Genomic DNA, 70,511 nt, shown 5'->3' with positions numbered 1-70,511 from the left:
AGAGGTCAAATATTCCCCAAGTCACCTTATTACCACAGTTCCTCCCCAGTGTGTAAATTAGCACAAGTCATCAGCTCACTGCACTGCTATGGGAGGGAAAACTTTCAAATTAGCATGGACTGAGTGTTGATAACCAGGCTTATTTAGAGTTCCAAGCTTTTCTGCCTGTGCAGTGGCTTGTTTGTGTTGCAGCAAATAGATATTAACAGTGTAAGGTACCAAGAAAATAAGAACTTTAATGTGCCTCTTAACATCACAGATTTCATCAACCTCCTTTCCACAGTCTTCCAAAGCAGAAAACACACAGATTCACTTCGAAGCAGGCAAGGCAGGTGTCTGCTTGGGCTCCAGGCCAGGTAGAGGCCCCTCAAGTGCTGACTGACAAAAGTGGTGATGTACAGTTTGCAATGACAGGAGAGACCTCCCTGAGGGGGTCCCACCTGCACCTCACTGGCATTGTTTCAAGTGTCATTTATTGCTAATGACAATGAAAGCCTCGGAAAATGAAGATTATTAGTGTCAGATTATTTATGGCCATTTAGCATAATGAACACCTGGTGCCCCCTCTGAATTTACAGTCTGTATATATGATACAAACCACGATAAGGAACTAAGCAGACAGGGTTGTTTCTATACGTTTTTAAGGTGATGCCTACGGTCAAACGCTCAGTTACATAACTAGTATGTAAACTGAGCTGCAGCCAGAAGCGCTCATCTGCGCATGCGCCGGTCTTTGTTAGTGGGTTGGCCGAACCGTATCACGTGATCAGTGTGGCCGCCATGCTAATCAGACCGGCAGTGTTGTTAGGTCTGGTGGTGGGGAGCAGAGGAGTAGTAAGAAGTATGGTAAGCACGTTTGAACTACATGACGCTTAACGTCTTCTGGTTTATGTTTGCTGTGTAATGATATTTCAGCTACTGCCTGTATGCTGGACAACATGTAGGTCACAGTGGAACTTCTATTTTTACACGCGGTGCAACGGGCAAATGAGTCCGATGTTGCGGCAGCTGGCTGTTACAGTTAGCTGCAGCAATCACAGGAACAGTGTTCGCTTTGGGCGGCACGTAGGTGCTAGAGGCGCGGAACGTACGCTTTATCTATGCATTTAAACGAGTTATCGAAAGTCGGACGTGAAGCCTGTCGCATTTTCAGTATGACTTGTGTTAGCTTAAATGCTAACCGGCTGAAATGTACTGGTAAATTTACTACCAATCTGTGGCAATAAACAACAAGCTGAGTGATGTAAGATAATAGATAGATCTTGTGTTTGTGTGTAATCATTTTAGATTATATAGAGATTAACATTTTAACGGACTGTCAGATAATCAGTTTTAACCCGTCTTTGGAATGAGGAACACCACCAATAGTTTGATATCAGACTTAGTCTGTTTTTGCTGACTGGAAATTTACGGGTGTGGACATGAATGATGAAACAAACAGGCTAAAGTGCAATCAGAGAAGTGAATAGCTCTCTTCTCATTTTTATCATTTTATGACGTTCTTGGATATGTTTAACCGTACCCTTTTGCCTGCTTCTCTAGACATTAATCCTGAAAATCCTTTGTCTTCAGTAGTTACTTAATCCCTGGCCTGTTTACATTCTCCTTTCTTCACCTGTGTGTGTGTAGTGTGCTCAGGTAGGAGACTGGCAGAGTGCCAAATCCATCTACGAGTTCTCTGCCAAGGACATAGATGGGAATGAGGTGTCTCTTGAGAAATACAGGTAATAATTTCCACAGCATAAAATGCTACATGTCATAAATACTCAATGATTGGCAAAAGTGGTGTGACATGTTTGTACCTTTTTTCCTGACAGAGGTTATGTCTGCATCATCGTAAATGTAGCCTCTAAATGAGGAAAGACCAAAGTAAACTACACTCAGCTAGCGGGAATGCACGCCTCCTATGCTGAGAAAGGTTTACGCATTTTGGGCTTCCCATGCAACCAGTTTGGAGGACAGGTAATGTGGATGAACTGCTAACAGCTCAAAAATGCATCATATGATGGTTAAAGCTTTGCACATTTCCACATGCATAAAAGCTGCTTTTTTTTCGGTTGACACCTGTGTAGTTGTATTTTATTGTATGTTACTTTTTTGTGTAATTCAGGAGCCAGGCACGGAAGCAGAGATTAAAGAGTTTGCCAAAGGTTACAATGCTGAGTTTGATCTCTTCAGTAAGATCGAGGTGAATGGAGACAATGCCCACCCTCTGTGGAAGTGGATGAAGGCACAGCCCAAAGGAAAGGGGCTACTGGGAAAGTGAGCTATTCTCTATACATACTTTCTTGTACTTTCGTTTGTTCGGAATTGTGTCAATGTCAACATTTTTTTTATTGTACTACCCTGATGAATTCGTTGGCAGCCATGACATCTTTCTTTAGAAGAATCCACATATTTCCTCCTCTTTGCTCCTCGCCTGCTTTGGGTGAAATTGCAAAGTCTTTAACTGAGTGAATACCATTCTCACATGGCTGTGGTGTACAAATCTGCATGTTAGTTAAATTCCAACAATCCTTTAGTCTGTATCAGTGGGATAACCACCATCAATGTTGATTCATAGTAACTTTAAATGGTATTCAGAATGTGGATAAATAGCGGAGAAGTGGCCTTTGCTGCAGAGTCAACTGAAAAGTTTTCTTGGTACTCTAGAGATTATTCACCCAGGATATTGACTACTCACTCTGTGGCCTTTGCATGAATCAGTCTGTGGGTTGCATTGTTATGCATTTTTTTTCTCTTCACAGTAACATCAAATGGAACTTCACAAAGGTAATTAGTTAATAGAACTGGCACTATCCCATTGCAAATGTAGCTGTGTTTTGGAGCAATGACAGAGTGATGAATAAACCTTGTGAAAATATGTTGACATCTCTCTCCTCAACAGTTTCTGATAAATAGAGAGGGACAGGTGGTGAAGAGATATGGCCCAACAGATGATCCCAGTGTAAGTCACACTTTTTAGTCATGTCTGTGCATGCAAGTTTCCTGCTATTTTGCTTTAAAAAGAATATATGCCATCTCTGGTGTTACATTTCTCTTTGTTTCTCTGTAGGTGGTGGAGAAGGACCTACCCACGTACCTGTAATACTCCTGTTTCCCATGTGTTTGTGTGATTCCTGCCCTCTCTTGTGGACTAACGGGTATATGAGTGTGTGTGTGCCTGGATCAGTGACGGCCTGTCTGTAAACCCAGCAATGGGAAGGGCAAGGCCTGATGACCCTCAGCGTGCAACTTATCTCCAGAGCCCACTCACACCAAACCTTGTAAGGCCACATGAGAAGACATCCATTAGTTAATCAAAGTAGAGACATCATTTAAACTGTCATTCCTTTTTCTAATGTCAGCACCAACTAGTCCTTTCTGAATGTTCAGTTTGCTCATTTTTCAGTGTATTTTATGCAAGCACATGCAGCAGAATGCCATGATTTTTCACAACTCATCTGTAAAGCTACTGATGATATTGATTGCACTTAACTTGGCCAATTTCCAATGCTCTCATGAAACTATGTGATGAAATTGGAAAATAAATGCCATCCTAGTAAATGTATCAGTTTCCATGGATCATTTTTATATTGTTGGTAATGCTCCTGCTGGCTTTTTTATTGGAATCAAAGCTAGACTAAATAAATGTCAGAGGGCAAAGGTCACGATCACTGTGGCTTCAGGACACAGACTATGCCGCTGAGGTTTCTTTGGTTCAAATAATTACTTTGGTTAAAAGATGGCCTCGATGTGTCCAAAGGAATTCTCTCTTTTTTGACAAAACTTTACACAAATGCTTAGTGAGATCAAATGATTAAGTTGTAGCATGTATTTTCTCAGGTGTTTTGAGTTGCTTGAAGCTTTACAATGCTGTTTAATCTTGAACAGGAAAATGCATGTCACTAGAAATAAATGTTATTATATAGGTTCAGGTTGTAAATAACTTGATTACTTAAACAATACACCATTTGCTTTAATAGTTTAACGCAGTGGTACACTAGTGTGTGTTTTTATTATTTAGCATTTTCACCTCGCAGATAGCAGTAGTTGTTATTAAATACAGGCTTTAATCAAATATAAATTGTGAATTTCTGTAGTAGCTGCTTCCATCCTTCAGGTATCACATTTCCCTGACTGTACAGTTTGTGTTGTGATGCTGTAGCGTGAGGCTTGTGACGCACAGCCGCGGCGGAGATGATCAGCACCGCTGGCTCTGAGCATGCCCGCGTCTCCGCCGTCCACACAGCAGCAAAAAAACAGGCTACAACCGTGGGGTGATGCGGTGTGCACTTGTAGCGGTATGTGTTGAGTAATGTGAGGGATTTGCATATTGTTTTGGAGCGGATTGCGCAGCGTCTGGTTCTCACTGAGGAAGGACACGGCGGCGGCAGCGGGTCGTCGCCAGGAAGCGTCCGGCAGATGGAAGGGGGGAATGCGCAAAGCGGGGATGACGGGAGCGAGAGCGAGGCAGCCGCCGCCGGCCTCTATCTACAGCTTGACTTCGGGGACTCCGGTTCGTATGTCTTTCGTCTGATTGTCCTGTCATTGTGGATGATGGGCTTTTCCTGTAACAGCTGGCTTAGCTACTACACGGGGCTATGAAGTTAAACATAAGTGGGGGCATCACCCTCCTCTGCAGTTACACAGTGTGTGTACACAGCATGTACATCTTTTCAGCAGCAAATGTAAGGTAGCAGGGTGGTTAAAAGAGCTGTAGGTGTGGAAATGAATAATACATTGCTTGGTTAGATAACAGTGTCAGGATTCAAGTCACTGCTGTATGCAGACAAGGTGAACATTAAGGATGAGTACACACACACCGTGTGGATAAAACTAAGCTGGGAGGAATGTGTGCAGCACACAAACTTGTCTTCATCTTTGCATGACTTGTTGGGCTGCACTAGTAAACACAGTGTTCTCCTCATCTGTCTTCTTTTTCTGGCTAAATCTGAAGAGTGCCTTATGTAATCTGATGTGTAATAATAACATAAATCACAGTAATCCCTTGTGGGTAGCTATCAATTCCAACATCACTATGGATGTCATGACTACAAATACGATGGGGCATGCATGACATGTTTAAGTTATTTTTGGGGTAATGTTACAGACAGGACGCAGATGTGGACATTTTTTAAGTTGTTTTTGCATCTGCAATATGTTGGATATTTTTTTGCACAGATGATGATTATTATTAAATCCAGCAGATTATACTTGTATGCAGAAAGCCTCTGGGCATCAAAACCTACTCCTGTGTCTACTGTCACATTAATGTCACAGCAACAGGCCACCATTTTCTCAGCTGATAATCCTCTTTGCTATGACACACACACTCACAGGCCTTAAGGCATATTTCTCTGAACGCTGTTAAAAAAACACTTCATTACAAGCAAGGGATATGCTCAGTGATTGTAAAATCTTTTATTTTTTTAACTGTCATTGCCACCTACTAATCAGAAATGTTACAGTGAGTTTGTCGTCTTTGTTTTTTGTTTTTTTTGCAGCTCAGTGACACATTATTCTGGCCTGACCCTAATCCCACAGAGACTCTGTGTCCGCCTAGGATACTCCTTCTCATTGTTCTGCATGACAGGCTTTGTTGCCATGTTAATCTGCAGGTTACAGGTGTGGGCAGCCCGCGGAAAGACAGGCCTTTTCTTCCTGTCTCTAAACAAAAAGGGCTGCAACTGTATCAAAGTTTTTTTTTTGCACAATATTTTTTCTTTTCTTCTTATTTTCAAAACCAGTTTTCTCTTCTTTTTTTGAGAGGCCAGATAATCTTAGTCCCAGAGGATGGGTCATGCTAAGAAACGTTATTCACACATGCAGTTGTTTTCCCTCTATGATAATGTGTAATCGCATAGCATGACTTTTCATTTCGTCACCACCATCAGGATAATAAATAAAATAACCCTATAGTCGAATATGTGGAAATCAGATGTGGATTATTTCATCTTGAAAGTCATACACTGACCTTCTGTGGGCAGGCAGTAGGCTGCAGCACTCACCTTCCAAATTCAAAGTTTTCAAAAACACAAAATCCCAGTCAGCATGAAAAGGAAAATAATCTGAAGGGACTAAAGCTGTTTTTACCACACAGTTCATTACATCTGTAAAGTTTGTCATTTTAACATGCAGGTCTTTGAGGATCGACTCACTTTATGTGAACGCCTCGAGTGGCTGTGTAAGGTACTACAGTTATTGGCCCTGGAGGCTGCTACAGACTCACAGTCATTAATATACAGGACTGCATGATTAAGAGCCCACATGTGGCCTGCCAGTGTTTATAATTTGAAAAACACCTCTTTGCTCTTCTAATAATGTATTTTATTTTGAAAGCACCAAGCCATAATCAAATATGCTGCTTGTTGGGCAGAATTACTGAAAGTATGATTCTTGCAGTTAGTGTATTTCCTGCCTTGTTTTGTATCCAAACTGTTGTTGTGTTGTCATGTCTTAGTGACAGCAACATCTGCTGCAGTGTGTGTGTGTGCGCGCACATGCTTTGACATGGCTTAAAGATTCATTATCCGAGCTCTGTCAGCAGCTCTTCCTTAATCTGCACCCTCAGAACGTGGAAGTTATCGTAGTTTTGGTAGTGCTGCTGGACCAACTCTTTTCTCATTCACTTCCTGCTCCCTCATCCTCTTACACAGACACACTCCAACACTGTCCAGTCGCGTCCTTCCTTTTAGTTAGAAACATTCTTCTTAATCCTCAAGCGTGATTGGTCTGGAGACCTCAGCCAATAACAGCACTCAGATTAGAGAGGGAGTCAATCCAATATAGTTTTTTTTACCTTCTCTGTACAAATCTCACTGATCCAGGAAGAGAAAACACTGGAAGCACTGTTCCTGTGGCCTCACTGCTGAATGTCAGACTTTGGTTTAGTTTTTCATGCATGCTTCTTTCTGGATTATCAAAGTATTGGTAACCTGTAGACACTGAACTCTTCTGCTGGTGAGTTTTTTTGGGACAGTTGCTAAATTAGCTAAATTGTAGCCATAGCAGTGAATTTTATTTCCATTAACTGCAAAATAAAAGGATCCCAAGATGACAAATTAGCATCGCAAGGTCCAGTAAGTGAAAATGTATGCTCTGATTAAAGTAGGTTGTGTTGCATCTATAAAAGCAGCATATGTGCACAACAAGTGGCATCAGTCTCCTCTGGAGTTTATTAGTTAACCTTCCATTAAACATAGAGGTCTACACCTGCTCTTTGTAGGCATGTTCAGTCTCTCTTGATGTCATTGGGGTACCACTTGCAAGCAGTGTGTCTGTTCACAAAGCTATCATGCGGTAACTTGCTAAATCACTGAATCTTGCTGAATAATGCAGTCAATGTAGCCGCTTCTTAAACTTCTTCTCCTGCACCTTCTCTTTCAGGTTCAGCTAAGCAGGCTCAAATAACAGAGGTGAGACATCACACTATGAACCTGTCTGTCTCACCTGTCCTTCATTTTGCCTGGATTGATTTGCTGCAGTTCAATATAACCTCTGTAGATCAATAATCATTAAGTCACATACATGTTTGTCCCTCTTCGTAACAGATGCCGTCCCCATTCGGAGCGGGCCCAGCTCATGAGAAGAAGATCGGCCACAGGAGGGTCGATGCCTCCGGAGAGACAACATACAAGAAGGTACAGGCTTCTTTTTTGTCTTTTGCTTTGTGTACTGTTTGTAGGTTTGCTTGGCATCATGATTTCATCATGTTACTCTCCACCCACAACTTACTGTGTTGTTCTTTTCTTTGTTCTCCACCTCCAGACTACCTCGTCAGCCTTGAAAGGGGCCATCCAGCTGGGTATTGGATATACTGTTGGTAACCTTAGCTCCAAGCCTGAGAGAGATGTCCTCATGCAGGACTTCTATGTGGTTGAAAGCATCTTTTTCCCCAGGTCTGTACGTGTGGATGTGCATATACATTTGTTTTGTATCTTTGACATCATCTTTTACTCTTCTTGTTTGTCCCTCCTTGCTCCACACAGTGAAGGAAGTAACCTTACTCCAGCCCACCACTTTCCAGACTTCAGGTTTAAAACCTACGCCCCTGTGGCCTTCCGCTACTTCAGAGAGCTGTTTGGGATCCGACCAGATGACTACCTGGTGAGATACTTACCTTCTTTGATGATTTTCTTTAAGAACTAAAAATGATTTACATCTATACATGTTAGTGTATAGATTTTTCAGGATTCTTTGTTAGATTACATGTGCATATGTGTGCAGATATTTATCCCTCCTAATTGCAGAGAATAATAATCTTCTGTGGTGCAAAAAGCTTATTGAGAGTGAAATTGTGTCTCAGTCATTTTCAACCACGTTGGGTTGGTGCTAATAACACCTTTGTTGGTCAGTGCAAGATCAATTTGCATGTATGTTTAAATACATACATAACTATAATAATGTGTGTTACATTTTAATGTTACACTCATGTGTTCAATATTAAAGCCATTGTAGCAACAAGAACATCATTAGTATAAATATTCTGTCAGACTGTCAGAGCTCGTGCTATATGATACATCTTAAGTTGGACTAAATATTGATTTGTGTGTAGCTCTCAGCCAGCATTTGATTGATGATCAGTGTAGTTATCAAACAGAACTTGCTCACATATCTGCTGCGCAGTGATTGAACATTATGCAGACATAAAAGGAAAGCAGTGCACACATCTACAAGCTGTTGCATATGCCTCTACATATTGTGTGTGACAGGATGCGCACACACACATGCATGTATGTGGCGACATACACTGTACTCAGCAGCACATTTAAGCTTGTATTCTCCCAGTGCCAGAATGAGATTAGCAGATTAAAGCTTTCTTTTTTAAATACAAAGTAGTGGCAGCAGACAGAGTAGTCTGTGTCTGAGTGTGTTTGTGATTCCGGTGTTGCTGGAGTGGAGTATAATTGCATTGTGTGCAGTAAGCCATAGAAAATGGAATTACTATCAGACAAATTAACTACAAGTGATGATCTCTCTCTCTCTCTCTATCTCTCTCTGTCTCTGTCTCTCTCTTTGGATCTTGAGTTTGGAGCCTTTGACCAGATGATGTAGTTATGTTTAAAGCCCTCATAACATATTCAATGTGAACTATATATCATGTATAAAAGCTTATTTATGTTGTTAAGTGTCTGTGTTGACTTAGTGAAACTACATTAAAGCCTAAATGGCTGCACACATGCTTTTCTAAAACAAAGCTCTCTTTTTGCTAATGATGAGCAATGCCATGTGTGTGGGTAGATGTATTAGTCTTTTGGATTGCTGTTGCCAAGATGATAGCCATTTAGCATGAACAACAAACCCAGAAAAAAACATGTTGTGGTCAGATTCAAAAACAGAAAACCCGACGAGGGGGATATCTTGTTGAATTGTGTTATGTTTGTTCTCTTTGTCTCCTTGCAGTACTCTCTATGTAATGAGCCACTGATTGAGTTGACAAATCCAGGAGCCAGTGGCTCCATATTCTATGTAACCCGTGATGACGAGTTCATCATCAAAACCGTCCAGCACAAGGAGGCAGAGTTTCTACAGAAATTGCTCCCTGGATACTACATGGTAAGATTTCAGCAGCATGCTGTTTCAATCTGCACCTGGAAAACCTTTCCATGAGAAGTGTTTTTGTTCAGACTCTTGTTTGTGTGGGTGTGGTGTGTTTGTGTACATGAGCACATGCTTAAGAGCAGCAGAGCAGCTGAAATTTCTAGTCGTCTTTATCCTCTTTATCCGACCCAGCCAGTGTGTTGGCTGCAGCCTGCAGTGACGTCAGCAGGTGTCCCTGTGATAGTCAGGCCAGGAACCTACACTAAGCACTCCCTAATGGGTTAAGCATGCACACAGTGGAGACACACATGTGTCTGAGAATGTGTCACGCTGTTTGGCAGGTGCATGCTACTGTGACTGAAACACATTCTGCTCTATAAACTAAATGGCCCGCTAATGTACCTCTGTACCCTGTTTTTCTCATATCCCTCTGCAGAACTTGAACCAGAACCCCCGGACTTTGCTGCCAAAGTTCTTTGGTCTCTATTGTGTACAGTGTGGGGGCAAGAACATTAGAATTGTTGTCATGAACAATATTTTGCCCCGTTCTGTACGAATGCACCTTAAGTTCGACCTGAAGGGCTCCACATACAAGAGGCGAGCTTCCAAGAAGGAAAGAGAGAAGTCCAAACCCACTTTCAAAGACCTAGACTTTCTGAGTGACATTCCTGAAGGCCTCATTCTGGACCAGGACACGTACAGCGCTCTGGTCAAAACGCTTCAAAGAGACTGCCTGGTGAGAAAAAGAGAGAGCGAGCAGGACATTCTGTTTAGTTACTGCCTCATAATTAAAGAGTAGGGAAAATGTCCTGAAAGCTAGACTTCAGATATCATGTGCTTGTGTTTCATGTCAGGTTTTGGAGAGTTTTAAGATTATGGACTACAGTTTGCTGCTCGGGGTCCACAACAAGACACAAGCAGAGAAAGAGCGTCAGTCCCAGGGCTCACCTGCAGGTGGCAGCGATGAGAAGAGGCCTACAGGGCAGAGAGCCTTGTACTCCACTGCCATGGAGTCCATTCAGGGAGGCTCCACATGTAGGGACACACTGGACCATGATGACACGTAAGTTACAGTTTCACCATAATCAGCACAATGAGTACATGCCTCATGCTAAGGTTTCTTCTCTGTCTAGAATGGGTGGCATTCCTGCTGTGAGTGGAAAAGGAGAGCGCCTCCTTCTGTTCATTGGAATAATAGACATTCTACAGTCGTACAGGTAGGCAATCAGACATAGCACCACGCTCCTTAAACTTTGTAATAGGATTTAAGTGTATATGCAAAATAAAGGTGCTTGTATGACTGAAGACTAACAGAGACCACAGAGCATTACCAGCCATGCATATACAAGTGCAGAGGTCTGAAATAAAATCCACTTTTTAAAGCCACATATCCAGCACTGAGTTGCCAGGTAACCACAGCAAGTCTCTGAGTGAATAAATAATTGAATTGTCTTGTCTGACAGACTGATTAAGAAACTGGAGCACTCATGGAAGTCTCTCATCCATGATGGGGTGAGTAGCTTTCACATAACCGTTCTGTATTAGTCTGTATCCAAGCAAAACAACAAAAAACATTTTTGTGTAATTGGTTAAGAATCTTTGTTATGTATAAAAAAGTACAATGATTCTGACTGTGTTGTGTTGTTCTTCCTAATTCCGTCCCTCCACAGGACACAGTGTCTGTCCACAGACCTGGTTTCTATGCTGAGAGGTTCTACAAATTCTGCAGCACAGTTGTCTTCAAAAAGAGCTGTTGTAAGTCTGAGGAAAAGATATTTTAATTCACATTTCTGTGAGTACGCACATAAACCATTTCCTGAATTTACAGCACTCAGATCCTCTCCCTCTAAGAGAGGCCGCGGGGCTCTCATGTCCAAGTCCAGCGCTGGAGCCGGCTCAACTGGGCAGCGTCCTTCACTGACTGATGACAGGCAGGAAAACTTGGACAACTTGGAGAATTTACGAGCTCGCAGCTTCCCCATGCTGGAGGACAATGGTATGACTTCTTTTATGATACACAGGCATGGTATAGGATGAGGTCATAGGATCCATAGGGTGCAATGATTTTTATGAAATGAAGTGAACCTTTGTTGATCCCTGTGGGGAAATAGAAACGAAGCACTGCAGCAATATCAAGAATAGATGTGCACAAGAAACGCATAATGTGCAATAACAGAGGTCTGGGATGACCTTGGTAGATGTATGTGGAAAAAAAACATTATACAACTAAGTCAAGTGTATATGTTGGATGTGGAAAGCAAAACATTAAAATGAATAAAATGTATAGAGGATAATTAAGACTGACCCGCTTCTACTTTCTGAAAAACACAGTTAATTATGGTAGTTAAAGCAGTTATATAAATTATTTAATTTCTCACAAAGGGAGAGAGCCACCCTGCACTCCTCCGTCCCTTGAAGATGCCACCACAGCATCTATTGCAACCACGCTCTCATCTAACAACTCCCTACCAACCACCCCATTTGACACACCAGAGCACCCGCGCTTCAGGAGACCAATGTGTTCACCAAACAGGTGAGGAAAGATGATCGTATTAATATGTAACATATCTGACCAGTCACATTCTACCAGTGTCACATTCTGTGTTTTCTCATACATCAGGTCACAAAAAGAGGTAGCTGAGGTTCATGGTGAAAGGCAGGACACCATAACAGTGGAGGTGGAGCTCAGGTATTCTCATAGCCCAGGATGCACACATGACCGTCTGATAATGACTGACTGATCAGATAATATCTGGACTGTTCTTTATTATACAGTAAAATCCCAAAAAGCACGGAGCTCACGCAGATGACAGAAAAGACGTCTCCCAGCCATCTATCGCCCAGTCATCTGCCTCATGCCAGTTCTCCATCCACTCCTCCTTTTCTCAGCCCATCCTCTGCATACGCCTCCTCTACACTTCCTCCTTCCTTTGTGCCTCCCTCCTCCTCTGGTCAGTGTGCGGGCCACTCATCAGCCACACTTTCCTCATCCATCCGTCCATCCACCAAACCACTCACTTCTCCTAAATCTGCTCAGTCTTTCACTCCATCTGCACAACCTACATTTCCCACGTCATCTCTAAACCCATCCACTCTCCCTCCTGCCTCAGCATTTACCCCTATCTGTCCTGCATCTCCTCACTCTTCCACCCGGAGAACCTCCCACAATCTCCCTTCAACGCCTCCCTCCTCTGTCCCTCCGAGCCCCCAGATGCCTCAGCGCGCCCTGCAGACATCCTGCAATCAGCTGCCTGTGTCCAGCAGCCACAACTCGTTGGATGGAGAGGTGCAGGTTTCTGACATATACTTTGTAAGTACCCATTTCAAAGCCAGTGTTCAAAGTCAGAGCAGTTTAAAGGAACCAGAATGAGCTGAAAGATCAGCCAGTAAAGACCATTTTCCTTTGTTTCTCTTTGACCTTACTGGGTCTTCTGCAGTGGCCCAGTCAGGACAGCGTGGTAGAGTTATGATGGTGAGGGGGCCATGGTGTTTCAGTGTGCACGGTCTGCAGGAATTGCTCTTGCTGTCTCTTTTTTTTCTGAGGCATGAGGCTGCCACCAGCCATAGTTCATGCTTTTGGATGTATCAGCAAAACACAAGTCTCCCCTGCACAGCATGATTTATATCTGTCCATCTGCATTCCTCTGTCGTGTCACTGTCACTCATCTGGCTCTACAATGCTGTTTTTTCTTTATTGCTTTCAGTTGTCATTTTTCACTTGTTCCTTTTGCTCCTCTATCCTAACTGCTGTTATCATTTCACACCACCCCTGCATACCTTCTTTCTCCTCTCTTTTTTGACAATAATTCCTTTACATTTCTACATTTTCATGTGTGTTCATCTGTGTGTGTGTCATCCATCAGTATGCAGATGGCAGATATTGGGTGTACTCTCCAGTTCTTGGCCGTCGTAAACTAAACTCTAGCTCAAGTTACAATGTAAGTCTCCAACAAGGTAGTTAAGAGTCATTTGGAACACTGAGATGTTTCTACAATGCACTTAATTACTGGACCCATTCTGATTGTTATGGGCATTGCTGCTTATGGATCTTCAGAAGTTTTTGTAAAATCTGCACTGCATTTCACATGCAGAAGTCTGCACGAAAAGCACCACTGCACATATATGCTGCTTCTGAAGTTCCATCATCGGCATCTAAGTGGAGCATGCATTTTTTTATATATATATATAAATATTTTAAAAAGTAGAAAAAGTAGGACCCTGTAGATAGTTATCAGTAGCTTGTTTTGGCTTTCAGTGATCCCATAGGTACCATAGAAGTGTCGATTAATGCTGTTAGTTTCTCTAAAAGTGCACTTGCAGCATTTTAAAACTGCTATAAAACAGTGAACAATAAACCCTCTGTCGGATTAAATATCATTTTGACATTTTTTTACAATGAGCGTTTGGCCTAGACAACATAAATATGCAGCATACTTCTCATTTATCTGCATCATCAGGACTGTGTGGGTTTAGTTTGGTCAGATGTGACTGTCACTGTTGCCAACATACAAACAGCCTACAACTTGCACAACATTCTGTTAATGATCAATGCATAAAATAATCATCTTCAGCATGCAAGATCCCACAGCGCAGCTTTAAACTATGTATGAGAATGTAAATCAGTCTTTCCTTTTCATCTCTCATTCCTCCCCTCCTCTTTGTCTTTGTCCCTCTTCTGCCCTCCTCTGGCGGCCTCTGATAACAGCAGACTCAGGAGGATCGGAGCTGGGTGTACTCTCCTCTGCACTGCAGCTCAGAGTCCAGAAGGGGCTCAGATGGGGAGAGTGAGACAGTAGGTGTACAGTCCATTCATGATGAGAGATGACAGCTAATTCTGTGTTTATTATAAATCTTCTTTTCTGTGTCTCTTAGTAACTCACAGTGGAGACAGCAGTGATGGGTGGAGCCAGAAGCTGTCTCCGGATACAAAAGCTGTGAGGTTTTAATAATAAAGCCATCAGGACACTATGAAGATTTAAAGCTGATTGTCCAAGCTGCATGTGGTAGCTTGCTTCACTGACTGCATTAAAAAACTAACAGATTGATACACAGTGAAACTGTGCAGATAAAAGCATTATACAGAACACATTTATAAAGCTTTGATTCATTGACAATCTTATTTGACAGAAGAAAAGAAACTGTGATGATTCATGTAATTGTTTGTTACAAGCTCGAGCCTCAGTACTAAAACTAAACTTACAAGCAAGATAAAAAGATAATAGTGACATGTTCTGCCATTTTTCAGCTGGTTGCAGTGACAGCAGACTAAGCAAGATTAACATCCCTCTCCTCAGCTCTGGCTATGCAATACAGACATGCAGTATGTGTTACTGAATGCTCTTTGATTTAACGTCAGACTTACAGACAGACATTCCTGCATTTATTTTTCAGTAGGGGGCATGTCAGTGCTGTGTGTGATTATATTTTTAGCACTTTATTAATGTACATGTGACTGAGGTCTTTTGAAATCATGAATGTTTTGTTATTTTGTTGGTTGAAAACACACAGTTAATGTTGTGTGTGTGTGTAAACAGTGTTCTGTTTCCTCCAGTGGTGTGCAGTGGTCCACTTAACAAACGTTGACCTGACAATGAACGGTTGTTTATTAAAATTGCCTTATCGTGATTAACTCTTCGTTACCATTTTTGATATTTTTTGGTCACATGTTATTATTGAGGAAAAAAAAGAGAAATACAAGCAAAATATTTTTTGTGAGTAAAAAAGATATGTAACAGCCATGCATTTATACGTTTGCAAAATCTTAAAAAAAATAAGGGAAAAAAATAAATTATAATTATGATCTGTAAATGTCCAGGAACAGTGTATGTGCTTAGGCACAAGTATGTTAGTCTGTGCGTGTCCTTATGTCTCTCTGTGTGCATGTGTTTGCATGCATATGATGGGTGATTGGGGGGTCATACAAGTTCAAGGTGTTTGTATCCAGACTAATTGTCAAATTGTCAAAAGGTGTTGTTGTTATAAGCCATGAAAGCAAGACCCAGCTATAAGCATGTTGGCTGTGAGAGAAAAAAAAACAGATCCCCAGTCTGTAATCATAAACTTAAATACTGCTGAGCTAAAAAAAAAAAAATTGCCAGTTTTCTGAAAGTCCTGAAGTCTATCCAGACATGGTGACACTCATGGTTGAGGCTGCAGTCCATGTCCACATGAAGCACCACTGTATCATATTGCTGTATTATTTGAGTCTACTGAAGTTAAGCTGCCTGTTTGCGGGCAACAGTGTTTGTAGCTGATCACTGTGTAAAAATAATAAAGATTATATTCTGTATTATTACTTTTGTTCTATAAATATTTGACGAACCAGCTGCTGAGTTACATTACTTAAAAAAAAGTGTCCACTAGGTGGCACCACAATGTCTCAGTGTTGATTAGGATTCTATAGAGTGCTTTGAGTTATTTGAATATCCACCCCTCTTTGTTGCATTGTAAAATTAAATTACACAAAGGCACGTGCCACAATACAATCTGCCTTTACAGTAGGTTGTGATTCATTTTATTGTGTTCCTGATGGACCATAAAAATGGAGGCGCATATATAAAACCTCATACTTCACCTTCCCCCCCTTGCATCACTCATTTTAACATACACGAACATTATGATATGAAATCTTGAATGACTTACTGCAGATGGATTTTTTTTTTTATCAGCGCTGGCTTTGTTGTTGAAAGTAAGATGGCATGAAAGAAGAGGCAAGGTTCAATGTGGGATAATCAGTCCCACATACACTATACACTCCCACTGAGTGTATCCCACTGATACAGAGACATTTAAAAAAATCACATAGCAGAAAAGATGCACAGTGAAAGGGGTCACTGTAAGCCTCCTGTGAGCTGTTTAAGAGAGATCTGAGACCATCTCTCAGGGTGACAAGTCAGCCATGTCGGGCCATGATGGAATGTGTGATGGACAAGGATTCAGCAGCCACTGTCCAATTGTCCCAGAATGAAATTGTCTCTCTTCCACACACACACACACACGTTTGCTCATTCTTCAGCCTTCAATGTCTTTTCCCTGTATTTGTAGATTATAAAAACATGATTTATATTGGTTCTTATTCTAATCAACAGTTAACTATAAAATCTAATATGAGTATGTGTTGTGAGCAATTTCATGAATAGTAGCCATTCTTTCACTGAGACATGCACTATTCACCCTTTTTCTTTTTTTGCTAAACTCACATGTCCTATCCTTTTTCTTTTGACTGGGGCTGAAATAAGAATCAGATCAGCATGGTGCCTTCTGATTTGAGCCCTCTCAGCATCCGATGAGGCTGATGTAGTTGTCCAATTGCGTGCACGTCAGATGAATCGGAAACTGTATGAATATCTCTCTTTGTCATCATGCAGACAAGCAGAGGGCTTCAGACACCTGTGACTTTGAACGGGAATAACATCATCATGACTACCGCAAGGAGCACATACAAAAAAAAGGAAAAGAAAACACAACCATAAATGTAGAGTAATAAACTTTAATTAAAAAAATAATAAATAAAATAAAAAAATCCTGGATTTATAGACAAATTGTGTAGCGGCTGTGACTATTTCGGGGGTGAAAGGGTCATCACAAAGCTGAGCTTTCATCTGTAGGAAACATAAACAAATGGCTTTGTTCTTTCAAAGGAGAGAGGGGTGAAAGCCACAACAAACAGGGTGTGTGTGTGTGTGTGCGTGCGTGCTCGTGAAAGGAAGCGAGCGAAGAGAGAGAGAAAGCAGAGAGATCAAAGCAGGGGGTATGTTTTTGAATCTTTGTGTGGGAGGTGAAGCCACACCTACCCAGAATGCCTTGCCTCACTCCTTCCAGCCCACTCAGGTTTTTGGGAGCATCACTTCCCTTTACAGCCAGCACATTATGATACCAGCTCTTCATCAGTCATCTCCAGCTATTCTCAGAGAGTCTTGAAATGGTGACTTGGTGTGAACCAGCAGTCCATCTCTGATACTTAAGCTGCGTCTCCCACACACGGTTCAATAAGTCAGTTTGATCCATGGTGATGATGAGCAGGAAGTCTGCTGCTAACGAAATGTCTTGCAGTAGAAGATTCCTAATAAGCTGGCTCAGAGCCCTCCGCCCCTCATTTTCAGTCTCGTGAAGGGATCGAAGTGTCTCCTTTTAGCTCAGCGTGAGAAGCTGCAAACAGATGTCTGTCTGTCCACACAGAAGGAATGTCGTGCCCTCTCACACACAGATGAAAAGCTGTGAAAGTCTCTCTGCTGCGTTGTCAGTGTCTTAAGGCAGTGTTTATCTTTGGCAGGCTGAAGAAAACAAAGCCATCGATTTCTAATCCTAATCCCCTTCTACTGCTTCTCTCCTATTGATCATCCATCCATCCTTAATGAGATGGAGGGATAGAAGGATGGAGGGCTGATGAAGGACAAAACTTTCCCTGACAGTGAGCCGCTGTCTCTCGTGCTCTTCAGTCTGTCTGTCTCTACGTTGACATTCTTTAAAGAATAAATGCAGCCTGGTACTTCTGTGGAGCTTCATCAAACCTAGCCTGTCCGGGTTCATCTAGCTATTGAAACTGGATGACACGGATGAACGCACCAAACACATACATGCAGTGTGAGTGGACTGAGGTTCAATCTAGACCACACTAATTACATTTCTGCTTGTGTGACCATGTCTGAAATATGCCCTGGTAATGACCCATTCTCTCTCCCTGCCCTGCTCTTACTGAGTCTGGCAACCACTCTCTCAACCACATGATATTAAGATAAATGTTAATGAGACTATGGAGTAGATGCTGGTACTGGCACCATTGTGTGGTGAACTGTCTAATTGGTGCAGCTTTTTCTCAGGGGTTGGTTGAGCTTCAAACAAAGAGAGGTGGACTGTGATTAGGACCGTGTTTTTGCTTCAATTGTTAATTACCTGAGTGATCTAAGTGTGTGTTTTATTTGCTCACAGACATCATATGAATCGCAGCGACATCCCTTTTGGATCCATGAGCCCCAACATCCTGCATTCCTTAGGAGTCATCTTTAGGCCTGGACTAAACCACTATCAGTTTGAAGTGAAACAACGAGGATGTTCACATAGCAGCACTGTAACCCAGAAGTCCTGGAGGACAACATTGCTTTGCTTGCAGAACTTTGGAGAAAATTGGATGATTTTGGATATATAATGCATGTCACTGCAAAAATGGCACCCTGGGGACGTTTCTCCCTAAGTGTGTGATAATGGTTGCAACAGAAGTCATTAATAGCAGGCTAATGTGTGTCAGATGCTACCTGTCCAGCAGCAGCAGGGGAGAGAGAGCCAGGATACGAGTGACTGGCCAGCATAATGAGAGGGACAAGGGCTGCCAGCTTAGGCAGCTGCCTCTCTAGTCAGTGTGTGTGTGTGTGTGTCTTCTCATTTTCCTGTCCTGATTCTGCTTCTTTTCTCAGTGTGTTTCCCATCAGCAGCATCCTGAATGCTACACACACTCACACACACATTCATGTACACACATTCAGACAGCTTCATCAGGCTTACCGTGGGAATGCCTGTGGCATTATGTCAGTTATTGAGGTGATGCCTTTAATCCTGAAACAAATCTGGACTTTGTGCTGTGTGTCTCTGGCTGTGTGTGAGTGAACGTGCCTGTGTGTAAAGCACAATCTTGCACCCTTTAGATTACGGCTGGCTGCGCAGCAAAGACACCCCATCGCCACTCCCACATGGAAGAGCGGGCAGGATTAGCCAGTTCTATACCCACCCTAATCTGCAGACAAAAACCCACAATCACCTCCCACTGAGACAAGCAGACAGAAAGATTCAATTTGATCTGCCCCACTCAATATAACGAGAGTGTCTTTTAGGGTTAAAATTACTACTGCTCACTCTACCATCAGCCAATGTGGATTCAGCTCTAAAGTGTGTCCTCTTTTTCCTTGTGACTGATCCCTTTTATGACCGCTTGGAACACCTACAGGCTGTGTTTAATGGCAGAAATTACAAATGGAGAAGGTTTATAGCATATATCATAAACAAAAATGATGTTGTGTCTTCAAATAAGCCTTAATAAGCCATCATGATACATTTCAGTACTGACGCATGTGGCCATGAATTGAACTGAACTGAGGTGATAAAGTAATTGCCAAACAGCAAGCTTGCCAATTTTACAGCCAGATCAGCCTGTGGATGTTTGAAAGAATCCACTCAAGACAGTGCTTTACTGCATTAAATAGCTACAGGCGAACACTCCACCGGCTAAGCCAGCCAACACATCTCTTTGGGGCCCAAATGGGTTGCACATGGCCTGAAATGGCACACCTATAAGGGTTACCCAGTGTGGGCCCTGTCTATTCCCATGGAGGCTCCAGATGGAACAGCCCAGATGGATTGATGGAATAGAATAGAATATACTTTATTAATTCTATCAAGGATAATGGGCCCTTGAGGGCCACATGGAGGAACCGGGCTTCTTCCTCTTTGCCACATGGGCTGATGGCGGCTCTAATGCCCAGGTCATTTAAACATGTTGGCTGGGAAGTTACAATGCATTAACATATTAGCAATAAATGACATGCAAACAACACATCTGGACCAAAGTGATGTTACAACCAACCATGCTACCAACCTTGTTAAAATCTCATAGTTACACTGTTAACAGGAGGTTTATCAGCCATTTGCAGTTCTTTCTACACAAACAGCTGCCATTCCATCATTTTTCCTACGGAGTTCAGTGTGTTGATGCATCATCACAAATGGCTACCTGCTAAATGTGTCTCATTATTTGACAGACGCTGCCTTTTTCATCGCCCCGAGCCAAGGCAGCTCTGTCCCTCTGTCTCTCTTCCTTTTTCTGTCTCTTACTGAGAGGCATCTGCCTCATTAACCACCATCAGCATTTTGTTTGCTGTGTGTGATTTGGACGTAGTGAAAGGAAGCCAGGGGGTCGTATGTGTGTGTGTGTGTGTGTGTATTCACTTGTGTATATGCAGGCAATTTCTCATTAAGCTGGAAAAACATTGACATTTTTGCCAGAAACTAGATCATATCTTCTCTTCCTTTATATATCAAAGGCTTCCTCAAACAACTCCCTGGTGTGTATGTGTGTGTGTATTATATAAATACATATACCATATGTGTGTATGGTTGTGTAGCAGGAGACAGATGTTTGCTGATTCGACAGGTTTGCACTGCAAACTCAGCCCAATTTAGACGACAAAAAAAACACGATGGCACGCAGTCGCTCGTGGTGACAGCCCACTCCTAATTTTCTCTCCTTTTAATTTAGGCTCTGTTTCTCTTCTCACTTTTTCTTCGTTTTTCTTCTTCTTCTCTGTGTCTGTTCTCTCTCATACACACACTCAAACCCAACACTGTGTGATTACGCCAGCAGCATTTCAGCTGGGCGTTCTTCTGGAGTTGTTTTCCTTCGTACAGACACCTCTGACCAAGTCTCAGTTTGCTGCCAAATTCAGAAATGATAAACATGGAAGTGTCTCTGAATGCAATATACATTGCATGTTACATACATTATAGTGGAAAACCAAATACATATGTGGATGGGTTTGGCATTTATTGCAATGCAATATGGCACTCGTTACAATATCTCCTCAGTGTTTCTATTTTACAATGTACAAACTAGATAAAAAAGGACCATAAATAAACAAAATGCTTCATGTAGCTAATTCTTAGCATCAAATAAGACATGTGTACACAGACACCAAGGGATGATGTTCTAATCTAAGTGTCTAATTCAACAGAAAACAATCATTAAAAATGAAAAACACAAGCATCAGTTTGTTAGCATGAAACTAGTAAGAGCTAATGATGATACATTCTGTTCGGCTCCTCCCACTTTCTCTCTTAACTCTTAACTTTGCATATTATTCAAAGACAGCTGACATCCTAACAAGGGGTATTCCATGTTGGATGCATTCACACACACACCAAACACACACACACAGACACACAAAGGACAAACACAAAACACATTTCTTCAAGTCAAGCATGAAGCAGCAAAAGAAAAAAAAACTTGGAAGCCATTCTGCTTATGCAAATGCCAGCCTTCACAAAACAGATTATAAAACAAAGAAAAATGAGGATGCGATCGATGAGGGCATCAGTCTAAGCTCTCAGTAGCTGGATGCTATCTGTGGCCATGTCCAGATCAGGGTTTATAGAAAACTCCACAGGATGGAAGTTCACAAAAGTGCTGCTTATCTCTCTTTTTCTTTTTCCCACTGTACTCGTCTCCTTTGTATTTTCCACTGGTGAAAAGTCCCTCTAAAGTGCACAGATGAGGTAAATGAAATTCTTCTCAGAACAGGTTTGTATCCGGCTCAGACTGGAACCATAGAGCATTGCATGTGTTGCATTTGAGACAGCATCTCTTGCTGCACGCTGGCAATTAGTATGTCCTGATGTGATGGTGTGATTATTCCAAGTCTGTCCATCTCCCTGTGGGTGCACAGACAAAGACATGGGCTCAGATACACACATACACACAACAAAGCAGTATTTAAAGGATACAGTCAGGATTCACTTTTTTGTTATCCTCCACAGTCTAATAAAAATGGACACTTGAAAGCAAAATGATCTACAGATTTCCACATATACACACATTTGTAGTTATTTTGAGTTTAGTTAAGAAACAAACTGACAACTAACAATTAAACTACATCTTGTGTACATATAGTTTATGCCTGTTTGCCATAGTCTTTGTCTCTTGGTGCTTTTAAAACACATTATAGAGGAAAGAAACCACAGCACAGGGTTGTTTTAGTTTGTATGGCACACATGAGCAATAAAGGGTGCTACCACCTGCCCTCATTCCTGGGTCAAATGTATCTGCATCGGTCCAAGTATATATTAGCTCAAACAGCATTTGCTGTTGAATGTGAGAGACCAGCATAAAAAGAAACATTTAGAGTGTGTTTTGTGAAATGAATCATTTTTGGTAGATGCTTTTTTTTTAAAGCAGGAAAACCCTCTAAAAAGGCAGCTGACACATGTGTGATGATATTTGTGCCACAGCTGAGAAATCTGATTATGTGACTCTCACATTAGTCTATTTTCACACAAAGGTATACTTACTGGTGTGTGAGAGCCAGGAGGCTATCAAGGCTGGTGTAACCTGCTGCCGCCAGGGTGTCTCTGTACCTCTCCAACCCGATGGACTGCAGCCACTCACACACCGACCACTCCGACACACACACCTCCGGTACGACTGACACACACACCTCTGAGCCCACCCCTGACTCCAACATTGTGCCAGCGGGTCTGTGAATGCAGAGAGACGGCAGGTTGGTGGTGGTGACAAGGTATGGAAATAACAGTGTGAAATTATAATTGAAGGAGAACTCTGGTTGTAAGCCGGATAATGAAGAAATGTAGGCGTGGGTGTGAGTACACTGTGGCTATGTATGGGCTGTGGGCTTACATGTACATTATGTACCTGTCCCCTCCTGTCCGGCGCAGAGTCCCGGGGTTGCGGATAAGTTTGTCCAGCATGTTGAGTATCTGGCTGAAGGTGGGTCTGTCTGCACGCTCTCTCTCCCAACAATCCAGCATGAGCTGGTGCAATACCACGGGACAGTCCATGGGCGCAGGCAGCCGATAACCTTCCTCTATCGCTTTAATCACCTGAAAGACCAAGACAGAGAGTTGTAGATTAAAAAATGTTTGCGCGATAAAACAACAGGAATCTGAACTAAGGGTGTATAAGCTTATTACCTGCAGGTATAATGTCTGCCATGTGAGCATGCTGATGTTGCTACTTAGCACAAAACCGAACGTTCATGCCTCTAACAGATCAAACATCACTAATAATCATTCACTGGAAGCTATGTTGCAGTTCCATTTAATCCAGAAATGCATATAATACATGCATGATATATATATACATAGCTTAGTACAGGAGATTATAAAAATCCTCCAGGATTCAGACTGCCTATTGAAAGTCAAGACAAAAAAAACCTTTCTTCCAACTATTTATTACCAAATACAGTATTTATTACTTTCTGGTTGCTCTCCAATATCTTCTAAGACTTGTCTCACAACTGAATGCAATTTTAATATTGTGCAGCTGTAAGAAATTCCACTCCTTCCTGTGTGCCGTTTGGACCAACAGTATATCTGCAGCATGCTCACAAATCAAGCTGAGCGTCTCAAATATGAAAACATTATACTCAAAACCTGCCTGAGTGTGAAGCATATAACTGGGTCACAGCTGAGAACTAAAAACAAGGCTCAGGCTCTTGTATGATTGTGAGAAAAAAAAAGAACACAAGAGGCATGAGGAAGAGATGGTGATGTTCAAAAATGTAGGTACAGTAAACTGATTCTGTGGGCTGCTCACACTAAAGAAGCTTTGAGTCGCTGCTTATGGAACAAATTTATTTGGAAAAAAGATTTTTCGGGGGAACTGTGTGTGTGTGTGTTTGGCTAAGGGCTAAAACGCTGTGTGTTTGCTGAGATAAATATTAGCCCGCTGCCCTTCCTGTAAATAGTTTCAAAGCAAAGTTTGTCAGTTTTCACACAGTGCAGAGGTCAAAGACACTCAGTCAGAGTGCAGAACACAGACTCTATTTTCCCCCAGTAGACTAAAATATGCTAAAGAAGTGGGGCCACTTCCATGTATGACTTTATTTAAATGAGGTTAATTTAAGTTTTAGTTGTGGACCGAACAGAAGTACAAGTTTAATTTGACTTCTTCAGAAAGTCACAGCTTATCACAGACACATGAATTAATGATAATGCTTTCCAACGTGTTTAGAGAATTAACAGCTGTGTCTTTTAAGAACCTCTTTCTTATTTTGATATTGATTTTTCCTGTCAGTTAGCTTCACGGTGAATAGCTTTCATCCAACAATGCATCCAATCACCAACAGAACTTTTAGGCAAATCCGCCCATTGTCCATTTTACTAATAACCACACAATGAGCCACTCTGTTGTCTGAAGATAATAGAGAAATTACTCACATCCTGGTTGTTCATGTCCCAGTACGGTCTCTCTCCATATGAAACCACCTCCCACATGACGATACCGTAGCTCCACACATCACTGGCTGTGGTGAACTTCCTGTAGGCTATGGCCTCTGGAGCTGTCCATCTGATTGGGATCTTCCCTCCAGGGGACAGATAAGTCCCAGTGGCCTCCTAAAGCAGCCATAAAAGTCAGACTGCTTCATTCAGTGATTCATTATCCAATTGGACAAATTATTTTTTTTACTGTGGTCTATTCCACATTTCATGTGTTTTCAATTAGTCATCGATCTTTGGCAGCATTTAACAATAAATGTGTGAACTAAAGATGTGATAGCACATACAGTAAACAGCCTGTAAATATTTAAACTGATAAAGAATAATGCGGCCAGCGCTAAGTTAAAAATCATCACATTTTAACTGTTGGATGTCTTACCCTTGTAGTGTAGGCGGCCTCTGGGTCGTCCTCCAGAACTCGGCTCAGGCCAAAGTCAGACACCTTACACACCAGGTTGCTGTTGACCAGGATGTTCCGAGCGGCCAGGTCTCTGTGAACGTAGCTCATGTCTGACAGGTACTTCATACCTGAGGCGATGCCGCGCAGCATGCCGACCAGCTGGATCACTGTGAACTGCCCGTCATGTTTCTGGAACAGACAGAAAGGGAAGGTTAACAAGGACGTCCAGGAGTGACAGCAGTTTCTGTGAAGACTAGTTTGTTTCACAATAGAAAATGGCTGCACGTACTCGGAGAAATGCATCCAGGGATCCATTTTCCATGTATTCTGTGATGATCATCAGTGGCTTGCCTGAACAAGTAAATGGTTATAAATACGAGGCTATAAATCCCACACTGCACGTTCTGTTAAAGTACTAGTATTACTCACATCTGGTGACGACGCCCTCCAGCCTGATGATGTTGGGGTGGTCAAACTGTCCCATGATAGACGCCTCAGACAGGAAGTCACGTCTCTGTTTGTCAGAGTATCCTGCCTTCAGACTCTTGATGGCCACATAGATCTCCCTCTTCCCCTGCACGCGCAGCCGACCACTGCACACCTCCCCGAACTCTCCTACACGCACAGAACAAAAAGCAGTGTCAGCGCCAAGTAAGCATGTGTGTGTAGGTTTGTGTGTGTGTGTGTGTGTGTTAGAGTACTAATGCCAGGCTTACCCATGCCAATAACCTTCTCGATGTGAATGCTGCTAACATCAATCTCCTTGGCAAACTCATGGATGGCCTGATCGGGGTCTTCATAGGTGAACGGGTCCACGTAGATTTTGACTCCTGCCAAGAAGGAGAGGTGAGAGAGAGGAGGAAGAGGAGGAGGAGGAGGAGGAGGACGAATGCAGAGGACGGTGTGAAATACTAGTTGTGTAACTGCATATGTTATGTAAATGTCTTTGGCAGTTTGTGTAAAAGATATGTGCAGGTGGATCGGAAGAAAAAAAGAGCATCCATCTGTGTGTGTGCAGTACCTGGGTTAAGATGTTTCTCCTCCTCTGAGTCCTGCTTTGTTTTACTGTACTTGCTCCTTCTGATGAGACACAAATGGTGAACATTTAACAACATTTAACAGTATTACTGTAGAAGAAAAGTGAGAGTATTCCTGTGACTCATGGCTTAGTTAGTTAAGTGAACTGACAAAAGGTCATATGTGTTTTTAACTTTGTGCGTCTGTTTTGTAGCAGGGCTGTGCCTTCACTGGGTTTTTAAGGATTTGCCGCCATAGAAAGCAATGACAATGAGAACAGAGAGCAGCAGGCTGCAGCACGGAACGACCAGATGAAAGCGTTTATGAGAGAGAGGGAGGAGGGGCGACGCCTCAGGTAGCGAAAGATAAAAGGTGTTTTCCATTAAACAAAGAAACTGTCAAAAACACCTTTGTGGGCTGAGCAGGTGTGGGTCTGTGTGTGAGCGCGTGTCTGTGAGGGCACCTGCGCATGCTTGTGAGAGTGCACGCCAGCGGAAGCTGACACACAAGCTGTGCTGCTGAAGAGACAGTAATGACAAGTCAGGGACAAAGGGATTATCACTGTCTCCACTCTAATCCCCTTTAAAAGCTTCAGGTAACACACACACATTATTTTGCCACACAATAATAAGGGAGTTGTGTGTGTTGTTTGTGTGCATTGTGGCAGATATATCAAAAGTAGTGGTTAAGGAAGTTGCACAAATGTTGACGTCAGAGATGCACTGATGGGCAACAAACACGAGTATGGAAGTGTCTGACCGCCCGTATGGGTTCTTTGATGTGTGTGAGAGTGTGTGTTTGTGTGTGTGTGTATATACCTGCGACTAATGATGAAGACTGCTGCAGATATCAGCAGTAAAATTCCAACCCCGCTGACAGACAGCAGCAGGAAGGCAGAGTTGACTCCTTCTCCAATCAGAGGGAAGGGATCTAATGAGGAGGGACACAGACATCAGCGACCAAAAACTGGTGACTTCTTCATATAAACTTTAATGGATCCTCTAAAAAACTGAACGTTACAGTACGGGTACCTGAATTGGTGGAGAATTCAAATGGAGCGCTGAACTCTCCGTACCCAGCAGCTGTGCGAGCACGCACATGGAACACGTAAACAGTGAGAGGGTTGAGACCTGTGACATCTACACTCCGAGAGAAGGTCCTCATTATGCGGTAGGACCTCTCTCTCTGATCCTGATTAGATGGAACAAAAAGAGGGGACTCTTTTCAGTGCCTGACTGCAAATCCATCCTCACCATTAGTGAAATACAAACAGCGTGCCAACGTATTGACATTCCAGACAGATGCCTGAGCTGCATTAACCTGCAGGCAACTCACCTTTTCATAGAACTTGACCTCATATTCCAGGATGACCCCGTTGGGTCTATCTGGCTGTTGCCACAACAACGACAGACTGTGCCTGGTGACATCCGTGGCTTGGATGGACGTCACTGGAGAGGGAGCTGAGAGGGATACACAGATGATGGAAGATAATAAAATATCAACTTGTATTAGGACTCACAGGATGCTGTTTTATAACATTTGCTGGCTTGATCACTGCTATAGTGTCTGTTTGTCAATAATCCCATTGACCCAGTGCACCTGAGAACTGACCTACATCTCTTTCCCTTCTATTCCACAGAGACAGGCCCTATTCTCTGATCTCTCACTCTCCTTACATCGCTTCATTTTTTTCCTCCTTTCATCCCTGTTTGTCCCTCTTTGTGGCTGTTCATACGATATCGGGCCATATGGTAGTGCAGGTTGGACTTGACACATCCCAGGCATTCTCTCATGCTGTGCGTGCACAGCTAAGTTATTTCCCCGGGGCACCTGGAACTGAGCAGGTGTGCTGGTTTCTAAATGCCACCATAAAGACTTATAGCAATGACAGTTGAGATGTAACAGCACTTAAAGGAAAAAGAAAAAAAAGCACACACTGAAAAAACTAATGGAGAGCATGTGTGAGGGACGCCACACACCAGCTGACACCTTCACAAGTAAAATGAAACACGTCATAAAATGTGGGTACATTCTCAAGCACTTCCACAGTCGAGCTCAAACCCTGTCAAATGTCAACAATATGCTGCTCAGTTATTTTGCTGCTGATTGAGTGTTTTCTCATTTCATTGTATCTCCTTTCCCTTCAGCTATCTCTGCCTATTTGTATTTAACTCAGTGATTTACATTTTCAGAATGCTTTCTGACATCCTCTTGAGTACACCCTATAATTAATTCAGCTGTTGTTAGGTGTAGGAGGACAGAGTAATAGCTATGGCAACTATGACAGTGATAGTAAGACTTTTCAGTCGACGGGAAGAGAGCTGGAAAAGTGTCTTAGAGCTAAGAACTTTTAGAAAATCACTGCATGGCTGGTTTTCTTCAAATACAGTTCATTATAGTAGAAGCAATGCAATTTTAAAGTACATGTATAATATATGTGAGTGTAAAAGTGCTTCATTTTGAGGATGACATGTTCAATTTCATTCAGGATTCTGAGGACTGAGTCCCCCTGACACCGCAAACTGTTTTGTTTTGTTTTCAATCTGGCTGGATTTTGGCATAAACAAAAAATACTTACAAGTGTTACAAACTGCACTTCCTCAAATGGCCACACGAGGCAACAGACAAAATGTTTGAAAAAAATAAAAGTGCCTCAGGTTACAGGGAGAACATACAAAGCTACAGCTTTGAACACTACTCATGGGGCCTTGCTTCCCTGTGGGTTCTCGTGCACTCAGCAGCAGTTCGTGTTGTGCTGACCCACTTACTGCTAACATCTATAAGCAGATTTTGTGTTGCTGCCACAGTCAAACACCTCTCACACACTCACCAGCTTGGTTGGTGGTGATGCTTACAGAAACGCTCTGAGCAGCTCCTGCACCACTGGCCTGGGAGACCCCGTTGCGTGCGTGGACGATGAAGGTGTAGTGTGTGTGGGCCCTGAGTTCGCTCACCACCACCCTGGTGGCCTTCAGGCCAGTCTGGCTGGGAGAGAAGAGCACATCTGAACCACAGGGCAGGCAGAGCTGAGAGTTGGAGATGGAGCCAGAACTGAGCCGGGGGTAATCCCCAGGCCGGCTCTGAAGGACGCCTCTGCCCAGCTGGACTTCAGGTCCCACAATCCCTTGGTCTGACTGCATCCCTAAACCGCTGTGCTGAGCTTCAGGCTGGGAAACACTGCGATTCCTTGGGAGTGCTTTACCAGCAGCCTGACTGTGGCTGCTGGTTTGACAGATGAGACACTCCACACTGTAGCTGGTGTCACTTCTTCCTCCCAACCGACGAGGGGGGGCCCACTCCAAGACGACCGATGTCTCATTTACCACAGAGATGAGCTGCTGCGGGGCTGAAGGTGGCTCTGAAGATGAAATGGAATAAGCTTGAGTATGAACAAAACTATGCACATAAGGACATTTGTGGGGTGTGTGCTTCTGGGGGGTGGGGCGGGGGGGTTGTTGGCACAACTTGAAATGTAGACATCTGGCACTGAACTGAAAATCATACTGTTTTTGATGGCTTGGATGTTTTCTTCTGTGGCATTTATTTTTTATGAGCCTGAGACACTGTGTGTGTATGTGTGTGTGTTTTTCCCATGCTAAGCAAACCATGTGCTGTATATAGGCATAATTAAGTTTAAAACACACACAAACCAAGGTCTCCAACTCTGCCACAGAGACCCAACTCACACACTGAACGAGAAATAGAAGACATTTATTCTCTTCTCAATGTCTTTAGTTATCACTACCAGACAGGATGTAGATGGTGGCTTAGTCATAAGTAATGGGATCATGAAACAGGGACTGCATTCACACACATCTGTGTCTCTCTCTGTTTGGTAGAGATAGAGAGTTTGGGGTAACAATGACTCCGCTTTTTGCGCTTTTTTTTTTTTAGAAAAAATGCACATATTGTCTGTGTTTTCACCTCTACCATACTTTTTTGTGTGCATGTATGTGTGTGTATGTGTGTGTCCTTACGGGTGCAGGCCATGGAGGGAGGGTCAGTGTCAGCACGGAAGAAACCAGAGTGACAGTCACACACAGTGGCTCCCTCTCTGAGTGAGTGGCTGTGTGGAGGACACTTGGTGCATCCTGCATCTGAGGACTTGGCCTTATAGAAACCAGCAGGACAGGCTGCAGAGACAGAGACAAAAAAGGCGGAAATCAGTCACACTGAGTCCAGCTACAGAAAAGAGTAGTGTAACTGGCAACATGTTACTTAATTTCTGAGGCATGATTGATAACTGTGTGGCCTAAGAAAACAGCTCATGATACAGTCATATGTACTTCAAGTCAACACTGGATGGTAAAGTGGCCTTTGTGCAGTCATCCACTACTTCTGTCTCAATGACACAAGGACATTCTGGCAACCCTATAGTGGAGGGTGCACATTCTCTGACCACTGGAAAGTCCTCCTTTTTTCCTGACATGTCCTTGATTGAATGATGTATAACCCAGATGTACGTCGTCATTTCCCAGAAATGTGTCCATGCAGTTATCCACAGCAAACTCTAAGCAAATAGCTCACTGTGTTCTGAAACTCCTTGTGTCTGGTAAGAAATGAATTTCTCATCCTCCCACCCACCCAAAAACAAAACAAACAAAATAACAGGGTAATGGCTTTCAAAGGGACAGGGAGGGAATACTGCTGGAGGACTACCTGGAAAACTATCACACTGATCTCTTCAGACAGCAATGGGAGAAAATCCAGAAGATCTGATGTGAAAAGCTGACAGGTTTTTGCACCAACTGACTTCTCTCTATTTCAGTGGTCACTAGTTTGACAGTGAGGTTGTTTTTTTGTATTGTGGAACAATTAGTAAAGGTCAAGGTTCTCGGCCATCGTGAGGTGTAGAGCCTCAAGTGAGACATTTCCGTAATGGTCTCAGTGAGCCGAATGCATCAAATATTGAATCACAACTCTGCAACCTTCCTAACTCTAACCCTAACCCTAGTTTTGACCCTAATTTTAATCCTAAACCAATAGCCCAGTTAAGTTAAGTTAAGTTAGTTGTTAATGAGTCTGTTATAATAGGGAAAGTCCACACTGCTTTAGTGCAGAAGTGGTGTTGCAAGAATATTGCCAGTGCAATTAATGTACTTAATACTGAGTTAATAGCCAATCTAGTTATATATCATATATATATAAACACAATTACTTGTTCAAGTTGTATAGTTGTAACCTCACTGTGAAATAAATGATGATCCCATATTGCTATTGATTAGAACAAATGCATAAAGTGAGTGTGATGGTCTGCTTTCTTAGAATAACTGTCAGCCTGATCTAGGCTGTAAATCACCCCCACAGAATGAGATAATGTGTGTAAACGTTGCATTTCCTGAATCCTTAGAATCATGCCAGTATTGATGTGTTTGAACTCTCGTTCTTCCTGATGTCACAGCTTTAAAAGACAAAAGATGATCATAGGCAGAAATGGCAGGAAGAAGAGCTCCAGTGTCCTCTGTACTAAACATAATACTATAAATTATTGAAATATGTCTTTAACAAGGGCCAATACTAAGATATACACCAGTGTCAAAAATGCATTTTTTCATCGGGGGGAGGGTAACTTCAACAGCTGATAAGAATAATTTAGCTGTGACTTCAATGGGGTTATAATACCAAAATGTTGACTACAGACATGTAGCTTTTCAAAAGTATAAGCAACCTTTGCCACCTCGAGTGGTACCGACATCTTGTCTGGCCCATGGACTGTTAGGGGCCACCCTGCAAGCGGCACAGTCAACATTCACTTAAGGTCAACCAGGCCCTGACCCTTGATTGAGTCCCTGTTGTCTCACGTATTGACTGTTTAGAGAGACTGACCAACATCCTAATCAACACAGGAATATAAGAAATATTTGTATTCTTTTGACTGCATTTAAATACTGTAAAAAACAAATATCTAAAGTAAGAAATTGATATAGTGTGATGAGGAGGGGCACTTTGACTCCTTTTATCTTCAGTTTTGATGAGCAAAGAAAGAATAGAACACCTAAAAGAACACTTACTGATCAGCTCCCACTCACACACAGAAACCAGAAACACAAGAACTGAATACATCAAAACTCCACAGTGCTGGCAGCCCACACAAATATAATTGACATTTAAATATATGAAAGAAGAGAAACAGAGAAAGAGAGAGGGCGAGAGAGAGAGAGAGAGACAGAGGGAGAGAAATCTTCTCTCCGTATACCAAGGAGTTCACACATTGACAGAGCAACAATACAATAAATGAGTGCATAATTATACTGCTTGACATCCACTGGTGAAGCAAAAGAGATGGCAAAGCCTGCCTGGTTAGAGCCTTTTTCCTCTCTTTAATTTTAGAAGGAAATCCTTCATTTGTTTCCACCGCAATCATTTTTTCAACACCTTCTTTTTCATCATCATACCCCATTCATTCTCCTTCCTCAATCCCACCATCTTTCCCAGCTCTCTCCTTTTTTTTCCAAACCCTTTCACATTTCCAAGGGAGATGAAGACATCTCAGTGGGAGTGCAGAAGAATGTGGGAATGATGTGTGTGTGCGTATGTGTGCGTACGTGTGCGTACGTGTGCGTATGTGTGCGTGTCAGCATGCTTTATGACACTCTCATCAGTAGATGAGAGGGAGGAAGTCTCCTCTGTAATCTACTCAGACCAACCATCCTGCCCCATCTGTGTGAGCCTCTACACATTTGCTCTTTCACACACTCATTTGCCCTCCCTTTTCACATTTCACAATCTCCATCATTCGCTCCCCGTGCACTTCCTCCTCAACCTCCACTTATCGGTCTCTGATAACTCGCTCTCTCTCTCTCTCTCTCTCTCTCTCTCTCTCTATCTATCTATCTATCTATCTATCTATCTATCTATCTATCTATCTATCTATCTATCTATCTATCTATCTATCTATCTATCTATCTCCACGTTGATACCGGTTCAAATGTGGCTGCACACAATCAGTGACCACAACCTGTAAATTTAAAAGACATTTACAGCTGATAACAGTAGCTTTAAACAGCTGAATGACCCTTTATATTATGTCAGCAATGCAAGATAAAATAATCATTCTCCAGCTGTCATGCACATTCCTTCGTTTTTAATCATGAATGTGGGTAAGTAAGCCATGTATGGGAAAGAGTGGGAATTAAACAGGGGAGACAGAGACAAGTATTTGACCTGCTGAGGACTTTAGAGGTTGATTACAGGGCTCAACAAGACTCTGCCAGGGGGTAGAACACTGCTTTTGTCTCTGCCCCATCCAATCGTCTCCTACACAGAGGACAGACTGAAGGAGGAAGAGAAAGAAAGGAGAGAGTATTTGAAGCCATAAACTTCCTTCAGCGCCCCCTCATGTCTCTATTCTCTCTGTTTTCTGTAGCCTTTTGTGTCTTCTTTAGCACTGGGTTTGACAGGGGAGGGGGTGAGTGCTGGTGACCTGGAATAAGCGCTCATGAGGGTGTCATTAACCCAACATTAACCCTACGCTACCGAGGGCCGCACGAGAGCCTGAGCACGACCGGGAAAGGAGGAAGGACACAAACACACATATACCGATAAGATAAAGTGAAAACTTAAAGCGATGAGTACATGTCAGCTATCAGCTGCTTGGCTGCTTCAGACAAGTAAGAAAAAGTTTGTGTAAAGGATGGGGACCGACAAGGAGTGAGAGATAAAGAGGTGGAGAGAAAAAAAAGATGAAGTGAGGAGGAGGAGGGAAAGACACAGAGGGGAAGGTGCCCTTTGATTACTATCAGCATTGTCTGCATTTGCATATGCATTCTTCTGCTACCTAAAATGCAAATGCAGCTCATCGCAAATCCAACTAAGAGCCTTGTCGGCACACTGTATGCATGCATGTGTGAGGGCACAGTGTGTGTGTGTGTGTGTGTATATTCTCCTTGACCCCTTGTTATCTGTCATCATCCCTTGTTCCTTCCCAGCAGAGGGGTGGAGATGGAGGAAGTACCCCCTGACTGCTCCAGTCTGACACCTGTCTGCTTGATGGATGGATGGATGGATGGAGGGAGGGATGGGTTGACGGATGGATGGGCAGATTGATAGACTGAGAAGGAGGGACACTATTAATCACCGGGGTCATGCCCCTTTTAATTAAAAGCCGTGGTAATGCTTCAGAGATAAGACGTGATCCTTATCTTTTCCTACTGTATGTCTTTGTTGAGAGGATTGTGTTCTCCCCAAATGTCACCCTCACATTCCTGTGTAGTTTGGTGCCTCATTTATACCCATAACCGTGCACTCAGTGGGAGCTGCAGCTTTAAGTTTGTCTACATTTATATATTCTCCAAAACTGGTGGTTTTTAAGCAAAATGTGTGCATGGATTTGTGAGCGAGTGTGTGTGCCTGCCCAAAGCATTAGCATGTGAAAGGGGCTCTACAACAATAACCCCCCTCCCTATCAGACACACACATCATCCCCACCACTGGCAGCAGCACACCCCCCCCCCCCCACCCCATGACTGTGTGGATCAGGGAGAAGAGTTGGAGAGGAGAAGGGAGGGATAATGGGAGCAAGACAGAGAGAGGGAGAGCGGAGTATGTTCCGATGCCAGCAAGCTACAGCTACGGTGGAACCAGCAAACCCACTTTATGAACAACCTGGAAGAGGGAGACAATAGCACACACACACACAATTTGATTACTAACCATACACCCCTCCCCACCTGAGGCTGGTTTACTTGTGTCTTTGCCTGCTTTGTCACCTGCCACACACGCATATATACACATATACATACACTAACAAGCACACACACACACAAATTCCTCACTCTCTGTTTGCCCCACTGCACTCTTCTCTAGGCATTCCTGGGCAGTCCTCCAAACTGTGACTATATTGGAGGAAGGGCTTTGTTAGGCAGAAAATCAAAGATACAGTACACACACGCACACCAAATCAGCAGTCCAAAATGTCCAGAGTCCAGAACTGCAATGCAATAATTAGAGGGACTGAATGCAGCGATTACGCACTAATTCTATCATCTGCTCTCTCTTTCTTTCTGTCATCTCTCTCTCAGTGTGGCTGCCTCTCTCTTCTCCCATTTTCAAATGCTTCCTGCTGTTGACGAGACACTGCAGGTGCGTTGGAGAGAAGCACAACCATGAAATCTCTCTGGACACGGGTAACACAGAAGCACACACACACACACACAAACACACACACACATACAAACACACAGAGAAACATTCCAAGCCTCCCAGGCAGTGAGCAGAATTGAGGAGAATCAGACGACAGAAAGAGGAGGCCAGTGAAACAAAAAGCAGAAGGCTCCTCTTTCATTCTGCCTCTCTAGCCGTTCACATTTCAAATTCTCTCTGTTGTTTCTCCTCCTTCATTTCCGATCCTCCTAGACGGATCGCAGCTGTCAAACTTTTGACATCTTCATCTACCTCGGTCATGACCCTGCACTCTTCAGCTTAAACTCTGTATATGTGTGTGTGTGCGCGGCTGTCAGTCAGAGTTTTTGACGTCTTCATCAGGCTCAGTCATGACCTCGGTCTTAACCAGGGGTTTAGAAAAGAGGGGGAGTTCCCGCTCTCTTGTGTTTCTCTACCCGTCCCCTTTGCACCCGATGATGGACCCCCAGCGGGGGGAGGGGCAGCCCTGTATTGATGCCTTCTGCTGTCAGTGGCCCTCTTTCAACCCCCTCTCAGCCCATTCAACATCTAATCCCTTCTTCCTCTCCAGAGCTCCTCATCTCATCCTCTCCATCCTCGTTACTCTGTGACAACACTGAAAATGAACTTCTACCCAAAGTCCTCTTTAGGTCCAATTTCTACAGATTTGTGCAAATAACAATACACATGAAGCCTGGTGTAACATTATTCTACAGGCAAGCATGCAGAAAGATTTTCTTTTGTCTAGTGTGTCACCTTGTTTGGAGTTTATGCTAAAGTAGCAGGCATTAAATTACAGGGAGGGTTCAACACTTTGTGAAGTATGCTTATTTACTTTTTTGCCGAGAGAGAAATAAGAAAATTGACACCACTATCAGGCCTGTCTGTCAAAAATAAGGCTCGAGCCAGAAGAGGGATAACTCAGCTTAAAACAATGAATGGAAATAATAACACAATCTGCTTACCAGCACCTAAAAAAACTCACAGATAAACTGTTGGACTTGATAAGGAGCAGTGAGTAAAGTATTCATTGTGAGCATTAATTATTTTTCTCAGACTGAAAAACAGCTTGTACTCAAAGATATCTCTGTCTGGGCTTAGTTCGTCTAGGTTCTGCCTTTGTCTGGGTCTGTTATACTGACTGATTGAAGACACGTGAGTCTGGAAGATCCAGAAACCTTTTGACCTGTGTGACAGATCATCTGATTCTCTCCTCCTTTCACTCTCCCTTTTCTCTCTTCACAATTTGCACTCAGAAAAGTCTTGAAATGTCTCATGCAGCAGGGTCAGAGCTTTCTGCTGAGCAGTGTTCGGTATTCATCCAGACTTTGATGGATTTCCACTGAGACAGCTTCGCCCAGCCAACAACCTGACAGGCAGTGAAGGAGCAGAAAGACGGTGAAGAGAGCACTGGATAGATAGATGGCACTTCACATCTGCTGGAGGTTCAACAGAGTCAAGGGTCTCTCTTAAATCTAGTTGAAGAGGAACATCTTTCAGACCTCAGGGACCACCCCGCAAACCACCTCCTCTTTTCACAACGAACAAATGGGGCAAGCCTGGTGCGGATTTTTAGGGAACATTTGTCACCCAGAGAAATTTGGCTACCGTTTCTCTGACTGCATAGAAAAAGTCAAGTCTTTATTGCCAACTGGCCCAAACTGCATCCCTCTCTTTATGTCCGTCTCACTGACTTTCTTGCACTCCCCTCTCTTCTCTTTGAATTATGGGTCTGTTTGTTATACAATTAGCCTGCTGGGATAGGCTTCATAAATAAAAGCGACGGAGCAGATCCCGGCCTCTCTATTGGTCTCTGTCCATCTGTGTATATGTTTGTGTGAACATGTTGTGTGTCTGTTGCGTATGTGACGGCATAAGGGGGAGTCATGCCATGCTGTAAAAGTGTCTCCGTCGAGTCTGTTGTCCCCCATTCACCCCACTTCATCACACAAACACGCACATTTAGTAGTTTTCACTATGATGACACTTCCAAATATTACACGTCATCCAGGCCACATGTATGTTGGTGAGAGGTGTGAACAGCTTGCATATTTGTTACCGTAAAGTTCAGACCAAATTTGTAAGTGAGATCCCAGATGGCTGCGGTTGTGTCAGAACACCTCAAACTGAGACCTGGGACTTCCTGCTGGTACCCAATGCAAGAAAAAAACTCTGTTAGCAAGTTTGCAAAAGATCAAGTCTGGACACGTGTCTGATGCACCTGCACCACATGGGTTTAAACCACTCCACTGTGTGGGTATATTATTATGAGCAGCTTAGCCAAACTGGAGAAAGATGCCACTAAATCCTACACAGAGATTCTTTCATTTGTACTGAAAATGAAGCACAAATGACACACTATTTCTTCACTGGCACAGCACTTTCCTGGAATCCTCTACTCACCACGAGTTTGCCAATAACCAGTGAAAACTCCATAAAATATGAGGCATTATTTGGTTAGTTTTAGAGTTGCTGGTAAACAGACAGGGCCAATCTGTCCCCTTCTGTTTTTTCATGCTAAGCTAATCGCACTTTCTCCAAGCTCCAGCCTTACAGACAGACCTGAGGGTTATGTCTTATTCATTACTTTGAAAGAAAAATGTTAATATACAAAACATTGAACTATTCCTTCAGTGTGTGTGGCCCCATTCAGACATGTAATCCTGTGTGTTCAGTTGAATGTCTCAGCTTCACGACTGAATCTATCTATCTATAGATTCATATATCTATCTTCATATAGATTTTGATGGCTCTAAAGTGATCGGAGCAAGTAACTAAATCACACGTCTTTTAACACGTTTGATCGGCATGCAATTGTATTCATGAGGATCGGTGTGCACAAGAAAACAATCAAGACACTTCAGAGGGAAGTCCAGGCATTAGCAAATGTCAGAGGAGCGACTGAAAGACAGGCTGTCTGCATCCACAAGCAGAGGACAGCAGCCAAGACAAGAGCGAGCAGTGTGGAAGCAGACTCAGAGCAAGTTTCAGCCTCAATCATCTGAAGTGTGTATGAATGGAGTAGCTTAACATAAAAGTGAACATGTCAACTGAAAACAGCAATGTTACATATCAAGTCACAGGAATCCCACATGGCGAGTATCCTGGAATAGATTTAATTTCCGCAGGAGTAAATTCGGATACAACTCACTATCAACACAAACATCAGCACTAATTAATTTGGTGAGTTGTTGTGGAACATTCTGCGAGGTCCAACTCTTGTTCACTGAAACAGTTCACTGAATAATCAAGCAGGTGTTAATTACTACAAAAACAAAATCTCAATGTTTCCCATCATTACTGAGTAGCTTGTTACCGACTAATGATTGTTATTCATAAACACATGGGACTTTGAAATGGTGACTCAAGGGAAGCTTATTTCCAGAATCCAATGAATGAGTCAGAGAAGCACAAACACAAACAACAAACCACAGAGAAGTATCTCTGCTGCAGCCAGCATGGCTTACCTTTACATGCACCGCCCTTCTCTTCATATCCTGGGTTGCAAAGACATCCACCAATAGGAACCAACCACTCTCCGTCAGCGCCACAGTACATTTTAGGCTCCTCTCTTTCTTCTGATTGGTTGACGCAGGACCCCCTAACCTCCACCAAGGACGAGGTGTCAGCCCCGGTAACGGTGTCGGGAAAAGTGGCCAGGTTACGAATAGTGAGTGGGCAGGTTTTGTAGAATACTCTGACAGACACCAAAGCTATGCAGGCACCAACATCCTGGAAGGCCAGGTAAAAGCCCTTCCTGGTCGTGACCTTCACATCTCGCACCTCAGTGTTCAGCTTCATGATGCGATCTCCAACATCAACCTGAATAGAAAGAGGATGGTGCAGTAAAATATGTCAGCTCTAATTCATTTAGTATACTTGTCCAGCACAAAGTCTTTTTCTATTAAGCAAGGTTGGTCTTCACACTGTCCGGTGTTGAGCTCTCATTCATATGAACCATTATTGATTGCAAAGGTAAAATAAGCTTTACTGCCTATAACAATAACGTCAGGGGTAAGTGCATTGAGAACTTGGCATAAACAACCTGCCAGCATGTCTGGGAGAGCAAAAAGACATCCAAGATAGAAGTGCTTGTAAAACAAATAATAAAAAATTACAACCAAGTGCAAGCATGTTGAGTGGAGGAGGAGGGATAAAGAACTCAAAGCCTGGCAGTTGTTCGGTGTTACCTGGGTGAAGCTCTCATCTGCTGCCACAGTGTCCACCTTAATGAAGCTGCTCTCTTTGATGTAGCTCTCTCTGTCTTCGTTTGACTCATGGTAGTACAGATTGAATGTCTCCTACAAAATAAAAGAGGAATTTAATCTACTGACCATCAGCAGCGCTCGTCTTTTCTCTCAACATGATAATGAGTCAAAGTGCTTAAATAACTAGCAGTTATATTTTATAAAAGAGGACCATTAGCAGTGGTCTGTCCACGAACTAATCAACATGAAGGTTAATCAGAACTTTCTCTCAGACCTGCTCTCAGATGGTTCAGTGACCTGTCTTTCTGCTTCTGATGTACCTTGCAGGTGCCGGTGACCCCCGGCAGGCTGTTGCAGTCTCTCAGTGTAAACTTGACTTCGACGTAGACTCGCTGAGCGCCGGACCGAGGGATCCAGTCAGTCCTCAGCCAGTTGTTCTGATTAGGTTCTAGGACGTTACACACCTGGTAGGTTCTGATGGGGATGTTCTTCTCGTCCATTATGCTCACCTCTTCCCACTTCAAACACACACATTCACAGTATATTACTAGAGCTGTGAGGGCAACATGCACAAGTTGTGTATGTGATCCTTGATAGAGGTTTTATGTATTTCTTAGTGCTTTAAACTTCACAGCAGCTACAGTCAATATCTCCAAAACTCTAAATAATTTACATGCACAAATAGCAATGCAGATTTTGGGGTGGACTGACCTTCTTCTGTACACTTAGAATGCATTAATACCTTTCAGGCAATCAGCCGATCAATAAGCAGTGAACATGGATAAAGACAGCAAGGTTTCCAAATTTATTTTAGAAACTCAAATCTAGTCAGTTACAAAGTCTCTTGTAGTGCACATTTAAATGATGCTGACACTTTTAGATGAAATGCAGATACATTTTACCACAAGCACTTGAATGCATTAACAAATTAGAGTCTCCAGATGATTATATTATTTATATATAAACTTCTAAAAACCACTGTTGTCCTGCTGTCCTGGAATGAACTGAAGCTGACTGCACAACATAAAGCTGAACTCTTCAGCCCTGAAAGCTTTAACAAAGACACGTTGACCAACAAAACACTTTTAGTCCTCATAAATACACATAAAAGGGGATCAAATACATTTGCGATGCTGGTGTGCACCCTCTAATTCACTGCTGCCATGTGAATTCTCACAGGCAAACATTCATTCTTGCATCAATATTCTGCAGTGGACAGTAGTTCAGATTTGTTGCAACTCCAAGGTTTTCAGAGGCACATTTCCATACAGGCGAGGTGAGCTCAACCTTCACTGCACCATCCATCTCAATAGAGCCGATTATTTGCCTTGTACTGTGACCCTTCAAATGACCGCTGAGCCTCCCAACTCCAAATTGGCTTTTTATTGCCACTGAATAATAATCTGGTCTCTCCCCACTAGTAAGAGTTGTATACACACTAAATGCACCATGTCCAAAGACAGAAAAAGAGGGGGAGAGTCGATGAATGACAGACTGTGTGTGTCTATAGGGTGTGTGTGTGTATGTGAGTGTGTATCTTCAGATTGATCAATATGTCATTATAGTCAATTGTATTGTTCAATTATAGCTTATTACTGATACAGATAAATGATTATTCATGAGGATGAAAGAAACTAGAATTAACATTTTCAACCTTTCAAAAATGAAGTGTGTTTTTAATGTTTTTTGTGCTAACTGGTATTATTATTAAGTGTTGGCTGATATATGTCAGTAAATTATTCTCATACAGCAGCATGCTGGCCTCAAGCATTGAGCATCGCTCTGTTTTTTGGGTGCAAGTCTTTGTGTACAGTAAGCGCAAAAGAGTGCAAGCATGAGCAGAGCATGCGCTTATGCCCATGTCTTTGTGTGTGTGTGTTGCATATGTGGGGTAAATGAGCATTGAGTAAAGACAGCTGTATGAAAGGGGGTATGATGCCTTCTTGTCTCATCTCCTTTGGAGTTTTTGTCTGCAGACAGAAATCACAGCTGTCATGGAGAAGAGGAGGAAAACAGCCTTGCCATTGCCCCAACCATAGAGAAATGGAGTTTTGTATCTATATGTGTGCGTAGCTAAGGGATGAAGAGGGTGGGGGGTGCCTGTAATCAAAAGCTCAGTGCGTGCAGACCAGGACCTTGTCAATCAAGCAGCATGAAAGAGAATGAGAGCATGGTGACTGAAGAAATAAAGAGTCAAGTTCACCAATAACTCTTAAACCAACAAAGAGGTGAGAGAAACACTGAGCGAGAGAGAGAGAGATAGCAGATCATAATGTACCAATGATAAAATGCACAAAAAATAAGGAGATAAAACATAAAAGAGATATCTCCAGGAATCATCCTGGCAACTGCACATTAGTAAATCTCCCTAAAAAATGACACCCACCACCAAGCTGGTTTATGCTTTTACTTGTGCCAAACGCAATCTCATATTAGCACTTAGGCTTGGTGAACAACAGCACATTTCAAAATCTGTGGGCTGATTATTTACAGTTTCCAGACCAAGTGTGTATAAGTATGTGTGTTTGTGAGTGTGAGTGTGTGTGTTTTCCAAAGAGAGAACAGGTTGTAAACAGTTTATCTGTTAAAAAGAAGAAGAAGCAGAAGAAGAAGAGTAAAAAGGCAGCTCCCACTCACCCCTCCCTCTGAAGGACTGGCTGCCCATTTCAGCTCTCCTGGCACTGTCCTGGTATCCAGCAGGGTCACTAAAATTACACATAGACACACATGCAGGTGGTTTTGAGGGTAAAAAGCTGCAAACTTTACCTGTCAGACAAGGTAAAGGGGGCACTAAGATTGGGGAAATGATAGAACTAACATAAAGGAGGTCTTACTGTATTTGTAGATATTTAATGAAAACAAAATTCTGTTATTGTTTTAAAAGCATCTGATTATTTAACCTATTTTATTTATTTATGAAGACACCAGTTCCAAAACTGAATTCACTGAGTCATTTCCACTAATCTGTGTCTGTATCATGTGAATATCTGAAAAACAAAAGGCAGATTATGCTGACAGCACCACGGACTGAAAGCATGCAGCTGAACTCCTTGAGGGCACAACTCCACGGAGAAACCATGGCAAGAGTATCAGCAACGGTGAAATGCTAACAAAATCCAACTTTTTCGCTCTTCAGCATCCATGTAGACGTGCCTGCTCTTCCTACAGGACGCGCCAGGAGCGCACGGTGTCTCTATACCTCAGCGGACAGCCCGAGTCCGGTCCCCCTTTTACTTACCTTCGTTAGGTGGATAAATCCTCGTCCTCGAACTTGAAACTAGTGTTATTATCCAGATGGTTGCTGAAAATGTTCGCCATAGATTCGCAGCCATGTGTGCCGTGTTGAAGCGTGTGCGTTCCGCGTTGGATCTGCGCGCTGGCTGAAGCGGCTCCATCCCGGTGGGAAAAGTGTGTGTGAATGAATCCAAGTGTGAAAGCGAGTTGGATGCAGCAGCGGATACTGGGGCGGTCTCTTACACTCAGATGCTTCCCCTAATGGTAAATGACATGAGCCTAATGGCATACAGTGGTGTGGCCCCTGGCATCACTGTATTACCTCAAGAGTGATTTCTTTGTCTGAGCCCTCTTTGGATAGTACAGTTGATTTACTCGGATGCATATCTAGTGTTTGAATGGCTGCAGAGGAAAGCGAGGCAGTTTCTAGTATGTGACTATAACTTTAATTTTGTTTTAATTCTTAAAACTTAACCGGATAATTGTGACATTTGTCTTCGATTTTCCAGCACAGACCCAAACAGGGTCAACTTGCACCTCACTTCTCAAATTGAGGACTATAATACAGTAAACAAACGCACCCGTCCTGTGCTCCCTGCAGCACGTCATAAGTGGCATTTAGCAGTGTTATCCTAAAGGACACCCGCAGCCATGAGGTCATAAACGTCACAGCATCACGCTTTTATTGTTTTTTAAATCACACAACCTGTCACATGGATTTCAAAACATGCATGTGTCACCGTTTCCTTGACAGAAAACAGAACTGCCTGGATTTTAGTGGAAGCTCTTTGTCCTGTGGAGCGCCAACACTGAAGTGTGTGACTACAGCGCCACCTGTTGATGGTTGCTGGATGTTGGAAGAGAAGCCCAGTGGATGATCAGGAATGTTTTTTTTTTTATCATGTTGGATATTTAAAGGCTGAGGACACGGAGCTTCAATCATTCCCCTGCCATCTGTCCTCTACAGTTTGTATTTTTTTAAATCCCACATGCATATAATCAAGAACAGGGAGCTGATTCACTTTTTCATAAAAAAGGCAGTCATCAGCAAAAAGGCGTGGGGCATAGGCCTCCTGTAGAATAAATAGTGGACAAACAAAGAGCTGGCTCATGGCCCCTTCCTCCTACACTCTCCCTCTCTCAAAGATGGATGGAGGCACAGCTTTAAGAAGTAAATACTTTCATTTACAGTGATCCAGTGTGGTTTCTCCCAGTTTGCTGTCCATTTTAACAACAGAAGGTGTAAAAGAGCCGTGCACCATGATGTTCAACATACACAAAGCTGACCTCTGATAACCTCTGTTGAAAAACTACCAACAAACAGCACTCAATAGTAAGTGTTTGGCTGGTTTTGTACAGAGTGTGTGTGCGCCTGCAGTTGCAAGCATGTGTTTGTGTTGGTTCCAATCTCCGTCGGTCTCCATCTTGCTTTTGTGTCTTCACAGTTGCTACGCCGAAACCATCTCAATCCCCTGTAAGGCAGGCATAATGGACCCAGGAAGAGCATCTGGCACTTTGGGATGGCGAAAACGATCTCCCCTCTTCGACCTGCCACTCTTCCCCATCCACCATAATACCGTTTTTCACGTTTCATTCTCCCCCAGCGTCACGATAGACTGCGCAATCACAAAGACCCAATTAGCCGAGAGGGGAACACGATTTCGCTCAGAGACCAACGGCCAATCGCATCCGGCATCGTAGGGCGAGGGCCTATGGGGCAGCGGCGCAGGTGGGTGGGACATGGCTGTGGGGCGGAGGTGACACAGTGACACATGGATGGAGAACACGCCGTTGTTTCTGGTCATTTGTGTCAACGAAGTTTTGATTGATGACCGTCGGGATGTTTTTCCCACTCTCCCCTGAGATTCCCAGCTCTCTGAAGGGGGTTTCTACAATGATCCCCCTACCTCGGTCCCCTGCTTTAAGTTTGGCCCTTCGCCCTACGCCACACATCGACACAGACTTTTTTGTTCCATTTGGGGCCCCAGATGGCTTCTGCCCACACATCTGTATTGTAAAGCACTAAATATAGGCCCTGTGTGGGTTTGTTAGTACACACATGCACATGTGAACCTGCATTCACACACATGCAGAATCACCAAGTGTCTGATAATGGCGAAGAGAACAGAAAGGACAGGAAGAAGTAAAGCGAAGTACATACGAAGTAGCCAAACATGAATGTGTGTGTGCGCGTGAGAGTGTAAAGAGAAAAGCCCGAGGGACGGTAGGTGTGTAGGCGGCTGAGAGAGATGAACAAAAGAAGCAGAGAGGAGAGATGAGGAGCAGCGCGCTGCCAGTGAGGATTTGATTGGGTGGGTGGGTGGTGGTGGAGCAGTGTGGGGTGTTGGGTGTTGAAAAAGGATCTTCCCTCAAAGCCTCGCTAAGATATTCCTGGAGGGAGCTAGGGTTTCATTTGGCTTGCAGTCCTACACAGAGTGCTTACATCTCACTGGGAGCTAAAACCATTTAATATTCATACAAGTCGACTGATGCACTCTGAGTTATATGACAGATAATAGTCAGATTTTCTAAATCTGTACGGTGTGAGTGTGTGGATGAACTCCTTCGGTCAACAAAGCGTCATTAGCATGTCAGAGGCGTTTCGTTAGTACCCAGCTCTCTCCATAACAGCTGCTAGTCTGGCAAATTACTCAGTTCGTGCGTGTATGTGTGTGGATGTGCATCCATGTTTATGCACCCCTGTGTTCAACATAAACAAGGGAAGAAGCAAACAGAAGGTTTTATCAAAAACACCCAAAGTGATTTGGTGTGTGTGTGTGTGTGTGTGTGTATACTGTGTTCCCTTTGATGACTGAAGAAATCACCATCACCATCTTGCTTTGGAGCGTGTGTGTGTGTGTGCACATGCAGTGTGTTTGTGTGAAGTGTTTGCATGTGATTGCATAAACATGGTGTCAGAGTGATGAGATGTTCTTTCCATCCATCTGTTCTGCTGGCATTTACATCTTAAAAAGGGCTACAATAGAATAGGGTAGATAGAGAGAGAGAGAGAGAGAGAGAGAGAGCGGTGGGGATGAACAGCGCAGCGAAGAGATTCAGCAATGGTGGTTTTTGTCTGTCAGTCACCAGAGTAATAACACACTCTCAGGTGGCCTGCAGAGCTCTGAGGTTCCACTCTGAGGTGATCTTTTGAGGGTTTCTAAGTATCTGCAAGACGACATGTAAGAGTGAATCTACCGCGTGTCTTCCTGTGGATGTGGTTAACACTTTTTTTTTGGAGTGTGTGTGTGTGTTCTTTTGTGGTTGTATGAGTGTAAAGGAGACAGGGAGAGAACTCATTGTTCTGTTCCTCCTTATCTGCTGTCTCGACGGAGAGCCCATGCTGTTTCCCCCCTCAGCGATGTGACCCGGCTGTGATACCACACACACCCTCATCTCTGCAGATAACAGACCACCCTAAAAATACTCTTCTTTCTACCACTCTACTCTCCTCTCCCTCTGTTCTGCTCACCTCTTCTGGCTCACGGTATCCTCGGGAGTCTCCTCGGCCAGGAGTTAACTCTGCCAGACTGAAATATCTCTGGGCGCTTCCTAATGTCACAGAGGTCTGTTAGATTTTCCCCCTCATTCCCTGTTATTCACTGCCATAGATGTTATAGTGTTGTTTTGAACAAGAGAAGTGTAACACAGACTGTTACATCACAAGTTTTCTTATAATTCTCCACAATAATTCTTTATCCCCCCTGCAGCTACTTCACTCACCCACAGTCTGGACACACAGGGCAGATGGCATGTAGGAGTAAACGGTGAGGACAGATTCTGTCGGGCTCACATAATTATACATCAAGGAATTTACCATAGCTCCTCAATAAAATACTGAAGCATTCATTGTTTTTGTGCCTCATGGGTTCGACTGTCTGCTAATTATGATAAACAAGGCATGTTGTTTTGTTAGGATCATGCCACAGAGCAGTGATTTGAGAGATTTTTCATCTCACTGCCAAATCTCTCCTGTGATGAAGTGCTTTTACGGATACTGACGATGCCCTCTTTCTGTATGTTGGAGGAAGTTTCTTGCTAATTTAAAATGCTTTTATTCCAAGCTACTTTGCCACATTTGACATTTAGGGTTAGAGACTTGGTGTTTTGTTCTTTTGTGTGTGCCTATGTGTGTGCATGTGTGTGTGTGTGTGCGCATCCTTGCCTTTTCTTTCAGCCCAAACCCACGCAGGTGACCAGAGGGGGCCTCATGTGTGGGTGGACAACTCAATGGTGACCTCCCCCCCACCCATCCTCCTCTCTCTCACCCATCCCTACCCTCCCCTACTCTCTTTTCTCGTCCTGTCCACGAGTATGAGTTCAAAAAGAAGTAAAGGGGCCCAGGAGAAGGAAAAGCCTGCCTCACACCCACCTTTAAGCAAACAGAAAGTGTGGCAGATGGTGAGGAGTAAAGAAGCATGATCATGTGTTGATTAATAAATGAATCAAAAAGAGTCACATCAGTTAAAGCTGTGCTGATCAAAAAGCAGCTTCAAGGGCTGAGAAATGAAGTGTATGTGGAAGTGTCAAAAACTGCACTTTTCCCCCACAGCCTCTGGAAGCTTTCTCTAAAAGCAAATCCCCACAGACCCCCATGTTAAAATAAGTGTCTACACTTACGCTACACTGTTTTACAACTTCACATCAGAACCACACATTTACAGCCTGGTACAAAAAAACAAGGTTTTGGTCTATGTCGATAATGTTAACATTTATTTTAACAATATTAAGACTATGATTTTGGCATTATTATGGTTGTGACTGATAACAACGAGCTGCCTGCTTCCATGACTGGCCCACCTCAGCTCCACCTCTTTGTCTATATTGGGCATTGGGGTGGACGATGATGCTGCCAACATGGCGACAGTCAGCTCTTCAGAAAGCTATGGGTAACGTCATGGACACCTCAACCATCATTTTGCACAGTCTATGGCACTAATCTGTTTTATATATTAGAGGTCAAGTGTGTATGTAAAAAGACCAGAACTTGACAACATGAAGGAGAAGTTTGTTGATGAGATGAAAAAAGTTCCTTATAGGTTGTCATACAAGGAAGAAGAAAGGATGCAAGTTGTTGTGCCCCTGAGCTGTTAGTGGAGGTATTTACGGCACAGCAAAACATGTTGCTGAGGACAGCTAAACTGAGGCGCACCTCTGATTGTGCAACGTTGGCATGCCCTTTGACACCTCACATTACATCAGCTTCATTTGATGTTTGTAAAATAGCAGTGGGGATCAGAAGTGGAATAAAGAGCCGATATACATAGCAGCTCTCGGTGTAAAACAGGCTAATATTCACAGGTAGTTGGTAAACATTTGTGTTGACTAATTGACCAATAATCAATATTTTCTAAATAAATGGTTACATTTTTCATTGAAGAAAAAACTTAAGGGATATTATAATAATATAAATATATAAAAAGTATAATTTCCAATCAAATTTGCATGGAGCTCCAGTGAATCAACCAGTCCTTGTGAGGAATAACAGATTCATTATTTAGCTGTAACCTCACAGGAAGGTGTGTGTTTGTGTGTGTTTCACTGAGGAAGGTAGGAAGATAAGAAGCCATGTTTTACAAAGGATTAGCAGGGATTAGGCTGTCAAATCCGACAATTGTCCAGAAACCTTTACCTTTATCAGTGCACACAATAGGCCCCACATACACATATTCACACACATCGTATGAAAGAGATAATCTTATACATGTTTCTTGACATGATTTGTCCCTAAAAATTCTTAGTGTTATTAGTCTTATATAAAATAACAGACGGTGTGGCACAACCTGTGATTTCTATGAGAAACACATGTGCTGATGTTAGTCTCAGAAAGGGCATCCACTCCTTCAGTATAGTGCTTAATATCCATCAGTGGCAAACACTGCCCTCCTATGGGTGAAAGCAGAATGAATAGCTGCTGGACACCATCAGACGTGGCATGAGTTAAGTGAGCTGTGCTAAATTAAGATGTGTGGGCCTGGCTGTCAAGTGGGAGGAAGAGAGAAGGTTTCATGCAGGGCAAAAGTTAGGCAAGTCAAAAGTCAGACGAGTCAGAGCTAATTTAGATTTACTAAAACCAGACAAGGTGATGTCTGGTGCTGAACAGCAACACAACAACACGACAGAGGGGTAAACATTTTTTTTTCTCTCTCTAATTAACATCAACAGATCCATTTCAAATGTAAGCCCAATGATGCTAATCATGTACACATCCATTAATCACACAGTTTACAGTTTATGTGGTGAGACTCATTCAGCTGGGAGTTTCTGCCTCCAGCTGTCTCCACACTGTGACTGCAGGCATCTGCACTTCCGAAGAGTCCTTGAGCCAAGATGCTGAAACCCTATCAGCTGTAGTGTTGGCTTCACACTCTTTAATTGAAAAGGGCAAACTGTTTTCAGCTTCATCATTCTGGCATGGCATGGCATTGCATGGCATGGCACGCACTGAAACAGGGAAGGACTTCTACAAAAGAAGCCTTTGCAGTTACACTTAAGCATGTTACCTGGCAACGCAGCTAGAAGCATAGTGTATGTAAATGGGAACGCTCACAGTGGCTATTCATAAATTCATTCATGAATGTTGGAGAAGCTTTTGCAGCAAGGTTTTTTTTTATTTTATTTATTTATTTATTCCAAAGGGTCATTTACAGTTTGTACGTGTATTTTTGATGTGTACAGTGCACTAGAGAGGATTTACAATGTAAAGATGTTAGGCCTATCTAGGTCAGCTGAGTTACATTTGGAGTTGTCAGCTTTCTGCAGACTAAATAGGTCACGCTAACAAGGCGGAGGGAAGGGGGTGGTTGACAAGACGCTCATACTCCATCAGTTCTCACCACAAAACAACACAAGATTGCTGATTGTGTAAAACAGTCTGACAATACTGCCCTAAGCTACGATGTCAGCTTACTATCACAATTGTTCTGGTCAACACTAAAGCAGGTTATAGACCACATGTACAACAAATTGTATGCATGTGTTATTGTGAATTCTTTTACACTGAAACCTAAAACACATGCTTTGTGAATATAGACAGAGATAAATTAGGAATGACAAAATAATATATAAATACAGATGAAAGCTCAGAAAAAAATCAGTGCTCCAGTTCCCCAGCAGTGCTCTCTAAGAACCACAAGCCCACATACACAGATTCTGGTGTTGCATAATGTCACAGCAGAAGATTCATTTATTATCAAAGTGCAAACTCTGCAGCTTCAGGTGCCATGAGGCTTCCTGTCCTCAATTTATGAGCCACAAGGTTCAAAAAATCTTTGGTGGAATAAGTATATATATATACGGGCACAGGTTCACACATTCAGTCTGCAGGTGCTCTGCATTGTCAACATGACTCCAAGAGGCATGATCACCGTGGCGACCATTCTCCTCTTCATCATACTGGGCATACTATGCCAGGTGCCCGCTGCATGTAAGTTCATTCCTTCACATTTAACTGATCAATACAGTGGATTTGACATTAGAACTGATCAGTTGGTGTGTCTGTGTGTGTGTTTAGTGAGTTCACATGTGAGCAGATCCTGTTGTACAATGTACTATAGGAAGCCATTGCCGTTCCACCGTATAAAGGGCTACAGAGAACAAACCATGGAGGGACACTGCAACATTGAGGCCATCATGTAATACACTCACCTACACACTATCCAGCTCTGCTTAAATTCTCAGTGTAATATTCGATTATTTCATTGTTTCATTATGTCATAACATGGCATAATAAGCTTGTTTCACACAGGTTGGTGAACCACGGGTTAAAATATGACACAGATTGTTGTGTGGAAGCAACACTAATCTGAATATCTAAATATTTAAGACATTTGATCTAATTTTGACATTTTGCTCTTGAATTAAACGTCTACAACAGAACAAAATCCAAGATTGTATTTAATAAGATACATGATGTTAGTAATACTAAAAATATTTCCTCTGTTTTAGTTTCAAAACTCTTACACATTGACACCATTAAAAGTAATACAATTTATTACTGTACTGTATGGTGCTGTTTATGTGTCTGTCTCACTCTTACAGCTTCTACACCATAAAGAATAAAGAGGTGTGTGTGACTCGGAATGACAAGTGGGTGAGAAAAGCTCTGGAGCTACTCAGGTATGAGACTGACTTTGAAATTTTCACTAGGTTCATTTTAGACATGGACGTCAAGAACAAGACTAGAATTATTATTATTATTATTATTATTATTATTATTATTATTATTATTATTATTATTCAGCTCAAAACTGAAGAAGATGTCCAAGGCCAGGTCCACTACAGTGAAAATTCCACTGAGGAAAACTGAGAAGCCTTCACTTCAGGATGGGAGCAGATCTTTCTTCGGGACCACAGAGGCCTTCCTAAACTCTACTGAAAGTTACTACTAGCATGAGCAGAATTACAAATAAGGGGGATATAGTTCAGTCAGGAGGAAGATTCATTATCAAGATCATTCGCATTTTGCTTTTTACAGCTGCAGCCTCACAAATACTCCATTATGCAGATTTAGGGGGTGACCTGAGAACAGCAGGATTGATGTATGTGGATCATTTGCTCAGCCTCTTAAAAATGTTGACATCTGCTTTTAAATCGTGTTTTCTGCTTGTGTTTTTTCCTGCACCCACTCAATCCATGTAATGTTCTGAAATATGGCAATTGCAATTCTCATTTCATTCTACTCCACCACTGTTATTTGCATTTACCAATCAGAGACATTTTAAAGTAACGTATGAAAATCTGACCCTGGAATAAAAACATCCATGTATCATGGATCAATAGTGTATTTTCCAAGCAGTGGATGAGTATACTGATGATCCAGATGGTGTATATTTAAGTGCATCAGTAAAGGATGCTGTCAGCACAGCTGCTGGAAGGTGTCTGAAAAGTTTTCGATGAGCTGTTCTGACCTCTGAGCTCATACAAATGCATGACATGACTGACAGGGAGGCAGCTTCTTGTGCTATTTCAGATCAACACCCCCCAAGGAGCTGTTGCACCAGTCAGACAAGGTGACTGTGCAGTCATCTCAAACGCCCACTAGATGGCAGAATGAATCTGTAAAAGACAGCTGCATTATGAGCTATTTACAGTAGATACAGTTACAAAAAAAGGTGTGGACACTTCATCAGTTGTTTTTTTTTGTAGAAATGGTTTAAAATATTAAATTTCAATTATCAACAATAATAGGTCAACTCAACAGTTACAGCTCTTTTTCGAATGAAAACATCATACAAACACCCACAGTTTGCACTAAAAGAGGGGTCTGACACCCTTATCTGACATAACACACAGGGAGGCAGTGATTTAGACAAACACAGACATCTCAGAGAGTAATGTCAATGAGTTAATATATTTATTATTTCATGTTTTTTAAAAAAAAGTATAAATAAATTAGATGCTATGGTTACTCTGGTATGGTTACTTTAAAATGGATAGCTAGGCACTGGACTTTAGGGCTCCCACTGTTTATCAAAGTATTATAGAATAATGTTCCAATGCAAAAAATACAGAATAAATAGATTGTATAAACAGTATATAAAAAGATAAAGTCTGCAACTGCACATGTGTTATCCCTAAAGTAACGAACGTTTGGCTGGGTAAAGTAAGTAAAATAAAAAGCATCTCCATCATTTTCTTATGTTATTTGCCTTATGTTAACTGAACAAACAGCAAATAAATACAGCAAGATAAATATTAAATACTTAGAACATTAAAAGGCACTTTAAATTATTCAAGATTAAAGAGTTGTCATGATGAGGAGCAGCTTTTATGGACTGGAGGTTGTAGTGGCAGCAACATTCCTCTTTGCTTTACGGGCCTGCCTGTAAAACAAGAGATTGAAGTTTTTTGTTTGTTTTGAAAAGTTTCTGCTAACATTATTTAACATGATAGATCATATCTGAAGACATCAGCTAGCCTAAATATTCAGTACTACAAAGGATGGTAGCCTAAACTCACTCAAGCTCCTTGATCTTCTCAAACACCCAGTCCTGTCTCCAGTGGCTGCAAACGTCTCCCTCTGTCGTCTCAAATCTGGAAGGACACAAGAAAATGACTCATCTTTCATCCACCTGTATCCATCTATAAAAACTGTATGTGTGTCCTTATCAAAACAGTGTGATCATGCTTACATGACAGCGCGGACACATGGTGGGTTCTTCCGCTGGATCCTGTAGCCAATGATGGGAGCAGTGATGTTTGTGACGCTGACCTGGGTGCAGCAAGTGTTCACCTTCATTTCTGTTGTGCAAGAAACAAAACAGAGGTTTGTTCAAATAAATCCAAATTTAAACAGCTATAGCATGTTAGAACTATAATAAAGTGAGTGAAACTTACCAGAGGCCATTGTCATCATCATCAAAACCCCAGACAAGAGGGCCAGGCATGCCAGACTTCTGCTGCACTGCTGCATGGTTACTGAAGGAGATGTTCCAGAGGTGCTGAACGCTGTGCCTGGAGGGGTGGAGACGACTGATCTCCTTCAACCAGACCTCCACATTTTATTCTGTTCAAAAAGAGGAACCAGATCAAACCGACCGGATGAATTGTGACTTTGGGTGGGGGGAACAGACGCAGTCGGACGACTCTGCAGACACTCATTTCCCTTTAATGTGATTTCATCATGGCTTGACCAGAGTTTGAGGACACTGACCTTAAATTACAGAAGAATAATTTTCATGACATTTTCTTATTTAACACAACCATTAAAACATAACTCATAACAGGAAACTTTTAAATAGAGCAGCAACAGCTAATTTCATGTATTTCATAACAATTATTGAAACAAATAATCACATAGCTGATTGGAAGTCAGACAATTAGTCAATTAGAAGTTATAGCAATTTTAAAGGCACACAAAGAACTTTACACTACTTCATTTTTGCCCTTTTGTGCACCCAAACAAACACTTATTCACATAACAATGGTGTAACCACTGGGAGTAAATTAGGGTCAAGTCTTGCCCAAGGGTGCATCAGTGCAGCCAGGGCTGGTGATCAAACCAGCAATCTCATGATTAGTGGACAACCACTAATATATTATAATATTAATATATATTTATGGCCTTGAACACATTAAAGAAAATCAAAAAGGTGATTGATGGGCATGATATATCACATATATATGGTCATATTGAACATGCATAGTTCCTAGCTAACAGTCAAATATCAAATTCCACAGAACAGGAGAAAGTGCTGATTTTAGCAAGAATGGATAGATCATGTGCTGGTCACTCTACCCAATGTGTCATCTTTCTCCTTATCCCTTTCTTGTGCTTACAGTCATGGTCATTACAAGTGCAAAAAAAGGGGAAGGAAGGAGAGCCTAAGGTTTCCTCCACAAACCACAGATTTCCAAGCACTCCCCACCCAAATTTGGTCATTTGTCTTTGGTCAGTGTGACACTGCAATTGCAAGTCTCAACTTGTTCAAATAGACCTTTATGATTTAGCCAGACTATAAAAGTTTAAACAGTACAAACTGATATACACGTTTTAAAATTTGAAGAAAAAAAAATTGCCAGATCAAAGCAGGGTCAGAGGTCTGTGCCTCATTTGGATCTCTACTCATGATTACTACCTCAAACAGGTGAAAATCACACTAGTTCTGCTCTCAACTGTCACTCAACTGGAGTCCTCTGAAGCCTCCCACTCCTACCTTCAGTGAATGCAGCATGCCCCCCTGAAACAAAGCTGAATTTACAGAAATTCATTATGGTTAACTTAACACACACAGACTGTGACCTGATGTCATATCTTTCAGAAGAGGAATTCTAATTAACTGATTTTTCCAGAAAGCAGAACTTGTAATATGATGATATTCAAAACTTGGAAAAACATGCCTGCTCTTATGGAAGTGCTATCACTATTTTTTCTTCTTTTTTTCTGAAGTTGACGAGGTTTGAATGAGCATTAAAAGGCATGATTACTAAAGGTACATGTAAAGAATCCTGATAAAACACAGTTCATCTTAGAAGGTGCAGGAAAACAGACATTGCACTTTATACAGTGATCTTGTGATATTTTCCTTTTTAAACAACTGCAGAAAAATATAAAAATATAAGAATATTTTGTGCTGTACAGTGTTATAATCACATAAACAGCTCACTGAGTCGACGGTTTCTCCTCTTCACTTGTTTATTTTTTACTCATTTTAAGTATTATTTGTCACCCACAGACTAGATTTACACAGCCAGCATCCACTGACAGCAGCTTCAGCTGGTAGAGAGGTACAGACCACATGGCTTTACTGGATGTGATGTTTCTGAATGTTGAGTGAAAATTCCTTTTCAATGAAAAGCAGAAATGATTCCATAAAATGAGGAAGGAAGCATGAACAGCGTGATCGCCTTCGCTAAAATGAAGATGAAATTGCAAAACCAATGCTGATTTGTGAATGGAAAAAGAGTTCCCCTTTATCCTGCATCTCATTCACAAGGTTTCATATTACACCAAGGCAGTTCAGTGTATTTGACAAGCCAAATTCAACAATTCAGACATTCATTTCATTTCATTATCTTAATCTTGCTGCTGGATGATTGGACAATATACTACAATACTATCTAGACCTTAACTCTGGGTGCCAGAACATATCAGTTATTATTCCTGCAGTAATAACAGACTGTCACTGAAGACAGGATCAGTTAAACCTAATGGACCCTTCTAAAAATGTGCTCTTACATTGTCATTTTAAAAGCAATAGAGTGACAGCAGCATCGGTCCCTAATGACTTTAACTTCTACAGAAGCATTACAGCGGAGGATGAATATATTTTATCTCACTTAAGACTTGTAATCTGATTAACTGAGGGATATTTCTCCTTTAGCTGTACATCATGAGATGGAATGTTGGAAGTGATCATTTTAGGCGGCATTGTGGACGGCTCCACGCTGCACTATCAGCATGAGCACAGCTCCCTTCTGGTTCTGAGGCATCAAATCATCACTGAGGTGTGTTAGCCTGGGTCTATAGTGCCAGAACAGCAGATATAAGATGGCGACTTGGCATAAATGATGTGTAGACTAGCAGCTTAGTGAGGAGGACAAGGACCGCCCTGTTTAAGGGGTTGTGGGAGGAAGTACTAGCCGTGGGCATCTCTGTGGGTGCTACAAGCTCAACTACCATAAATATTATAAACAAATACTGACTGTGGTGTTGGAGGTCTTAAAAAGTGCTTCCAGTGCAAACGCATCCGATCTGTTTCAGCGATACAAAAGACAACGCAATGGCAAGTCTCTGCTTTAGCTCGCTTCTGCTTGTAACTATCATGGCGTCCACGGCCTCAGCTCAAGGTAAGAGCAACAAATATATTTTTATACAAGAGCATTTTTCCTTTTCCTTTTTTTTTTATTGATTTCATTTTGGCAATGGTGCAAATATTTCTATCCAAAGCTGGGATTGCAAGTTGCTGTCATAAAACTACAAGTACTCAAATCCACCGAGACCTGCTGAAGAATTACTACATACAAAACTCACCAACGTGCCCCATACATGCAGTGGTGTAAGTCCATAAAACTATTCTGTCTTTGTGTTTTATCAAACCTTTTCGAGATTTCCTGTAGCGCGTCACTGACTGGGTATTTTCTGCGTTATGATCATCAATAGATTCACCACATTGAGAGGCAAGAGAATCTGCTCTGACCCCAGAAGAATGTGGGCTCAGACCAGCATGGCCTATGTGGACAGAAAGAACTGGCATTTATCTTCACACACACCTGTTACACATCACACATTTCAGTCCAGTCCCCTGGGAGAACAGCGACAGAACCAGCCACAGCAACATCAATCTTCCTCACAGCACCAACAACAGCAAAACAACCGACGACAAAAAGAACTTTACACATTCTGCACTATTCAAAGTGACAAGCCTATTTCTCTTCAACTGTTTCCCAGACTTTGAATGCATTTATATTTATATGCCTTTTTATAAGTATGTGATACATGTATTGAGAAAAAGTTACATAGTTGGTGATGTTGTTATGTTTTAGAACAGGTGTCTATAGGTGGGAAACCTACAGTCCTTATCTCCATATCTAACCATATGTACTAATTTATTTATGTTTCTGGGCAGTGCCACTCTCAGCAGGAGCTCTTAAGTCAGACAATCAGATCACACAACAGTTCACACTTTAAAGAAATTAGACATGCAACATCGAGGCTTGAAATCACAAACAAACACAAACACATGATTATCAGTGAGGCGGCCAGTGACATTACAGAGGTGACGGGGAATCAGTGATGATTTCTGGTGATGCTGTCGACTCTTCCATGCTGCACTATCAGCACATGCAGTCTTACTGAGCTTGGTGCTGGCTCGAGGTTCCTGAAGCATCAAACAGTCACTGAAGCGTGTTAAATATGGGCCAAAGTGCAAGAGCAGCAGATATAAGATGGCATCCTTGTACAAAAGGCTTTACAGATACACAGATACACAGCTTTCAGAACCACATGCACTTTTTAAAGCTTTGCTGCAGCCCTTCGACTTAACCCTCAACCCCTGCAGCATGAAATGTTGGTCAGCATCTCTCAGACCTACACAGGTTTTAACCATGAAAACACAAACTCCTTTTCATGTGTGAATATTAAATAGTAAAATTAATATTAGTCTTATTTCTGAGTTAAACAATGCAAATTCAAATGTATTTTTTTCCTGTAAATGTTAGCATCACTTAGCAAACTTTTACAGCAGCATAGAAAAAATACTGCCAATATCTGTGCACTGTAAAGGCCTTACAGTCTGGTTGTACTATAAATGTGGCTTCAGTAACAAATGCATTCACTCCTGCCTGCTTTTCTAACTTCGTCTAACAAATGTCTCTGCTGGCAAAGCTCGTCTTACCTTGCAGCTTGAAAGAGTGAGTGACCACAAACACTGTGGGTTTCAGCAGTACGGAGCATCATCAGGTAAATATGAGTGTACATTTGTTTATAAATTGCCAACAGGGGTGGGGGTACTTGATGTACTTTGCCTCTTTGCATACAGTGTGGTTGCAGAAATGAGTACTGCAGCATCAGTAGCATAGAGAAACAGTCACCTCAAAAACCTAAGCTTCCGTGCTAGAAAGTAAGACAGGCAGTTAGGAATTCACCATGACTTATGCAGCTACATTAAAGGTTTTCTCTTTCTTTCTCATGAGCCTTATTTTAGCGCAATATTTTCATATATCATACTAAAATTCAAAGATAATTATACAATACAATTGTGTAGTGGAAGGAAGTTAAAAAGAAGTTAAAGAGAAGTTAAAAAGAAAACACTGAAGTATAGTTGCATTTTCATTGACTATAAAGATTTAGATGTTCACAGCATTTTCCATAAAGTAATTTAAATTGCCTTAAATCATACATGCAAAGACCACTTCCTGGAGTGGAAAAAGTATTGACACCCTCAGACCACCAGCAGGGAGTGTGAGTGGAGGGGCCACGATGCGCTGTGTGCTGTGGGAGGAAGTTACTATACGCTTGTTTCCAGACGTGAGCGTTCTCTGTGGGTGCATGCTCAGCCTGTAAGAGGCATATATGAATGTCAACCGTCTGAGTGGTCTTAAAAGGGGGTTGAAGTGCAGACTACACATCATACCTGTTGTAGCTACAGACAAGATGACAAGTCTCTGCTTCGTCTCACTTCTGCTTATAACTATCATGGCATCTGCTGTCTCAGCTCAAGGTAAGAATGGTATCAGTGCATGTGTATTTAGTTTGTTTATGATGTATCCTCAGCTTATTGTGATGACTGTGGTGTTACAATCTTGTGTCTTTATCCAAAGGTGGGATTGCAAGTTGCTGTCATAAAACTACAAGTACTCAAATCCACCGAGACCTGCTGAAGAATTACTACAAACAAAACTCACCAACGTGCCCCATACATGCAGTGGTGTAAGTCCATAGAACTATTGTCTGTGTTTTATCAAATCTTTTCGAGATTTCCTGTAGCACGTCACTGACTGTGTATTTTCTGCGTTATGATTATCAATAGATTCATCACATTGAGAGGCAAGAGAATCTGCACTGACCCAAGAAGAATGTGGGCTCAGACCAGCATGGCCTATCTGGACGGAAAGAACTGGCATTTATCTTCACACACACAAGGACAGCACCGTTCAACCTAAAAAAGCCAGGACTGTCCTTCATACTATAACTGTTTGAGTTCTACAGACTGTGAATGTATTCTTATTTCCTACAGTATAAGAAGCTACAAAGACATATTTGTTTTTTATACACACATTATAATTAAAAAGAACTTAATTATCTAATCTTTTGTATCACTGTAAATATGTAAATAACACACATTTTTAAATAAAATGATTCTTTCAATGTTATGTTTGCTTCATTTTTGTTTTGTTGAGTATCTGGACTCCTAATCTCATTTCTGTTGTGATTCATCTCCAGAAAAAGACTACAAAACAAATACCATGCTAATGTGTTAAGAAGTACATAAGCAGTATGTAGATAGCACTTTTTTTACCAAAGCCTACAGTAATACTCTTTAAAGGGCCTATATGATTTAACATAGATATTCTAAATGTTAATGAGAGAAGAATAAAGTGTGTTTTGACACTATAACTGCACTGGACTTTCCAGATGACCTGATTGAGTAATCTGCAGATTAGATGCGAGGGCACCACTCACATCCACAGAAGCTGCATGGGAACATTTTTTGACATCTTTGATGCTGCAAATGTCATGTGCACATCTTATACAGAAAATGTTCTCTGTGCAACTGTTACAGGCCTCAGTCCCCTGTTCGTCTACAGAAAACAGTGGCATACCTGAACATCTTATTTGGTCAAAGAAGGCTAACAAAAGGACTTTAGACCACATTTTAACATTAAACTGCAGACTATATGCTCATATATATTCATTAGATATTCATATTACTGTTTCTATCAGGTCAACAAAATGCAGCACATCATCCTGAATGTGTTAGATTTTATAGAGACATGTATATATCTGTATGCTTTAATGCACTGCAGTGAATAAAAACAGCCTATGTACTGCTTGTTTCGATTGAACATTATTATTATTATTATTATTACTATTATTATTATTATTGTTGTTGTTGTTGTTGTTGTTGTTATTATTAATAATAATAATAATAATAATATCTGCAGCAGATTATTTTATTCTATAAAATGATGTTAAATTTGTCGTTTTGGGGATTTTTTGTGTCTATGATTGAGAGATGAAACATTAAGAAATATACTAATAGACACAGTGTCAGTCAGAGCTGTTCTCTCACCCTACCACAGCGTCTCTCGTGATTCATAATTTAAACCACTGATTAAAATGTCATCCCTATCACAAATCGTTCTTTAATCAAAAGTCTATTCATTTCAATGGACGTGAGTGAGTCAGTTTGATTATTTTCACCCATTCCAGTGGCCGCCATGTTCCACCTCCACTCACTGTGACTATGTGTGACATGGTGGGTTTCACGCTGACCAGCAGGTGGAAGTTTAGGGGGTTCGGTTTCCATCATTTGGTGGTGCCACCACAATAATGTGTGATTTAAAAAAAACTTGTCAAAAGAAAACGTTGACTGTGTGTGGGATGAAAGAGAAAGTACAGCCTTGCACCAGCGTGCTACAGCTGGGGGAGGTTAAAGGGGCTGAGACTGGAGAGAGTTTGAGGTTGATTCGCCATTTGCTCGAAGCCTCCAACCACAGTGTAATGGGTTTTTCCCACTTCTTGCCTGCTGTTGCTCTTTGTATGACTATGCTATGTAAATGTTGTGAATATAATCTAAAATCTTAAGACTTTTGTATTCTGTTATTTTTGTGCACAACATCATAAAGCATAGGACTCTGACAAAGCTCTGTAACCCCATGGTAATCTATATGTTATTGCTGGTTTCCCTCAGTTCCCTCTTGAGCTGTGTTTCATCATCATATTTGCTTATATCATCGTCAACAGGTTCAGTCACTACAGTTCAGGCAGTTTGATTTTAAAGTTAGGTTAAAAACAAATTTTCAGTATAAAACACACAAAACAGTCTAGCAAAACTAACAACAACATACACACCTCTCACCCCCACTTGGGCCAAGCTATTCACCTCCAGGTGACCTTTCTGTACCTTTCTTCTCTTTCCACAAGGAGGAAAAAGAGTTTTCACCACAGACTCCTCACCGTGAGAAGAAAACAGAGAAAATTGTGTTTCATGTTCTTCTGCACTGCTCCACAGACTGTACTTGGCCCTGCAGTAGACGGCCTCACAAGGACCAAAACCACCTTATTTAAGGACGGCATGGAGACATAAAAGTGCTGATTTTGGATAAGGGCTAATCTCCAGACGTATACCTAAATGACATTGTGACAGCCCAAGATATCTGCCCATTAAATGGTCAGTATCAGTGTGTTGCTAGTGACATGCCTACTTACACAATGTGTGTGGCACTTCCATTCCAAACTAATGAATGACAAGAAGGGTAGGTACAGGAGGTTGGAGTGGATGACATATGTGGGGTGTTCATGACTGAAAAGGAAAATGTTTTGCGTCTTGTACTGGTGACACTTTTTGACACAATTGAAAGTAAAAATAAACCTCAGAGCATGATACTGAGACTGACTTGACTAAATGCCCTCATAATGAATCAAAGTGCAAATCTGACTTGAAAATTTTTTTGCCTAACAGCATACATTTGATGTGTAGTATGTACACATCAGGCAAAATGTTTTAAATGTTCCACCAGCAAATGAATCGAAGCATCAAGCAATAAGACCAAAACAACGAGCTGAATGATGCTGAAATGCTCTAAGCCAATGAGAGTGCTGTTGGGGAATTATCTATGGATTCATATCTACCTGTGACAGCTTTTACTTTCAACACAGTGATCTTTAACACAGTTGTATGAACGTGTTTGTGACATGTTCCTATAAGAGAAGGTGTTCTTTCACCCCAAAATGTATGTGGCTTCTATCATTTCTGCCATGTAAAAAATGTTTGTCGCATGTATGTTCTAAGAAGAGAGGAAACAAGACCACTAATACTCTTCTGCTGAATTGGACCACCCGGTGCATACACTGTCAGAGATACACACCACCTGCTCAACTGAGCATTCAGGATGTGGTGGTTACTGTGGTATGGCAGACCCACAGTTTCAAATGAAACCATACACAGCCTTGAGTGACAAAAGATAAAAGTGTGATAATATCATACAAATGGTACTTTTCTGCAGGTTCCCATGAGGACAGAACATGTAGAGATTCGTGTATTAAATATTAAATATAAGATTTGATGCAATTTTGCATCATGCAGCACATCACAGAAGTTGCAACAGAAGCAAAAAATGACATGTATGAGCTTTTTTTGTGTTCTGTTGCTTTTGACTTTGGACAGTTTCAAAAGTGTTGTGTTGTGTTTCTGTGGTATCGGTGTGTGCGTCACAGTAAATAGGCTGAAAAGATGTCTGGTAATATGCAGAGAAAACAAAGATATATTCAAACTGATAACCCTAAAAAAAAAACTACCTACTATTTCTCAGTACACCAAATGATGACAATCTCCATGAATATGTTTAAGGTATGAGGGAGCAGAAGGAGTGTATGTAACTTACTGCTAGCACAATCAAGATGGCCTCACTCCAACTGTGTCACACACAAACACCAGTCAGTGTCACTAGCCTTCAAAGGAAGAGCCAGACCACCAAGATCCAAGAAACTGAGTCTTATGACAGTTTATGGTTACCATGACAACAGTGACCCAACCCACATTAGTTACTTAAATATAACCAAGTTCTGTAGTTCATGTATAATACGACACAAACCTTGATGAAAAGAACAAACTGCATATGTATATTCTTTAATTTGATGTATACACATCTTTATAACCACAGGATATAGTTAACATAAAGCATCTTGCAGACTATTAGGGCTGGTATAGGTTTCCAAACACTGTCTCAGAAAAATGCTCAATTCTGTAAGCTCTGATCATTTTAAAATAGATTTTGGACACTTTCAGACAACAGTCTCACACTAAAGTCAAAACATAAAGGCAGATTTAATCGATTTATCTCACACCCTACAGACTTTATGGTGTATTGACTCTCTTAGATGGAGCTCATGCTTAAGGTGAAGCAGATGCATCTTCAGAACGACGGCTTGGAGGTTGAGCAGAAACACTTTTCAGCACAAACTTTAACTGTCTGGATCACTCATACACACTCTCTGTGTGCTTGAGTCGATGTCAGAGAAGTGTAAGTGTAGGTGAAAGCAGCTACACACAGCACGTGTGATGTGTGCGTTTATAAATAAACCAAAGCAGCTCTGAAGCAGAAAAGCAGTAATATGACACACATTATTAATTACATCACTATTAAAGTCCTGAGGCAGTGGTGTTCTATTTTGATTTGGGATTTGCTATTTGACTGAATTTACTCCTGTTTTCTGTGATCAGATATTGACTGGAGACAAATTAGAAGGTGAAGGTGGAACACAAAGACATCTAAAAAGTTCTCCAACCAGTTTGTTTCTGTGGCGGTTGTTGTGGATAATGTACTACTGCAAGATGAAACTCAAAAGATGGCTTTGTAAAAAAGGTGTGACCACAGTGGAGAGGCTAAACACATTGTGGAACCAGAAGGAAACTGAGGATAGGGGCTGTTCCTGCCCAGAGTTGGGGTCAGTTTTTATGTTAGTTCCTCTTTCTTCTTCATCCTCTCTGTCCTGTCTACTTTTCTTCTCCTCCATCACCCGGCCAGCTATCAGCAGGATGGTTCTCCTTTACGAGCCCGGTCCTGCTCAAGGTTTGTTCCTGTTAAAAGGCTCTGGGTTTCTGTACAATGCCTTGAGACAACTCTGATTGCAACAGTTTGTGACTTGCCAAAATACTATAAAGGTCACACATGGCCTGCATGCATGCATCGATGTGCTTTGTATTTATCTGGTTTGTTGTCACTGTTTAGGTGTATGTCTGTGCTGGTTTCCTTCCTGTGTTTTTGTCACACTATGTGTAAACAGACCACAGCTACTAAGAACCACAGATACATGTCAGAACCTTTTCTAAGAGATTATGTCTCATGATCACAAACATTTTATTAGCCACACACTGCAGATACAAAGCTCATCAAACTGAATACATTGATCATATATAGCATATATTTGTATTATATTTGTTTTAGGTTTATTTACTTGATGCAAAATAGCAGGACAAGTGCGGTAAATAAAAAGCTGCATTTGCTACAGGTGATAACTTTGATTGAACTCTGTGTTTTCTTTTCTCCCCTTTTCATTCTTGTCTCCACTCTTCTAACTTGCTGAGCATGATTTGGTGGCCTTCTTTTCACTCGCCTGTTGTGTTTGCTCTGTAGTCTCATTCCATTTCTGCGTTATCGTTGGGGAATGTCCTGTTGTGGTTTTAGGCAATGTGGATGCTGTTGGGGTAATAGCTGTTGATGCCACTCTCCTCTCCTCGTCTACCTTCGAAATAGCTTTTTTTGTCCAGTCGGTGTTGGGGTTGGAGCAAATGGTCTTTCCGGACACTGTCAGGAACCTGAAATTGACAACGCCAATAACATCTTAACAACAGGGTCTGAGTACATTTTACTATGATAAACAGATTTCTGCATAGTAACCCTAACTTAACTTTCTAATTATGCACATATCCAAGAGCTTGAAGCAGGTCAGTGGGACTTGTTAAAGTTCCCTGTAGGCGTTTCACTGCTCCTTCAATCAGCTTCATCATCCAGTGAAGGTGCTTGGAGGAGCAGTGAAATGCCTTCAAGTCCAACTGAGCTGCTTCAAGTTCTCAGATAAAAAAGGCACCTGGATCTTCTCTGTTCTTAATTTAGATCCAATTTATGCATGAGCACATGTAATCTTTATTTACTGTATGTTAAACTGAGTGAAATTAGACTCTCACTTACTGAACAGCAAAGATGCGACAGACACCTTCGGACTGAATGGTGTAACTGATGATTTTGTTTAGTTGGACCCTGGTGGTGGACCACTGAACGCAACAGGTGCTTGCTGTGGGTCCATGAGCTAAACAAAAAGAGTTTAAAAATGATTTAGCACCATTAACAATACTCTAACAAACATGCAGACTACTCATTGAACTCAAAACACATTCTTGTGGTATACTCACTTGCATGGGCTGAGCTCACCCATGTGGTGAAGCAGAGGACAGTGACTAAAACCAGGCTGAGATGCATCTTCAATATTACACCTCAGGTTTGTTCTTCCGAATCGAGCGCAGAAACTTTCAGCGGTAACCTTTACACACAGTAAACCTCACTGCTTGTTCAAGTTGACATCAGAGCTTGAATCAAAGAGTCTTTGTCAAGCGGCAGGCACGCTGTGCCTTTACCAATTACCGTAGTAATGTACTGACTCTTTCTGAGGTTTTGATCTTATAGAATACTACTGCTTCCGCCTTCTCTCACTTCACCACCTATCATGTCATCATGGAGGACCGTCACTGCAGTCGCACAGTGGAAAGCTGCAGTTATTAGATATTTTCCATTTTTCTAGATTGTTATCACTGTTTAGCTGTATTTCTGTGCTGGTTTCTTTAAGATTAAGAATACCTTTATAAGTCCCACAATGGGGAAATTGTGTTTTTTTTTCTTTTGTGTTTATTCCTAAGTACATGTCTCTTAGACCTCATCCCTACTAAGCTCCTCAAGGAAGTCTTTCCTCTGTCTAGCGCTTCCTTGTTAGAACAGATCAGCTTGTCTTGTGCTGTTATCATTCCTTTACTTAAAAAACCTTCACTTGATCCAGACCTCTTAGGAAACTATAGACCGATATCCAACCTCCCATTTATTTTTACTTGAAAGGTGGGTTGTAAGTCAGTTAACTCATCAGCTACATAAGAACAGTCTGTTTGAAGTGTTCCAGTCTGGTTTCAGAGCCCACCGCAGCACAGAAACAGCACTGGTTAAAGTTACTAATGACCTCCATATGGCATCAGACCACAGACTTGTCTCCGTACTTGTTCTACTGGATCTCAGGGCTGCCTTTGACCCTGTAGATCACAGCATCTTACTACACAAGGACTGGAGGTCATTGTTTTTGGCCCCAAACATCCCAAACATCTCAGAACTAGATTATCTGATAACATTCTCTCTTGGATTTCTGTAAAGGACTTAGTGACAAATGTGATATCAATTTGACCATTAAACATGTCACAGACACAAAATTTTATGAAAATCGTTTATTGGCAACTGACAGCAAGAAAGCACCAAATATGTTCATTTTACATACAAACTTATATTAGCATATTTATGTTAACTCGATGCAAAGCAGCAGGACAGTTAAATAAAGTGATCTTTGCTGGCTGTGGTAACTGATTTATCATGTGATTCCTCAGGCATCTTTTTTCTGAACCTTCTTCCCTCTCCTTCTCTGTTTCCTCAGCCGTCTCCTTCCTTTCCTGATTTTCTGCCGTGGCTCATTTTTTGGCAATGTGCACGCTACTGGAGTCATATCACTTGTTGAGCCTTCTTCACTCTGTCCCTTCTCCAGCAGTGTTCTAGTCTTCCTGTCCACCTTCTCAATGACTCTTTTTGCCCACTTGCTGTCAGGGTCAGAGCAAATTGTCTTTCCTCGGTTTGTGTGGAACCTGTAATAGATAATGAATTGTTAATTTCATTTTACTACATGTTGATACTACTGTATAAGAGTTGATGTTGTTGAATCTTTTCATGCATGTGTACATGGTAATATTTGCTGTAAGAGGACCACTTACCTAACTGCTGAGATAGGACAGACACCTTCAGACTGGATGGTGTAGTTCATGACTAGGTGAAGTGGGATTTTGGTGGTGGACCACTGGATGCAGCAGTTTGCAAGTCGCCCAGGTGCTAAAAAGGTTACACACGGAGAACAAAGTTAGTGCCATAATTTACACTGACAAACATTTAGATCATAGTCTTAATCAAACCCCGTTTTGTGATATACTTACTTGCTTGGACTGAGCTCATCCAGGTGGTGAAACAAAGAGTGGCGAAAACCAGAAGCTGCATCTTTATCGTTTGTCCCTCAAAGGTCGAGCAAAGACACTTTTATCTTACACAGGGAGTGAACAGTCTCGCTTGAGTCGCTCTCAGAGTACCGACACAAAGCAGTCTTTTTTCACAGATGTGTGTCTTGATGGCTCTCTCTGTCTGTGTGAGTGCTCAAGTTTTGATCTTTTATAAAACACAAGCTCTTCCGCCTCTCCCCCACCTCACCTGCTACACTGTCACCAGTCACTGTGGCCTCACAGTGGGGAAAGGAAACAATGAGATCACCAACCATAGATGACAAATAGCCTATTCACCACAGACCTACACACAATGCAACAAGCACATCTTTAGCACCACTCACTGAAGTATAAACACCTTATAGATACTCATCACTTTCCTCTCTGCTCACTCTGAAAGCCACAAGTTGCCTCTACTTTAACTTCTTCTGGTGCTTTGAGAAGTCTGCTAGCTGACTGAAGTGCTAAATCTCATCAAATGTTTAATTAGGTTTGGGGAAATTACACATACTAAATCGGTTTGGATGAATGACAGACAATTAATGCATTCTTATCAGAAACTCTCTGTGTCAGCTTAACCCAAATCTTTAAAACACACACACACATCAATGACAGAGACATTTCAGCAAGGCCGTGCTTAATGCACACCTATGAAACACCCACACAGGCGCTTGAAGTATTTTTAGCTCTTTCTCTTAAATGAATGCTCTTTGACAGACATCTGTGTGTGTTGGTCGACTATGAAAGTTCATGTATTAATCAGTTTAACTGGAACTGCAAATATTCCTGTAATGTCAGAGTAAAAATCTAATTTTAAAGCAACAGTACAGAACTTTTGTCTCCTCCTTAGGGCCATGCAATTATAAAAAACACTGTTGACAGGAGCACACTAGCTTGGAGAGCAGTGGAGAGACGTGTCATCGATCTACATGCCGCAGTCCGTGTTGAGGTTTTTGAGTAATCTAAGGAACATCAGAACAAATCACTTCACTAACTAGGCCTTGCCTCAAGATTTTTGGCTTTATTATTATGTTAGGAGAAAGGATAGGGGGAGGGATGAAGGGAGGGATGAAGGGATGAAGGCAAGGATGAGTGTAGAGGAAATGAAAGGCGTGTAGAGAAGATGAGGGGGAGTGCTTACACTGTGGAACCCAGAAGGTGAGACTCTGGGTGGGGGTCTCTGCAGCTAGTGTTATAGCAGCACACTCCTGTTATAACACAAGAAAAACACAGTTGAGTTATTTATAGGGGTCATACAGCAGAGTGTAAGTGAAAACACAAGTAGGAGTGTGTCGTCTTTGATCAAAGAGATTGTGTTTGATAGGAGATGAGGTGGTTTCATTTTTATACCACACAAGAACAACCAAGAAGTAAAGTCTGAATGAAGGATGGAGGAGAGAGCAGGTTGAAAAGTATAGTTAATGGGTGCACGCAGACACGAAACAGCGGGTAACAACAGTGCATTCAACATGTGTTAAAAGAGGAGGCTCATTAACACATAATATCATGGAGTCAAATAAAAGTTTAAAAAGAGAGATATACTGGATGAAAAAAGATAAAAGAAAATGAAAGTGGGAGAGAGACAATGAGATGTATAGTAGAGAAAGATTAGCTGAAATCTGCAGTATTATACATGTCAGCCTACACATCATTATGCCAGCTCTACATACATACATGCAGACACAGACACACACACGACTGGCCTGAACACACACACACACGCACACACTTCTCCACACTCAATATCCCAGACTCATCATTATCATCCCTGTGGCAACCTGTTTGCCAGAGGAGAAATGCCTCGCTGGATTATTCGTTCCTCTCTTATTCATTAGTTGTTGTCCTGGGCAGCAGCCAGAGCTACTGGTTGGCTGACAGCGTGGCTGATAGGAATTAGTCTCCTGATAAAGCTAGAGAGTGGAACGTAGCGTCGTAGGAAATTACAATCAATACGGACTCTCATATCCTCATCCAAAATCGACCGCAAATGGGAATGAAAAGCACATTCTTGACCCCTATACATGGACATGAGGGCATCCTTAAAGGGACAGTTCACCCAAACATAAAAGTTATATATATAATACATCAAAACTCTGCAACTCACCAAAACAATCCAGATGGATAAACAGTTCTGCAGGCCCCAGTGAAGAAGTAGTGTTATTTGATTTGGAGGTGAACTGTCCCTTTACACATACAGGTCAGGGAGAATTGGTTTACTCTACTTTATCAGCATGCACAAAGCATGTGAGGGAAAGAATACAGTATGCACTCACACCTACTGGTGCACACCTACTCACAGTGAGATCCTGTTTCTGTCCTCTGTGTACTTTTCTGTGCCAGTTTATTACACTTGATACGGGACTTGTGGGATCAGGCAGAGGCTGATATGAAACACATCAATGGTTAGTGCACACAGCTCAAAGCAAATAACACGCTGCAGCTGCACGCAAAGACACAACGTGAGTGGCATGTCGCAAAATGAGACCAGTAATTAAACGACTGTCTCATCAGATGGAATACATTTCAGCTGCTCTCTCAGTTTATTAAAGAATCAGCTCCAGACAGATCAAGGTTTAATTTGATCCTTCATCTGACAACAAGGAATTTTATTGATTCATTCTGGGAGATTAAGATTATTTTAGCTTTTTGTGGAATTATTATGATCAGACAGACGCCTCCTTTCTGTTCCTCCCAAAGCAAGAAAAATGGGCTGAAAACTTCCATAAAGGCCAGGTGTCTGGGAACAGAGAGCTGTATGTCTGAGGCTGAAAAATGTTGGTGCCTCGTTGTGACGAGCAGGACGTCTGTCTGGGGGACGGACTGTTGTAAAGAGCAGTACACTTGAGGTCATTCTTAGAGAAGTGTTGGGAAGAACAGAGATGTTTTTGATACGTAATGGTGGAGCCATACACATACTCCGACCAATCGATACACCGACCTTTCTCGGACTGATAGCACGATGTTCTGCTTTGCCCTCAGCTCCAGCACCCACCAGAGCTCCATCAGCCGTCAACCATTATTCTCTGGTCCAAACACTCTGTACTTCACTTTTATCTGTCCTCAGGACTTATATTTTATCTGTCTCCTCTTCACACACACATGCACACACACACACATACTGTGCAAAGTTATAAGAGAACATATAAGTGAGGGTTGATCCTCAACAAATGAGGGTCTCTGATCTAGTCTCCAGGGCCTCTATACATGGATATTGTATATTCTGTTCAATACCAAGGGATGAACAGAAATCCCACTTGGAGTTGAAAAATGTCATTTACTTTCCAATTAATATTTCAATTAACTAAGTAATTCCCAATTCATTTCCTGAATCTGGTGGAGCTGAAATGAAACTGACCTCCTGCCCCAGTATCAATTTCCTTCGCTATTGACCCTTTCACATAAAGCTTCAATTGTGGCTCAACCGTCCATTTAGGGAAAGCGTCAATAATCGACTCATACCGGGGGCGATATTACCATAGACATTAGCATAGACATTGCTCTCTTGGCTCGGAGGTGATTTGAATGTCTGTGTGAGAGTGACTGACCCGCCCCGCGCGCCTCCGGCTCACGGTCCAGGGGCCGCAGGAGCGCGAAGTCTAATCAATAAGCGCTTTAATTATAGCGGCTTCTTTAGCCCGCAGTTCTTCACGGTTGGAAGACGCGCAATGCCACAGCTGATCCAGCGCGATCATTTCAGATGGAGTGGGTTTGTACCGCCTCAGTAACCTGTCTCCTTTGGCCAATGCTATTATAGACAGCAAATTGTCCACTCCTCTCTGCAGATTTGGTAAAAATGGGCCCATTAGAAGGGAGGAGGCGGTGCACTTCTCCTATTGTGTTACTCTTTTGAGTTGATGATGATTTTTCCTTGTATTTAATGTCCAAAATAAGTGATTTAGAAATAATATTTGATGCTCTTAATTGGACAGCATTTAAACTTGACATAGGCCTATAATAAGGATATTAAGAGATTTTCAAAAATAAAGCTCATATCAGATAATCCTGCTGTTTACAAGATCCCAGTCAACATTTTTAATACCTTTATTGTTGCAGCAA

At 42.0% G+C, this 70,511-nt stretch overlaps 5 protein-coding genes across 11 annotated transcripts; 3 read left to right on the top strand and 2 right to left on the bottom strand.

Moving 5' to 3' along the window:
* Positions 1-753: 753 nt before the first annotated feature.
* LOC114449425 (phospholipid hydroperoxide glutathione peroxidase-like) lies at positions 754-3,550 on the top strand. Of its 2 annotated transcripts, none has more exons than XM_028427090.1 (7): positions 754-846; positions 1,630-1,724; positions 1,818-1,962; positions 2,111-2,262; positions 2,748-2,772; positions 2,888-2,947; positions 3,056-3,550. In XM_028427090.1, the coding sequence occupies exons 1-7, from the start codon at positions 781-783 to the stop codon at positions 3,086-3,088; spliced, it is 576 nt and encodes a 191-aa protein (XP_028282891.1). In that variant the 5' UTR covers positions 754-780; the 3' UTR covers positions 3,089-3,550. The 2 variants fall into 2 exon arrangements, with proteins under 2 accessions (XP_028282891.1, XP_028282892.1); XM_028427091.1 differs by having other exon boundaries at positions 2,888-2,967; positions 3,007-3,550.
* Positions 3,551-4,382: 832 nt separating this feature from the next.
* On the top strand, positions 4,383-14,541 carry LOC114449708 (phosphatidylinositol 4-phosphate 5-kinase type-1 gamma-like). 3 transcript variants are annotated; one of them, XR_003672012.1, is made up of 18 exons: positions 4,383-4,498; positions 7,369-7,397; positions 7,533-7,622; positions 7,750-7,880; positions 7,971-8,088; positions 9,385-9,537; positions 9,959-10,258; positions 10,377-10,585; positions 10,656-10,739; positions 10,986-11,034; positions 11,193-11,277; positions 11,351-11,518; positions 11,905-12,055; positions 12,143-12,211; positions 12,298-12,832; positions 12,960-12,994; positions 14,228-14,314; positions 14,395-14,409. XR_003672012.1 is itself a non-coding variant. In XM_028427532.1 (17 exons), exons 1-17 carry the CDS (start codon positions 4,405-4,407, stop codon positions 14,395-14,397), a joined length of 2,355 nt encoding a protein of 784 aa, XP_028283333.1. In that variant the 5' UTR covers positions 4,383-4,404; the 3' UTR covers positions 14,398-14,541. The 3 variants fall into 3 exon arrangements, 2 of the variants coding, with proteins under 2 accessions (XP_028283333.1, XP_028283334.1); XM_028427532.1 differs by lacking the exon at positions 12,960-12,994 and having other exon boundaries at positions 14,395-14,541; XM_028427533.1 differs by lacking the exon at positions 14,395-14,409 and having other exon boundaries at positions 14,231-14,275.
* Positions 14,542-21,775: 7,234 nt separating this feature from the next.
* LOC114449219 (ephrin type-A receptor 4-A-like) lies at positions 21,776-42,648 on the bottom strand. Of its 3 annotated transcripts, XM_028426687.1 has the most exons (21): positions 42,503-42,648; positions 41,902-41,969; positions 39,585-39,782; positions 39,247-39,357; positions 38,524-38,878; positions 29,914-30,069; positions 29,146-29,294; positions 28,767-28,962; positions 27,272-27,396; positions 26,968-27,127; positions 26,755-26,866; positions 25,941-25,999; positions 25,636-25,749; positions 25,349-25,534; positions 25,209-25,270; positions 24,899-25,108; positions 24,460-24,633; positions 22,934-23,121; positions 22,889-22,895; positions 22,573-22,718; positions 21,776-21,936 (listed from the first exon to the last, which is right to left on the bottom strand). In XM_028426687.1, exons 1-21 carry the CDS (start codon positions 42,594-42,596, stop codon positions 21,819-21,821), a joined length of 2,988 nt encoding a protein of 995 aa, XP_028282488.1. In that variant the 5' UTR covers positions 42,597-42,648; the 3' UTR covers positions 21,776-21,818. The 3 variants fall into 3 exon arrangements, with proteins under 3 accessions (XP_028282488.1, XP_028282486.1, XP_028282487.1); XM_028426685.1 differs by lacking the exon at positions 22,889-22,895 and having other exon boundaries at positions 22,573-22,758; positions 24,460-24,636; XM_028426686.1 differs by lacking the exon at positions 22,889-22,895 and having other exon boundaries at positions 22,573-22,758.
* A 7,161-nt stretch (positions 42,649-49,809) lies between these two features.
* Positions 49,810-51,769, top strand: LOC114450196 (C-C motif chemokine 20-like). Of its 2 annotated transcripts, XM_028428188.1 has the most exons (5): positions 49,810-49,924; positions 50,012-50,132; positions 50,539-50,616; positions 50,741-50,899; positions 50,962-51,769. In XM_028428188.1, the coding sequence occupies exons 1-4, from the start codon at positions 49,843-49,845 to the stop codon at positions 50,886-50,888; spliced, it is 429 nt and encodes a 142-aa protein (XP_028283989.1). In that variant the 5' UTR covers positions 49,810-49,842; the 3' UTR covers positions 50,889-50,899; positions 50,962-51,769. The 2 variants fall into 2 exon arrangements, with proteins under 2 accessions (XP_028283989.1, XP_028283988.1); XM_028428187.1 differs by having other exon boundaries at positions 50,741-51,769.
* Positions 51,770-63,505: 11,736 nt separating this feature from the next.
* LOC114449677 (uncharacterized) lies at positions 63,506-66,654 on the bottom strand. The gene is made up of 6 exons (XM_028427497.1): positions 66,396-66,654; positions 66,180-66,294; positions 65,804-66,053; positions 64,575-64,641; positions 64,354-64,471; positions 63,506-63,980 (listed from the first exon to the last, which is right to left on the bottom strand). Exons 1-6 carry the CDS (start codon positions 66,454-66,456, stop codon positions 63,737-63,739), a joined length of 855 nt encoding a protein of 284 aa, XP_028283298.1. The 5' UTR covers positions 66,457-66,654; the 3' UTR covers positions 63,506-63,736.
* Positions 66,655-70,511: the final 3,857 nt, after the last annotated feature.

The sequence above is a fragment of the Parambassis ranga genome, chromosome 17 (genome assembly GCF_900634625.1).
Source record: "Parambassis ranga chromosome 17, fParRan2.1, whole genome shotgun sequence".
Taxonomy (NCBI): domain Eukaryota; kingdom Metazoa; phylum Chordata; class Actinopteri; family Ambassidae; genus Parambassis; species Parambassis ranga.
This window is presented reverse-complemented; position numbering and strand designations above follow the sequence as displayed.

Excerpts from the sequence above, each read along its gene's own strand:
- LOC114449708 (XM_028427532.1), top strand. The coding sequence starts at position 4,405 with ATGGAAGGGGGGAATGCGCAAAGCGGGGATGACGGGAGCGAGAGCGAG. Across the intron at positions 7,398-7,532 it reads AGCAGGCTCAAATAACAGAG|ATGCCGTCCCCATTCGGAGC; the intron begins GTGAGACATCAC and ends TCTTCGTAACAG. Across the intron at positions 10,586-10,655 it reads ACACTGGACCATGATGACAC|AATGGGTGGCATTCCTGCTG; the intron begins GTAAGTTACAGT and ends TTCTCTGTCTAG.
- LOC114449219 (XM_028426685.1), bottom strand. The coding sequence starts at position 42,596 with ATGGCTGCGAATCTATGGCGAACATTTTCAGCAACCATCTGGATAATA. Across the intron at positions 30,070-38,523 it reads GAAGGGCGGTGCATGTAAAG|CCTGTCCTGCTGGTTTCTAT; the intron begins GTAAGCCATGCT and ends CTGTCTCTGCAG. Across the intron at positions 26,867-26,967 it reads TGAATTCTCCACCAATTCAG|ATCCCTTCCCTCTGATTGGA; the intron begins GTACCCGTACTG and ends CCTCCTCATTAG.
- LOC114450196 (XM_028428188.1), top strand. The coding sequence starts at position 49,843 with ATGACTCCAAGAGGCATGATCACCGTGGCGACCATTCTCCTCTTCATC. Across the intron at positions 49,925-50,011 it reads ATGCCAGGTGCCCGCTGCAT|TGAGTTCACATGTGAGCAGA; the intron begins GTAAGTTCATTC and ends GTGTGTGTTTAG. Across the intron at positions 50,617-50,740 it reads AAAGCTCTGGAGCTACTCAG|CTCAAAACTGAAGAAGATGT; the intron begins GTATGAGACTGA and ends ATTATTATTCAG.
- LOC114449677 (XM_028427497.1), bottom strand. The coding sequence starts at position 66,456 with ATGCAGCTTCTGGTTTTCGCCACTCTTTGTTTCACCACCTGGATGAGC. Across the intron at positions 64,472-64,574 it reads GGTGAGCTCAGCCCATGCAA|CTCATGGACCCACAGCAAGC; the intron begins GTGAGTATACCA and ends CTTTTTGTTTAG. Across the intron at positions 63,981-64,353 it reads TGTCGCATCTTTGCTGTTCA|GTTCCTGACAGTGTCCGGAA; the intron begins GTAAGTGAGAGT and ends TGTCAATTTCAG.